Source organism: Notolabrus celidotus, chromosome 13, assembly GCF_009762535.1.
Source record: "Notolabrus celidotus isolate fNotCel1 chromosome 13, fNotCel1.pri, whole genome shotgun sequence".
NCBI lineage: Eukaryota > Metazoa > Chordata > Actinopteri > Labriformes > Labridae > Notolabrus > Notolabrus celidotus.
In genome coordinates, this window is record NC_048284.1 from 6,594,031 (window position 1) to 6,665,775 (window position 71,745).

Below are 71,745 nucleotides of genomic sequence, written 5' to 3' on the forward strand. Positions count from 1 at the left end.
AGCTGTTAAAAGGGGCTCCCTCACACTGCCCAATTTATAACATCACTCATCTAAATCATTAGTGCGTCTGCTCTTCAGGATACACGCTGAGTAAACTGGGCTGGTTCGGGATGACGGGGCCAGAGTGTAAAATGGAAGACGAGGTTTAACTCACAGATGTGAAGCTATGAGCGATGTCCAAGTGTGATAAATGTTTGGTCTGATTCAATCTGTGATTCTGTTAAAGCCAGAAACATATAGAAAGACAACCAATCATATGACGTCTTAACTTAGCAGGAATTAGCCTTATCCCTTACAGTTCAAGGTCTCAATTTAACACAGCTGCGAGGAAACATTGCATCAAACACTCCAGACACCCAAATTAAAACATCACTCAATACACACAGAATCTCTTCTATTTATTTCCACAAAAGAGTATCACACACGGAACAGATAAGGATGTCGTATCTCTCAAATGGAACAACCACATTGCAATTAGGAAGCACAATAGGAACATCCCCCTCCACATTGAGGTGAAGAGTTACACCACCCCTGGGAGAATCTGCTGCGTAAAAAACAAGCCAGATAGCGCTGCAGCATGCACAGACCAGTGAGAGCCGTACTACTGGAAAGTGAGAGAGAGAGAGAGGGACCAATGCAGGCCAGGCGGAAGAAATAGGGCATGCGCTGCAAATTTTGCATCGCTTGCTTTAAAAATATTTTTATATTATATTTTCATTTAGACCTCAAGTTAAACATTTTCAGATACAACCAGGAGGGTTTGAGGAAGTAAGTTGTTAATATTGAATGTGTTGGAGCATGAATGGAGCAAAGAAGGACCCAGAAAGAAAGGCTGTATAGAAAATAATATTTAAAAAGGCTAAATACTGCAAGTAAACATCTATTTACTATAAATAAAAACTACATCTGATCAGGAATTTTGAATATATAAAAATATGGGTGAGTTAAGTGTCTCTATTGTACATGGAGAATATTCACAGGAGTTTTTTAAAGCGTGCAGCAACTCTGACTTTAAAGCTCGCATTAAAATCCGGACTTTCCTGAAATGCACATAGTTTTGGAAGACAGAAATGTGCAAATTTCTCAATCCCTGTTTTGCACATTCTGCAGCAGAGCCTGTGCCTATTTGCTAATCAGGCCGTGCTTATGGGTAAATGGAAATCTAGCCTTCTCCTTCCCTGGGTTGGCAGCCATGTGCTGGCCTCCCTCTGTGCCTGTATCTGCTTAGAACAGGTGCCGGATCCCGTTCGGCTGCAGCATTCACAGCACAGGTACGGGTGGGAGGCCCTTGGCTGCTCGTACAGTCCCCCAAGTTTTCCAGGGGTCCCCATCTGTGTCCCCGCGCATCCTCTGCCACATGGCACCTGTCCCTCGACGAGTCTGGTCCATTCTTCGTCCGGCAGCGTACACGCCTGCCTGCCACCCCACACTCTGCCTGTTGTTGAGCCACAATGAGATGAAGAATAGCTGCACCCATAATCCCTTGCTGTGAGATGTGTGTGTCTGTTTTTTTTTTCTTCCTTCTTTTCCTCCTTTGGCCAGATTTAGGGCCAAGTACAAATTGTAAACAGGTTATTATGCTGCTGTAACACACTCCAATTGGAAATGCACTCCAACAACATTTAGTGTTTTCCGGATGTGAGTGTGTCTTTATCCTTTGCAGAGAGTCGTTCAATTTGGTGTAAAGTTCACTGCATTTACTGTGATGAGGATGTTGTAATGGGTTTGTTGTTCTCTGTTTGCAGGGCTTAACAGGAAAGACTTAATTATTCTAGCAGAATCACTTGGAAAATAACTTTGCCTCATCCAATTACAAAAATTAACTGTACAAAGTGACTGTTTTTCTCTGACAGGATGTTCAGGATGTGAAGCTCAAATGCTAACGAATCATGGAACAGCAGAGAATCTGACTAATCATAATAATTTCACTGCTCCCACATTATTTTGGATAAGAGAAGACAGTGTATTTAAAACCTGAAGGGGCTTCAGGCCATTTTTTAAGATAGAACATACAGTACTTGATAAATTATAAACTAGTGTTAGACAACAGCTTATGTTAGGTCCAAATTCAAGCCTCCTCCTACTTAAATATAAGTGATGATGTATTCATGTTGAAGCAAATTAGAATCCCTACAGAGCGAGCAGGACTCAGACTTAAACAAGGTGTCAGAAAATATACATTTAAAGATGATTTCACTGATTTACAAAGATTTGTGTTGAAAAAATAGTCCGGTGTTGTTCAATGATTTTGTTATTTCAATTTATGTTCAGCTTGAAACACTAGTCTGCTTATTTAATTTATAATTTATGACAAATCACATCAAACTGAGCAGTTCCATTTAACTCATGTTAGACAAGGTGAACAGGACTTCTGCAGGAAAATTAATGTCCACATTTCTGTCCTCATTCAGCTCTCCTTCTCTAAGCGTTGCAGTTTACACACCTTTAAATGAGGCTAACGTCACATAATCTAACATAGTTGCTATCAGATCTGGGGTTTAAAGTGGACGTTAATTTAGAAAATGATTACATTTGGATTTCTTGAACGTTGTTTTGTCGTTACCTGACTTCACTGCAGGAAGGCAGCACTGTGGCAGCAGACATGGGGAGCATCACGGAGGTTGTTTACTTGTGAAAGAAGAAGGATCCAAACTCTGATCTTACATGGTAAAATGGATCACAGACAACTTGAGCAAAGGCACACAGCCTTTGTAGATTGGAAGTAATCCATGGATCTTTATAGATATAATGTGGATTGGATTGTGGGGACTGTTCCCTTTGCGGTGGGGTTGGGGGATGTTGGACTTTCAGGTTTTAACTTAATCTTTAAATGTAACTTCCATTCATTTTAGACAAAATTAACGGATTAACTGTTTCCAAAACTAACTATGTTGTAACAGATTAACAGTTAGCTTTGTTACATTTTTTTATGACTTTGCCCACCTCTGGTTGTTCCGTCCTCTCCTGCTTTTGTTTGAAATTACTTTGAATCAATCAGCAAACTAGAGATGCACTCACCAGTTATGCTGCCATTCCTTGGATTGTAGGTCAAGACCAATTGTAAATGTAATGTATCTTGTTATATATCTTGTTGCCTACAGATTTAGAATGCTAATGGAACTACCGTTTTTGCCACAGTGTCAACAGGCAGAGGTGAAATGTGCTGGACTCCTTTCCATGGGGTTATGATTGGGCTGTCAAGTTTGCTGTTGAGCATTACTCAGCATTGATATGAGGTCCTAACCAATCAAAATCAAGTATTTAATACAGCCAGGTAATAAGTTATGTAATGTAAGTAAAGTAATTTAAGCCTTTTGATACTTCCTCATCGTTATGTTAGCTAGCAAGTTGTTGAAAGCTGAAGTTAGCTTTTGTCTGGCTGCAGCTAATGAAGTCTTAAAATCTGATTTTACTCTCCTTTGTTTTTCCAGTGATCAATCAGGAAAGAGTTATGTGATAATTTTTTAAACTTAAAAACTTTTAAGTTTCCCTCCCTGAGAGTTGCATCAAAGAAAAATGGCCGCAATGATTATGTTGAATTATTTAAATACATGCAACTTTCTTTGTGCTGCACCAATTCAAAGCTAAACTCAGACACATGATCCGCAGTATAGAAAGTTTAAAGGGCTTCTCACTCTCAGGCATACATTCGCTCCAGTCACGTAGTTCAAATCAGCCACTTCCTCTTGACCTACAGTTAATACACTGAGAACGTCACTTAGCACAAACGTGATTGGACGCTCTCTCGCTGGCCACACAATGGATGCTGGACCAACCAGACAGAGAGCCTCCTGCGCTATTTAAAGTGATCACCGCTCACCTCGGCCTCGGCAGATGGATAATACTTTGCACAGCTGTGCAAGCTCCCGCACTACGTCCACACACACCGCCGTTACCTTGACAGTCGCTGTTGAGTTAGACCGCCGAGTTGTTTGTTTGCCCAGGGAAGTGACATGACTGCAGAGGAGGAAATAGGAAACATAACAGACTACCTGACAGACTCATTCCACGGCTTGACCTGAGACTGGAACCGAGCCAGTCAGCAATCAGAGAGAAATAACAGGAGGAGGCTCTTGTTTGTTCAGCCTTCATCCTCATATTCCAAATACTCTGAATATTGTGACCCTGCAGCTGAGTGAAGAATATAATTAGACATATTTAAGCGATTAAGAGGGTACTTTAAAAACAGCTCCTTGGGCCCCTGGTGTAAAGTTGATGCTGTTCACAACAATTTCATGGCCGTGTTTGTTGACGCCTTTTTTTTTCTTTTTCCTTCCTTGTTGATTTATTGCAGCTAACCGAGCAGCGACTGCTGTCTCAGGTAATGAGCAGGAGGCTCTGACTAAAGGTTACGACGACGATGAGTCAGGTCTGAAGGAGGAAAAGACAGAAATGAGTCGAGTGTTTTACCATCACTTCCTTAAATCTTATAAAAAATAGGATCTGTGAGTTGAACTCGCCTTTCTTACTTTTAATTTAGTGAAATATGTTTATAATTTTGTTGTGAACTGATCAGTGTGTCACTGGAGACTACTGTGATCTTCATGGTTCTCTTCACCACCACGGAGGCTACATGAGTCACAGTTCAGCACATTAAAAACAATTATATACAGTTATACATGGTTATAAGGATAATGTTTCTTAAGAGGGTCTCTGTAAATATATAACATGATTTTGAGAGTATTACCTTTCACTTATTTGGATTATTGTGAATTTCGTAGGTAAACTTGAGAGTCAGTGTTCATTTATGATTTGGGAAATGACCCAGATCCAAATTAACCAATGAAAAAAATCTTGCATTGAATGAAACTGTCATTAAAATGGACATTTTGGACTTGTATCGTTTTTTATAAACACTAAAGCAATCTAATAGCATTTTATCGTGCTCGTATTTTGAAATCCTGCCATTTCTCCAATGCAGCAATTTAGATTTTGTAACCTGGGTGTGAAAAATGATCAACCCTAACCCTAAAAATCAAAGCCTATTAGAATAACATGACTTCATTTTTAAAAACCTGCATTATTCTGCTGCTCCTGCTCTCCTCATGAGTGCTAGTTTAAGTGTAATGTGATGATGCGTTCTTGACGTGCAACTCTTTGTCCTTGTGTGTGTCTCTATGTCCTACCCCGCGGTGGAAGTGTGACTGCTGAGACATTCCCGGCGTCTTTACCAAAGGGAGTCTGCAGCAGCACCCTGAGCTGACCCTGATGACTGTGGGACTGATGCTTCATTGAGGACTACTCTCTCACCCAGTGTGCCTCGGGCACCACCCGTCCAAAATATGTTGAACCCTCTGCAGGGTTTTTAACCCTCCTGCGGGGCCAGAGGGTAATGATCTAACCTCAGAGAAATGAGCACAACATCAGCTGGCTGCAAACACTGGTTTTGATGAATGTTGTCATTCTGGCTGATTTAATCACAGTCACAGTAAAGTGTGTCGAAAGTAAAAGCATGCGTGAAGAGAAAGGTTGTTTTATTGCGCAACATGAATATTTGGGGGGGATTTTGTGTAACCTGCTCATTGCTTTATGGATGTTTTTGGTGTTTCAGCCGCTGAGGTACAGCAGGCCAGGTTGATGAAGCCTCTCCTGGAAAAAGTGTGGGTAAGTAAAGACGGGTAAGTAAGATGCTAATCAGCGCGGCAGTGTTTCCTCCCGCTTGCTGAACAGCGGGTTCCCTTCCCTCTCTCTGGCTCTTTAATGCAGGGCCCAGCCAGGCCCAAACATCCTGACGGAGAGAAGCTTTTCCCTTATCAGTCAGGAAACACCGCTCCTCAGCCACATCCTCTTTACAAGAAGCACGACTCAACCGTTCCCAAAAAATGCAGGAAGACCAGCCAGACTCCAGGATTTGTCAAAAGCCCCCTGAATTCCTTTTTATCGAAAAAGAAAAATTCAAGAGAACAGAGAGGGCGAGAGGAGAACAGGAGAGGAGGAGGAGGAGGGAGGAAGAAGGGGGGGGACGGAGAAAAAACGAGGAGGGTGTAAAACAGTCAACGAGGCCCTGGGATTTATTTTTTTATTTATTTTGCACAGATTACGAAAAAGGTCTGCATCAGCAAGATAGAATAGGTGGTGAGGGGGTGGGGGGGGGTGGGGGTGGAAGAGGGGGGTCCAGAGTGCCTAAGAATGGCACCCAGAATAAGACTCCGGGAAAACAAAGGACGGTTGAGATGGAGGCGGGTGGCGACGGCTGTGCCTGTTTTACACTAATCCTCTGAACCGGGATGAAATGAAAGCGAGAGGAGACGTATGGAGAAGGATGATGTGACGGAGGGGTGGAACAAGCGAGCGGGAGAGTGGGTGTCAGAATGGGACACTTACGATACAGAAAACTACGGCGTGCGGCGAAAAAAGAAAGAGTACGTGAGAAAACAGTGAGGGGGAAAGGCGGACAAGCGTAAACACGAAGCGTGAGAAATGTGTCACATGGAATAAAAGCATGTTGTCCGTAGGCGACTTTATTTATACAAAAATGGAACTTTATTTTTAAATTATTGTCTTTCACAAACCTAAATCAGCATACAGTTATAGTTACCATTATTATTTTCATCTCAGAGGTTATGGTTATATATTATTAGGTACTTGAGAGGAAGTATAAACGCCTTTTTTTTCTTCATTATACACCGCTTTAAATTGCATAAGAAATGTCCAACTAAAACCTCATTCAATTACAACTACTGAGGTAAGACTCCCAAACTCGTGAGAGCGAGAACATAGAGTACAAACATTCGAATGGGAAAGCGTGGAGAGTAGCATTAGCACAGTTAGCATATCGGCGAAACATCAGAGAACTTAAATTAGCTTCTAGAGAGCGTCTGTACATGCCGCAGCGGGCAACGGTAACATTTACAAGTGGGCAACAAGTCTTTTTTACGATTGTTTTTCTGGGTTAGAAAACTTCTGACAACTGGAGGCGGCATACTTCTTTAACATTTGTGTCTGCGTCCCTGAGTTGTCCATCTCCCTTTCTTAAAATTCCTCTTTAATGTCTTTGTTCTTCTCGGCTCCGGACAATCATATTGCTCAGTAATCAGTCCAGGGATGAGGTTGCTCATGGGTACTAATTTGAGATAGAAATTACAGATGAGCGCGCTGGAATCTGTCCCTACTTGCACCCAAATTCAGCATCATCCGAAATGTTCTCACCCTGTAGTGTCTCTGATGAGTGTAGGTGCTGGGATTTAGCTTAAAATGCCACAGTCGTTGCAGGAGGAGGGCGTAGAGTCAGCTGTAGATGCTAAACTGATATTTGAAATTACAGATGACAGCACAGAAATGTTCCCTTACTAGCACCCGAATGCAGCATCATCTAAATTTCCTCACCCATGTGAACCCTGTGTTGTCTCTGATGAGTCTAATGGGTGCCGTGACCTAGCTTATGAGATGCCGTAGTTGTTGTAGTAGGCCGCCGTAGCGTCCGCCAGCACTGAAATGAGGCTGGTTTCTGAGGTGCTGCTGCTTGGACAAGCATTAGCAGCAGTGTTAGCGGCAGAAGATACCTGGATGTGTCCCGTGACGGTCATACTGCCGCCCTGATCGGGGTGGAACCCGCTCCCGTTTGAGTTCAGGTACTGGTCAAACTCATTGCGGTCAACCTCCCCGAGGAGCTCGGCCTGGCTCAGCTGGTCTAGAGTCTCCAGGTGACCATGCGTCTCTGGTGGAGGGGAGAGCTGACCCAGGTGGCCCTGGTGCAGCCCGTGGTGGATCTGGTGGAAAGAAGAGGTGGTGTAGTAGGACAGAGGAGGAGGACCGGGGATGAGTCCAGAAGCAGCTTGGGACATGTGGGAGATGTGAGCTATGTGTGAGCCTCCGCAGTGGATTTGGGTCTGGGTGTAGTCAGTGTGGTACGGGGGCGGGCTGCCCATGTGGGTCTGATTCTGGTGGTGCTCATCTGGACAGGAAGCCGAGGAGGAGCAGGAGACAGAGGAGCTACCAGAATAATAGGAGGGGGGGACATGCTCGTGGTCCATGGCGTCCAAAGGAGACATCTCTGGGGGGGTGGGGAGGCCGTAAGGGTACGTGTCGAAGCTGCTGTTGGATCCGGCTGGGTCTCTGAAGCTCCTGACGCTGGGCAGAGCCGGGCTGGGGCTGGAGAACCTGGGGCCGCCCTCGTCTTTGTCTAGAGGGTGGCAGAGGACTCTCTGCTCGGGCAGGGCGTTCTGATCGGGGGCCAGGCCGCTCAGCAGGAAGCCGGGGTCCACGCGCTTGCAGATGCGTTTCAGCTGCTTCTTCCGGCGAGGACGGTACTTATAGTTGGGGTAGTCCTGCATGTGCTGCACCCGGAGACGCTCAGCTTCCTCCACATAGGGCCGCTTCTGAGGGGGGGTCAGGGCCTTCCAGGACTTTCCTGTAAGAGGGGACAGAGGATTTGAGTTTTCACAAAGAAATGCTGAACAAGTTACTAGTTTAAATTACAACATTTACATTTTAGCTCTAAATTCATTGATAATGCAAAATATTACAATTACATTTTCTTTCTCACGCTCTTAATATTTTACAAACGTTTAAAATATCCTGTGTTATTTCATTTTTTAACTTGTTATGCTTATATTTCTTTTTGGGTTGGCACAAATTTAAAGTCATACTACAAATAGTGGAATTACAATGTTTCCAAAAATCAAACATTAAATAAATAGCTGTATAAATAAAGACGTCATTAAAAATCAGAACAAGTACTCCTTAACTTTATAAAGTAAATAATTCACTTTTTCCTGTAACTCGTTTTGCCTCCAGAAGAAGAGGAAAAAAGGAAATCTTAAAAACTTTCACCGTGTCCTCCAAATGTCGCTTCCCCTTTGGGTTTTCAATTATTCCAAGACTATTACTTTTATTTTGTGGAATCCCTTTTTTTAAGGTACACGAGCGCCAGGTTTCACCTTTATTTATGGAAACATATTTAACATGTGAGCTATTCCTCTTCTCCTTGAATTGGCATTAAACGGAACGGCGATGGTGCCAGATTTGGGGTTTAACAATAAACACTAATCCAAAAATCCTAAATCCAACACAAATGCAACATTTCTCCTTTTTTCTGTGTGAATAAACTGAACGAATTTTAGATTTGGACGCGTTAACTTTTAATTCAGGAGATTCTGGCGGCGCGCTTTAACTGTCTGAGAAGTTACCGGATTATTTAATCTGCTCTACTCTTTGGATGAGCTGCGGTTTATAAGTTGTATTGCTGTTCTTACTTTTAATATTTTTAAAATGTTGTTTTAACTTTGTTCGTCATATTTTAATTAACAGGCCTTTTAACAGTAATTCAAAGAAAACTTATAAAGCATCCAAGGCCTGATGGGAATTAAAAGATTGCAGATTTTAAACATAGTTTTAAAAATGTGAGCTAGCAGTAGAATTCAGATACTGATAATATTCAGTAGATAAAAATATAATTTATAACTTTGAAAAACTTTTCCTTCATCTCACCCAACATCTTGCTGAGCTCGGCGTTGTGCAGGTCTGGGTTCTGCACCGCCAGCCGTTTGCGCTCGTCTTTGGCCCACACCATGAACGCGTTCATGGGCCGCCTGATCCTCGGCTCCGGAGCCTTGTCCGCGGGGCTCCTGTGCGGTCCATGACCGTCGGACACATCCCCGTCTCCTGGAGGACACTCGAAGGACTCGGGCCACGACGAGTACGCGCTGATGAGGGCTGCCATGTGCGCGCACGCTCCTCTCCAAACTTCAAGATGCGCTTCTCGCTCTGTCTCTGACAGGTTGTAGGGTCGGATTTAAAAAAGCTGAAAACAGAAGCTATGTTTTTAAGAATAAATCCCGCAGAGTATCACACAGATGTCAGCTCAGGTTGAGGAGGCAGCACAGATGTGTGCACGCAGCGGCTCCTGCCTGTGAGTTATGATTCAGTGTTTCCTGCTGGATGGGGGGAGCGCTTATATTTGAGGAGCAGGTTCCAGGAGAAGCCCCGGAGGACTCTCGGCTCCTCCTTGATTGCAAGTTGAGCCCCGTGAAAAAGAGAGGGAGAGAGAGAGAGAGAGAGAGAGAGCAGCATTTCAACACCACTAACTACTTAAACCGGCCTCACAACAAAACAACACTTTGACATAAAACACTTTCTCTGCAAATAAACCCAAACAGAGAAAATGAGCCTCAGTGCAGCTTGTGGTGGCTTGTGCATGATTTAAAGGCTTTAATTCACATGTCATCAGTGTGGGTCATTCATGTAACACCATGTCTTAACGTTGCTGTGATGACAAAGGATGATTTAGCAACTTCAGTTTTTCCTTGTCAACAAGGAAACCATCACTAGGCAAACTTATCGAACCTGTTCTGCAGTAAACTCAAAGTCATAATAACACAGCTAATGGACAGGTTGTGTGACGTTTTCAGATTTTTGCTGAACTCCTAAACCTGCAGGATCAGGTGTCAAACTCGAACAGATTCTTCATTTCTCATGAACACATACAGGAAACTCAACTACACACATTTTTTTCCTCCAGTTTTTGTAGGAAATCCAAATGCATGAGTTAAAACAACAGGAGGAAAAGCTCTTTACGGTTGTGGATGAATTTCTGGAGCCTCTGAACACATCTGTGGGTGAGAGCAGAGATAAACCAGCGAACATGCATTACAAACAAATCGGTTTCCTTCTGTGGTCAGGAGCGAGTGCATATCAAATCCAGGAGTTCCTGTTGACAGGATACTCTTGGGCTGCAGCCATGAAGTATCTCACACACACTCACACGAAGACACTCTCACACACTCTTACTGCCCACATGCAGCTTCTGATCACAGGTCAGGTTGCATCTTTCTGATATTCTTAACTTTACAAAACAAATCAAACTTTCTTCTCCAAGAATTTGATCCATTTTACAATCAGCGCTCCTGAAATCAAACTGAAGTGTCAGCTTGAGCTTCACGGGTGAATCACTCCCCCCCTCTCTCTCCCCCTTCTCCCCTAACAGGAAGAGGATACAGCACCTGAAGCCACAGATTGTGCACAGAGCAGGCACATCAGTGATATATTGGGCTGCACTCACTCTGCTGTTGTGACAGGGACATGAGCCACGCTGATGTGATGTGAAGTCAGCGAAAGTCACACACATGGGTGGGAGAAGTGGGACTGACTTACCCAGGGTCTTTAGTAGAAAGAGGCCTTGACAGGGTTTGTTTTCAAGGCAGCATTTTAAAACACAATGCTTTCTAATGTGAGGTAATCAACTTTCATTTTAAGTGTGAAAAGAGGGAGTACACTTTTAAATGGAGAGAGATTATTTTACATCTTCAAGGTCAAGACAAGTGTGGCCGAATGTAGTGAAGTTACATTAATTGTGACTGATTCATTCATGCCAGTAGAATATTTGATTGAAGACTCAAACCAATAAAAGAGATTACCTCAGGAACACATACTAATAAAAGTTCACACTTGAGATGATTCTGAAATCTGACGGGGTTAAAATGATCACAAATCATAAGAACTGATTAAAACCTTTAAGATCTTAAAAACATGTAGACACCCTTTAAATGCTTAATGTGTTGTAATGCCTTTCCCATGATCTTTATGGTGTTTTTTTAACTTCTAACTACAGAGGAGAGGATTATATTGACTCACTACCCCTCTTCATATCAAGACTCAAACCCCATCTGTTCCAAGCTGCATTCTCTTTTAAATGCTCCTGTTATGTTCGTTTCTCTGGAACAGCAATAATGTTCCTGGGTCAATTGGACCCGGGGCATATTCAGTAATCCAAAAGTGTCAGAACCCCAAAAAATCCCAATACACATTTTTTAAAATCTAGTTTTTAACTCCATTACTAACCATTTAAATCAAGATTTAGTCCATTGGTGTTCTTTAATTCTCACAGATCATGATTCAATGAAGTTTTGATTGAAATTAATGTAAAACTTTTTAAATGTTCTTTGGATAGCTATAAATATAAATAGTTTTATGACATAGATTTTTGTTTATTTTATTTTACATTTTGAATTTAAATTTTTTTATGAAGTGATTTTGATAAATGAACATGACACCTCTTCTGTCACATGCTGCCCAGATTTATATGCTGCATTTAGCTGGTTTGGAAGGCATATATTGCCTAAAACAGACTTTAAAAAAGGTCCGTTTGACCGGCAACATAACAGGAGGGTTAATTCCACTGCTTAGTGTTACTTTTCTTGTTTTTCTAAATTTATTGTATTGTGTTATTGTATTGTTTGTGTTTTAATCTCTCGATAAAGTCACCTTGAGTGTTGAGAAAGGTGCTTTAAATAAAACGTATTATTGTTATTATCATTCTTATTATTAGGGGCAATGATGAGGAAATAAACATATTAAAAGGAGGAAGATTTCTTCATGAACTTTGAGAAAAAAAGTCAAAATGTTGAGAATAAAGTTAGACATTTTTTTGTGATTATTGATATGTTGAGGAAAATGCCAAATTGAAATTTTTCCAACAGTGTTGAGGTCGTGGGGTTGGGTCAGGCCGTGTAAGTGGGGCCCGATGTGATATCTTCCCAGGGTGTGGAGAATTCCCGGCAACGGCCCTGCTCACACGCAAGGAGGAAAGAGTGCAAGTAGTCAATCTGTGCGAGGCTTAAGTTTCACATTAGGAAATAAAGCTCTGAGTTGGGGGTTTCTGAAATGAGTAATAGCTCTGTGTGTGTTGTAAGGGCTGTGTGGGCGGGCGCAGTATCAGCCTGCTGTTGTTGTGCACCCTTTCAGAGTAAAAGACATGTGGTGGCTGGAGACGTGAAGACGGGGTTTGAATGCTTTGCAGGGAATATTTTACTATGGTTACAACTTCTTGTTATTTTTATCAAGTACATAAAAAATCTGGTAAAAAAAATACATTTTATTGTTATAAGAAAAAAATCCCCTCATTCTTTTCCTGTTTCTCACCATCATGCATTTTTCTTTTTGTAATTTGAATGTTTTTATGAGTTGCATAATTATGTGCAAATGTCAGTAAGTGATTAGAGGATCCACTACACCATGTGTACCTTTACTTAATTCAGGGGACATTTTCCAAACAATCAATTCTCTTTGTCCATCTTGTTTAAATTCATATTTCCACTGAACCTCCAGAATAAAGGTCCGGTTTTAAAGCACTTGTCTTTTTTTACTCGCCCCTATGTGGACTCATAGCTCTGGTACTCAAGCTTAGTGAGTGTTGTATTGACTTAACATTGTGTAAAAAAAAAAGGAGAGAGGAGAAATCACCTGTGCTTTTAGAGATGCCTGTAGTATGTAGCTGGTTTTATAAAAGGGACAATGAATGAGCCAATCCCCTTTGAGTTTTTCAACGTACATCCCCAAAATAGTGACGAGACGGGCAGCAATGTTTTGACGTGAGACTGGACAGCTGTAGTTTCCTTTTTCCTCCTTTGACTCATTCCTCCCGCTGTCATCGCTGAACTAGATCAGCTTGTTAGGAGTTCACCCGTCAGGGCGAAGGAGAGATTCTGTAACCTCTAGAAAAACATTTGGAAGTGGAAAGAGTGACTGTTAATGTCAGCTGTTCGGATCATGTAGGGCGCTCACTGCTCAAAGACAGCTTCTTCTTATTATCACTCATGTTTCTTTAAGCACACTGAAGGAAGGAGACAACGGATGAGAAATGTATGAGTACTCTGATTTATTAAAAACGTGATATAAATGTGATCTGTTTTCTGACTTCTCATGAGTGTATGAGACATTTTTCAATTGACAACAGAGTTTCACTTCACAGGGAAAAATCCATTCACTTAAAAGTTGGTAAAGGTGACAATTATTTGCTCCCAATAAATTAAAAACACCTGCAAAACAAAAATGAATACTGATGCATATAAGAAAAAAAAAAATCTTTGTTTTATAGTATTAGGAATCAGAAATTCATGCAAATTAGCATTTGCAACATGTAGTTGGAGTTTTGAAGCCCCAAAGAGGTGGAGTTAAGGCAAGCATTAACCTCCTTACTAACAGCTACAGTGTGCCCACCTGTCAGTCAAGTTAGCCGTGCCCCTAATTATGCAAAACAATTAAGTTTTATGTCTTCAAAACTAACAAGTTATAAAAAATTCCCCTATGATGAGCATGTTTATTTTTGCTGTGAAGATGGGGCTTTTAGAATGGGTGTGTATGTGGCTTCTGGGACTTTTGGAGCCAGCCTCAAGTGGACATTTGAGGAACTGCAGTTTTTGGCACGTCAACATTGGCTTCAATTCTCAAGACAAGAGGTTGCTACTTGGATAAAAAGATACAAGCACTAATTCATGCAGCTTTAACAGTGATGGGAGAACAAGATCATTTAAAAATGAATGTCAACATACGACGTCTCATATTTAATTTTAGTGGATTCACAGGGAGGACAATAGATTTGTCCTGTTGATTAATTATCAGCAGAATCTCATCCAGAGTTGATTGTGTAAATTGATACCTTTGGCCTGCAAGTGTGGAAGATAGGTAGCTACAAGTAGCAGCTAGTTAGCTTAGCATAAAGCCTGGACATCGGAGAAAAAAAACAGCCAGGTGAGCTTACATTGATTTTCTTTAAGTGTGAAAGCTTAACTGTGTGTCTTCATTGGCTGTATAAAAGCATGGACAGTACAACAGCATCCCTAAAAGTGAAGCCAAAACTTTTTAAAGCTCCCCCTGGTGACTAGCTTTAGTATCCTACCTCCATGTTAACACATGAAACTAGAAAATGAAAACCACGTTGAATAAATTAGTTCTTAACATGCTGACTATGTGCTAATGTATGTGTGCTAGCTTCTTTTGCTATGTGAGCAGATGGAGGCACATCGTCCATGTTAATATACGGTCAATGGTCTTTAAGGATGCAAATTTGTTCTTTTCTTACCTGGACTAAGTCAACTCCTGCTTCTAATTAGTGTGACCCTGAATTGTTTTAACCATGTTTATCCAAATCACAAAGTCAGTCATGAGTTTGTTCTTCTTCTTGATAGGATGAACATTATCACCACAGTAGGGAGAAAATATCTGGCTTCCTGCTCCATTTGAAGTTCTTTTAATATAATCATATGTTTGACATCCCGCCCCTCCTCACTGTAGTAAAATGTTTCATGTCATTTCATAAAGACAACCTTTGATTTGCTATTAAAGGCGTTTAAAGTGTATCCCAGTTATCATGTCTCTGATATTAAGACAGCATGAGAAGTTTGTCTGAGGTCTAAAGGTCTAAAGGTCTGCTGAAACTAGCAACTACACATTTTCACCCTCATCTTAATGTTTCTTTTTCTTCTTCTTATCCTTTTTGGATTTCTTTTCCACTCGCTCCTCCTCCTCCTCTACTTGTACGACATCGTTCACCTCCTCTCTGTGCTTCTTTTTCTTTTTCTGAACAACCTCAGACTCTACAGTTTGATCCTCAGTGGGTTCATGTCCATTCGTTAACTCAGTGTCCTCGTTACATTTTTTATGCTTGTTCTTCTTCTTCTTTTTAGACGGGGGCGGCTCCTCACAGTTCTGCTCCACACCAGAGGGGGAGCTGCAGGACTCGTCTGCAGCTTCTTCTCTCTCCGCCATTTTCCTCTTCTTCTTCTTCTTTTTCTGTGAACGCTCCTGCTCTTGGTCGTCGTCGTCGTCCTCGATGACGATGACGTCTGAGTTTTTCTCTTCCTCCACTTCCTGCTCATCCGCTGACTTTTTGCTCTTCTTCTTCTTCTTCTTTTTCTTTTTAGGCTCCTCTGAGTTGTCGCCACCCAGGACGGGATTTGGTTCCCTGGATGGACTTGAAGCTTCATCAGCCTCTTCCACTACGGAGGGGACGTTATCTTGGGCCTGTCCTCTAGCCCTTTTCAGCTGAGCCATTCTCTGTGCGAAGTACTCCTGGATGTTGAGAGTGCTGGTCACAGTATTGGTGATGGTCTCCGTGTCCAATACAGCAGGAGCAAGAACAGGAGGACGAGGAGGGGGTCTGACTGTCTCTTCTGTCTCAGCCTGAGAGTCGCTGCTGCTGTCCTAAACCAAAGACACAAAAACAAGAAGACAGTTAAAACATGTTTCAGGGAATCCACACAGAAATAGACACAATGGTGGACAAAGCAGCTCAAGTGTTCGTCCATCATCACACAGATTAACCAATCAGATTTCGGTTAGTGAAGAGAGCCCAAAATAGGAGGCTGATGTAACAATAGGTGTTAAAGGATCACCTCAAAATAAACACATTTGATGATAATCATCATTTTCTAACAACAACATGTCGCTCCAGACATCCAGATGTGTGTCCTTGTGCTGTCAGCTCCTTAAGTGGACCGCTTCAACACCTCCCGAAACATTAGCACTCATGCCTGATGAGGGTAAAAAGTGGAAGAATGAACAGAAACAGACTAAATTTGGAATAACCTGATCAATTTTTAAGTCGAATGTGTTGGATTTGCTTGTGTCCAACACATTCAGTCTCAGCAGATGTGTGTCTAACATGAGTCTGGTCCTGCTGGAGGTTTCTGCCTGTTAAAGGAAGTTTGTCCTTTCTGCTGTAACTTGCTAAATGCTGCAAAGTGCTCTGCTCATGGTGGATTAAGATGAGATCAGACTGAGTCCTGTCTGAGATCCTGTCTTCACCCTTTCTTCCCTGTCTGTCTATCTCTAATTTTAGCTCTCCCTGTCCCATTGAAGCCATCACCATAGACCTTTCTGGAGTCCTTGAGCTCCCTTGTCTCGTAGTTTCCTCTAGATCTCATTCAAAGATGGCATGCTGCTGAGGACGTGACAGACTCCAGCTACAACAACTACTGCTATTAATATCACCACTATAGTCTCTCTCACATAATCTCCCTCTATCCCTCTTTCCAACCCCAACTCAGTCTCAGCAGGTGTCTGTCTAGCATGAGTCTGGTCCTGCTTGAGGTTTCTGCCTGTTAAAGGAAGTTTGTCCTTGCCACTGTAACTTGCTAAATGCTGCAAAGTGCTCTGCTCATGGTGGATTAAGATGAGATCAGACTGAGTCCTGTCTGTAATATGGTACTGGATCTAGTCTAGACCTCCTCTGTTTGTAAAAGCATCTTGAGATAACGTTTGTCGTGATTTGAAACAAAATTTCAACTTTGAGATGCATGTGTGAACGCAAAAAGCCAAAATTCTAATTCCCAAATTAGTTCGAAATTTTTGCAGCTAGACCCCTTGTAAGATTTCAGCAAGAGATATGACGAGCTGAGATGGTTAGTGGGTGTGGCTGTTGACGTTTGTATCATGTGACCAGTGAAAACTTGCAAGAGCGACACGCAACAAGAAGAAAATTTCAGAGAGCAAGAAGAAGAATTTTCAAAACAAGAAACCTTTAGTCTGCATTATTAACCAGAACAAACTTTACAACAGAGAATTACAACAGCGTCTACATTCTACCTCTCCAGCATGAACAATTTGTCACCTCACCCCTGCGACCCATTCGTCTTCATTTTCCTAATGGCCTACTCAATGCATAATGATTCGTCCAGAAGAATACGGAGCCTCCTCCTGAGGATCGCACTAAACAATACTGTCGGTCCGCAGATTACCTCAGAGATGGTGAAGTGGACGGCATTTTTCAAAGCCCGCAGATTAGAGATGTGTTAGAGTACGGATGAGGTTGTGTCAGGTGCTCTTATGGTTTGGCCTTTAAGCCTTTAAATTCAGATTACACCACTCTGACCCCGAAACACTGAATGAGACAGACAAGCTCGCTGATGGGCTGAAAAACAATGAGGATGGAGATCCAAACATGTCCAGAGGGAGCTGATGAACTGAAATATGGAGCTACAGACGCACTGAGCATCCACGGAGGCTTTCAACACTCTTTCCATACATTTATCTTTATATAGTAAAAACGTCATCTCTGTTAAACATGCAGCTTCAGTTTAAAGCTGTCAGGTTATTAACCTGCTAAAAAGCTCCTTATAGTCAATATATTCCATATGGAGTCAACCATTGTTTTTGTGGACTAATATATTGATTTGTATTGTTTGAAAGGACCGGTCAGCGGATTTACTAGAACTTCAATATCTGTCTTTCAGGCAATAAATTGCTCAGGTTAAATATTATTTTTACAAGTATCAGAGTCTTAAGTGTAAATTTTTTTCTTTACAAGGAGGAATTTTTAATTTCTATTCTACTTTTTTGATTATCTATACACCATATAAGTATCATTATAGAGAAATGCAAAGAAGCCCTAATGTAAAAAGAGAAAGAAAAAAAAAAGAAAAAACTCATAATGGTGAATATGATTTTATAATAGCGCGGACTTAGCCTAATGGTTAAGTTGCGCGCCCATGAAGTGGTTGGCCCGGGCTTCAATCCAGCCTGCGACCTCCTTCCCCCATGTCATTCCCCCCACTCTCTCCCTGTTTCCTACACTATCCACTGTCCTCTCCTCTATCAATAAAGGTGTTAAAGCCCCCCAAAAATATAACTTAAAAAAAATATATGATTTTATAAGTTGATGAAACTTAAAATGAAAATTTAAAAAACTGATCCTCTTCATTCTCTGTTGTTTTTCATACATATCAATTCTGTTATTTTATGAGTGGTTTTAAAAAAAATGTGTGAAGCATTCAGTCACAATGTTCAGATAAATACTATATAAAATATATATATTATTGATGTTTCAAAGCGACTAATTTCCTAGCCGTTTCAACTGATTCAAACTAACTGACTCGTCCAAAGGTAAGAAAACACTCAAAGAAAAGTCAAATTTGAGCACAATGTTATAAAACAGGATTAAATGCAGGATCACAGTCTGCTGGTAAACAATGTTAAGGGTTTGCTGAGTGTGTCTAAGGTTAGTAGAGCTAGAACCACCAGCATTCAGTCCTCCCTGCAGGGTTAATGTCCACATGCCTGTGCTTGTTACATGTTGTAGGCTGTGTGGAGATAACCAACCACAGCATACATTCAACTTTATCTCAGTTTTCCACATCTAAATAATTTCTTAATTTCTTATTGGTTTAATGTTCCTAATTTATAAATCAGATCAGTGATGGAGAGAAGTTCACTGCTTTGGTCTCTTTGGCTGCAGTCCTCCTGACTTCTCGAGACATAAAGACTTCTACCCTTAAATAACTAAACTTGGTGACTCTTTCATTTAGCTGTTGCTCAAAGTCTCTTTACTGTCTGTGTATTTGCAGCTGCAAATAGTTTCTATCATGTTTTATATCTGTTTTTCTCAAAGACTGTCATGTCAACGCCTTATGTAGCTTTTAGTCATTTTTAATAGTATGGTGCCATTTGTTCTTTTCTTTTCTTTCTTTTCTTTTTTGTTTGTGTTTTGGTTTCTCCTCTCCCTTTTTTATTTTCATAAATAAAAAATATAATCTTGATCTTTTTAGGGAGCCTTTTTAACATCTGGCAAGGGACTACGGATGTAAATGAGCCTTTGGGCTAATTCTGGCATGTTTACAAAAATGTTAATTAATATGCATGGCCCCTTTAAATGAAAAATAAAAAATAATGTATCTGCTCATTATCAAAATGCATCAATCTATAATACTTCCTGCAAAGTGATGCGCACAACGGCACATCAAACTTTTAATCACATGCTCACAGGCCCAGGTTTTCACCACCGAAGTTCCCCACTTATACCATAGAGTGTTAAAGGAATATGAATTTAATCTTATTTTAATGTATTGTACTCGCCCTGCCTTGGGGAGCGAGAGAGAGAGAGAGAGAGAGAGAGAGAGAGAGAGAGAGAGAGAGAGAGAGAGAGCACACTTGATATTTGCAGATCAGACAAGAACCAAAAACTGATCTTGTTCATGACGTCTGGTGTAGCTCTGTCTGTGTTGTCAATGTATGAGGTGTAGTGTGTGTTCACAGTGACACACAGTGACAGCCGTTTCATATGAACGACTTCTCTGCAGGTTTTAGTTCACCTGCATGATATATTTTCATAACAGGACAGATTACTGTGCCTGAAAGCGGTCTGTTTGTCCTCCAGTCCGTCAATGCTTTGCTGCCTCTCCTGCTGATGGGCACCACACGTCCACACCGCTGACATGTTGGTTTGTGTGTGTAGCTGCAGGATTAGTGTTTGTGTTGCAGTGCAAACACATGCCTTGTGTGTAAGTTTGAGATTGGCATATAAATCAGACATATTTGAACGGAGCGGCATGTCACAAATTAAGATCAAACAGGCTGAAGTGTGTGTTCCCCAGCAGGTCAATCATCGCTCCTCTAATTATAATGAGTTCATATTGTTGTTGAAGAATGAATCTTGAAATACCAGTTTCAGGTGCCTGACGCAGTAAAAGAGCACGCGATCAAAGCTAACAGACGAGGCAGAAAGTTTAACGCCACCTCAAACCTCAACTAGAAAGAACCCAAACTTCTAACAAGGGGGTTTGAGGCCCTTCAGGTGAGGTGCCATTAAACAAAACTTTCCAACTTCCCAAAGAAAATCTATACTCCCTGTTACTGCACAATTGCATCCTCTCTGCTTCTTGGGAGAGAGGAGATGGGGCTTAGAGCTGACAGTGCCAAACAACGTGTAACTGGGATTTGGGAAGATGGCTGGGGGCCACTTTAGAGCTGCCTGTGAAATTACTCTCAGGAGAGAGAGAGAGGAGAGGGGAGGGCGAGCGAGGGGGAAAGAGAGAGAGGAGAGTGAATGAGAAACATCTCCTTCATCAGGGGAGAGAGGCTGGAAGTTGGTGTGTGACTCGTCCTCACTGCCTGGGGATCTCCATTAGACCGACAGGAGGGAAAGTGCTGTGCTGAGCATAGACTGGACACACACACACGCAAACACACACACACACACGTGTAAACCTACAGGTCCGGTCAGCATTACTGGCAGCCCTGGAGATTTTTGTTGGCGAGTGTTGAGGGGCAACATGTTACTTAGAAACAACTCAGTGATGTTTGAGATCTTGTTTCCATGTTTTATGGTGTGTGTTATTTTATATGGCTTGTTACCATCGCTCATCATTTCAGCGCGAGTGCCACAGCAGGCAGGGGGGAATGTCTTTATTCTAACGAAACCTTCAGGGTCAAATACTGAGAGCAAGAGTTTTTAATGTCCCCATGGGGTCAATAAAGTTCCTGGATCAGTTACAATACAGGAAGTACAAAAACAGAGTTTACTAATCCATTATCAAAATGTAAAATATACAGAATCAATACTTTATCACATGTAATCTCCTATAATGATCTGTAATCATTATACCAATGTACCGTCTTGATAGGGAAATAAAATGTGTTTGTTTTCCAACTTTAAAAAGTGGGATTGTCCTTTATTTAGAGTTTTATTATGAAATGTAAATATTCAAGTTTTAACCTCGTCAGTTTGCTTGTTGTATCTTTGGAATCGGTCTCAGCAGATGTGTGTCTAACATGAGTCTGGTCCTGCTGGAGGTTTCTGCCTGTTAAAGGAAGTTTGTCCTTGCCACTGTAACTTGCTAAATGCTGCAAAGTGCTCTGCTCATGGTGGATTAAGATGAGATCAGACTGAGTCCTGTCTGTAAGATAGGACTGGATCTTATCCTGTCTTGATGTTGGGTCTTTGTTAATAATAGAACATAGAGTACGGTCTAGACCTGCTCTGTTTGGAAAGAGTCTTGAGATTATGTTTGTTGTGGTTTGGCGCTATACAAATAAAGATTGATTGATTGATCCTCTGTTTCTAACAGCAATCTAACTTCATGCTTTGTGTTTACTGGTATTACCAGAGTGTGATGAAGGCCAGCCTGAAAAGCTTGTCTTAAAATGTGCATTTACAGTAAGTGTGTAATTAAAACAGATCAATGGTACGCTCATTAGCAGACTCTTCATCTATCTGCAGGTTGTTTCAATTATTATTGTCTTTCCAAAAAAGTGATACCGAAGAGCTTCATTTACACGTGATCACTTTTTATTCCATCTTAGTTTGACCGTATAATTCTAAAATACACTCCATGTGCCTTTTTCATGATTATTGACAATTAAATGTGTTTTCTTTATGGAAAGAAAAACAAGATTTGGTCTTTAAAAAGTATTTTTCTGAAAAATAGTGTTCAAAAGACCGAGTCAACTTGTAATCAAAGTTATCCTATATTCAAGCCACTACGGTAATATAACAATACATAAAGCAAAAGTAGAAGTAAGATCTTTAATTTGAAATAGCTTCAATACATATGTCAAAAAATATAAAATAACAGCAGTTCTGATTTACCTTTCTTGAATTAATTTGAAGTGAGAACACCTCCTGCATGTAAAAACGAAAAAAAACCTGCATTTTCTGCAGAAAATTGTTGAAATGTTTAAGGGTTTTTGGCATTCATTTTGCCTCTTTTATTGAAAACGCTTGAAGTTGCACTTCTAAAATGTTCTTTAGTTGTCACTATTTGTTAGTTTAACTTATAAAACTGGCCAGGTGAGGCCCTGAAACCAAAATACCTCCAAACTCAACCCACAGAGAAGTTCAGTTTTGCTTTAGCTCAAGCAAAAAAATATATATATTTCAATGTAAAACCAGATTTTGAAGTTTGAAGTCTACATCAGAAATAAAGCCTTAAACTTGGAGCTTCACACCTTTTGAAATAACAAGGGACATGCATTCAGAATTCATTGAACCAGTTTCCATAATTGCTGGAACAATGTAAACATAAAAAAGGTAATCCCATGCTAAAACACGGTGAGGGTTAAAGAGTGAAGGGTTGGAGAGCACACCTATATCTAGCCTTGTCTACTCCTCCTCCTCCGCCTCCACCTCCTCCTCCTCCCGGACCCAGAACCCCAGGAAAAGGATGCGCTCAGTGCGCTGCGTGCAGTTTTGAGATAAGGCTCCTTCGGCAGAGGAGCGGTCTGGCTGGCTATCGGGCCCTTCCTGCTCCGCTCTCTCCCCTGGCGGGGGCCGGGGCTGGGCAGGGAACACAGGGAGGGCCCGCAGAGGGTCCCAGAGAAAAGGAGAGGGTGGGAAGACATTCAACAGGCCGCCTCCTTCAAGACACTCCAGTTCTATCTGTCCCTGCTAATGTGGCCACTGGAAAGCCAGCAGGGCGACGTGTGCCAAGGTGCCTATATACTGAGGCCAACACATTCAGGAGGAGAGCCGATCGAGCCAGCGGAGGGATGATGGGAAAGGTTCGCCTGAGTGCATGTGAAACTTTTCTCAGCAGAAAAATGCTTTCCACTTTATTACACTTTACTCCAACTTTATGTCCTTTAATTCCAAAACTCAAGAGACGCCCTCCTTAAGAACTTTATGACCCAGACAGTCCAAGTCTGTGCTTGACCAATCATTTAAGTGTTCTACTAAATACAATCGGGTACTAAAGTATGCAATAGTTAAACAGTTCTTAAACAGTTCTTAAACAACACAAGTTTTACTGACAACTGGCTGGGGAACACATTGAGCCATAACCAGAGGAAACTTGCAATGTGGTCCATTCAGCCGTGTTCCCGATCCATTTAAGGCTCAACAGAATCATTGATGCTGCTAACGTGGTTCCACATGCTGCCAAACGTCTGTCAGTCATAACTTTCCAGTAGAAATGGCTCATGCTTTGTTGATAGCAAAAGGGTCTCTTCAAGGCAGAGGTTTCTGTGAAGTGATATGGAATGGCGTTCCCAACCTTGCCCCCTCATACCTGACCGACCTCCTAAAACATCACTCCCCATCTCGCCGCCTCAGATCATCAGATGCCAATCTCCTGCCCCCCTATCACCAAGTCTAAGCACCGTACCTTGGTGGACAGAGTCTTTGCCATCATTGCCCCGACTCTCTGGAACTCTCTCCCTCCACACATCCGCAACTCTGACTCCCTCCAATCATTCAAAAACCACCTCAAGACCTACCTGTTCAAAAAAGCATACTACACATGACCTCTAACCCCGCCCCACCTCTGTCCTCGTTTTGTTTTATTTACCGGTTTTGAGTATTCAGAAAAGCGCTATTTAAATCCTATGAATTATTATTATCATTATTATTAATTACTAACAATAACCTGGTTATATCGGCATGGTTATGGTTATGAAACTACTTTTCTGTCATCATGAGGGAATCATACTACCACAGTTCCAATAGAAGAAGAAGAAGCCATACTTAACTGAATTGGCACCTCTCCAGCTACCAGCCCAATGTCCAAACTTTGGACCATACTAAGACTTCAACTGGTGACCCAACAACTCCCAAGCCCAGTTGCTACAGTCTGAGCTACTGCTGTGACGAATAGTATTGCACTCGACCACTGGTTTACCATTGAGGAGCTCATTACTACAGATATGCATGACGCTGGCCCCTTGGTGACATACCATTAGCCCCGACATATGCTGCTGAGCTCCTGCCACATGCAACTTTTTTCTACAGTTATGTTTTTTGGCATTTTCCACTTTATTGGATAGGAAGGCTGGAGAAAGATAGGAAATAGCAGGAGTAGAGAGATGGGGGAAGACATGCAGCAAATGGTAGAGGCCAGGAGTCAAACCTGCTACCACTGCAACGATAACTATAGCATATGTATATGGGACAAGCTCTTAGACCGCTAGGCCAACGGCAGCCCCGTTGAGAAAAACAGCTGGCCACTGATTGGTCATTCCCAAGACACCCAGCGTATATAACCTGACATCTGTTGCTGAAGTTCAGCGTGTTTATCGCATTATGTAAACTGTGCAAAAGGACGTTTAATCTGAACTGGCCTTTATACCGTTTGGCAGGTTAGCTCAGGACAATCATGATGTGTTTTACCTCCATCCTGAGGGTGAATATGTGGGCTCTTCTGGACTGACATCAAAGAACTGTTGTTTACTGCTTTTAAAAATCTGTGGATATATTTTACGCCATGAGTCACTTCAATCCTATACCTCATTGTTTTGTTGTTTAAAAGGTTAAGAAAAAATTATAATAATCTCAACGCATCCATAAACCCATAAAGCACATTAGTCATGATTCCTGACATTGATGGCTAACAATAGACCAAAGACTGAGTCACTGGAAATAATAGATTAAAAAATAATTCATGCATTAGATATCTGTGACCTTAATTCACATTATTATCAATCAAGCAATTCTCAATCACACATACACACATCCAAGTGTATGAACACAGCTAACATGCATACTGTGCTGAAACTGATAGTCTGGTTCTGGTTTTCATGATGCACTTGTAAAACAATGTGTGTGCAAACTAAAATATCCAAAAAGCAAATAACTGGTCACTATTAAATAAAGAGTGAGGCTTTTAAAGGAGGTTGCTTATTACTGTGTTGACCTGTGTAGAGGATGCTTTTTTTCTTTTCTTGAAATACATCTGAAATAGTAGTTTGGTTATATTTGGGGTCCCAACTTTTGAATACAAGTATTTGCTCACAACAGTGGATGGCACCACTTATCCACAAAGCGAGTGTAACCCTCGTGACTGAGGTCAGCTGTCACTCACAGCTACAAAGCCAGGGGGATGAAAGATGGAGAGATACAGTGATGGTCCAGAACAAGATTGTGGTTTAAAGATAACAGTGGCGATAATAGCGAGGCCAAACAGTTGGACTTGAAAATGTAATTCTTCGGTCTCTGCAGATGTGTGTCAAACATGAGTCTGGTCCTGCTCGAGGTTTCTGCCTGTTAAAGGAAGTTTGTCCTTGCCGCTGTAACTTGCTAAATGCTGCAAAGTGCTCTGCTCATGGTGGATTAAGATGAGATCAGACTGAGTCCTGTCTGTAAGATGGGACTGGATCTTACCCTGTCTTGATGTTGGGTCTTTGTTAATAATATAACAGAGTACGGTCTAGACCTGCTCTGTTTGGAAAGAGTCTTGAGATAACGTTTGTTGGGATTTGGCGCTATATAAATAAAGATTGATGGATTGAAAGAAGATTGAAAAAGAACACGGTAAGAGCCAGCATCCAGCTGCACATGGATGTTTTTTCTTACCATGACAGATAACCCAATAAAACAGTAACTATGTTATTATACTTTTTATTGTTTTATTGGTGAATATCGGTGACACAAGTGCTCCAATTACAAATTTGGTTACACTTTAATTACATTTATATACAATATCATCTAAATAATATTGAAATCATCTGTAGTTAGAAGGCTTTATATAGCATTAATTGTTTTATTTAATGTGCTTCTATTATTGTTCATTTTAAAATGATGTCTGATGAAATTCAGGGGTTGTCTTACATTAGAACCAGGTGGCTTCAGATCAAACACAACTGAGGTAAGCCTTCCAATGCACTCCCCTCCTTTCAAGACCTTCAAAGGATGCATATGAGCTTTCAAAATATTAGAGAACCGTGTGAAGTACTGGTTTTATCAATCATTTAAAATAGCCTTTCTTGTTTTGGGCTTGTTAAAAGTTAACTCTTACATATGAGGAGTTCCGTCTTACACTTCAGCTATCCAAAAGGTACAGAGTGAGTCACCTCCTTTTGGCCCACATGTTAATTAGCATTTGACAAAGCTGCAGTTGCCCATTAATTTTCTTAAAAACTGCCCGTTTGCATTACTTGCTGTTTTTTTTTCTCGATAATTTCCAGCCAATATTGGTTGGGTCTGTAATTGCATGAGTGTGCCCTCATTGTCCTGCCACAATAATAAATTTGGCGATAGTCGAGGTCTATGGATCAGGCCCTGATTAGCCAGCTGTCTCTCCCTGATGAGCACACGAGTCCAGCAGCCCATCCTTCATGAGGCTGATGTGGGCGGACAGAAAAACAGGTGGATACCTTATTCCCTGGTAAATAAGCAAACCTTCGGGTTGACTGTCAATATTTGTAAGTAATGTCACCGCACCTAAAGTGAAATATATATTCGTCTTTGTCCGCTGAAAAATAATAATTACACCGTATCAAAGTTAGGAGGGATAAAATGATGTACCATGAGTGTGTTAAGAGCTACATGTGATCCAAAAGAGAGCAGTAGTTTTACTACAGGCAGACTTTTTGTGTGTAGTTAAGACAAAACAAAAAAAAAAGGCTTTTGAAAAATTACACTTTGTTTCCGATGCAAGAACGTTTATCATAAGTAACAAATGAAGACAACATTATGCATGCAGCGTGACTGCCCTGTGCTTGTTCAACATTGCAAACGCTTGCCGACAATGCCCCCCTTAAGAGCAGAGGGGTCCTCCCACCCAACCCCACAGAGGGGAGATACAGTGATTATTTTCCCCAGCTGTGATTTATTAGATTAAAGAGTCAGTGATTAAACGGGAGGCTGTGGTTGTAAACAGCCGAGAGGGCTGGAAATCTTTGGGCGGTTAGCTTCAGCGGGCGGTAATTATCCCGGCCCCGTGTATTCTACTTAAGGCCGGTAACCAAGAGACAGACGCCCTCTTTTTCTTTTTTGTCCTGCGCTAATCTGTAAGTGTCAGCGGGCTGGCATGGCGGGGAGGGAGCAGTCCACACAACTGCCAGGGAGGTAGGTGGTAGACGTGTGGTGCATGTGTCTCAGCAGGAGGGGGGGGTAAGTTGGCGGGTCTTGATCATTTCAGCGGTAGAAGTAAAAGGGCCTGTCAACAAACATGCTTAACAAAAGGAGAGCTTTTACTTCAGGCAATTAGATGTTATCTGAGAGTGAGTTACGGCTCTTCATGCAGGCCGCCGGGCTTCTTAAGCTTAGCGCACCGGCCCGCTCAGACCACGCTGCAACAACGCACGTTTACACCAGCGTCTCCTTTCAACAGATCAACCCTGTGAGCTGATGGATGTCTGAGCCAAAAAGTCAGTCTCTGGTTCTCCTTGGTGCTGTATTAATCTAATCTAGTTATATTGTTAGTTATACAATGCAATGGGACTCTACAAAGAGCAAAGAGCAATCCTGTTAGTGGTCTGACAGGATTGAAACCTGACGCTGCTCTCACAGGAAACAATTATCTGTCTACCCCCTAATGATTTTCACCCCTGACAGCATTAAATGTAACTCTGACACACATAGAGCAAACATAAACCTTCACGTTTCCATTTTTAAGCTTTCATCACAATCACAATCACTTTTAAAGTCAACACTTCCACACCTCGTGGTTCACAAAGATCAGTATAAACCTGTGAAACCTTTAGTTTCACACTTTCTTTGTAAAACATTTCGCTTCCACGATGTCAGCAAACTTTCACAGCCTGACTCCGCCCATCAGCTCACTGGCGCCTTTGCCGACGCATCTGCAAAACGCTGGAGCTCCCCAACCCGCACTGCCCCCTGTCCCATATTCCTGGAGATGAGGGTATCGTGGGAGCCCCCCGCTGACGTGCGATCCTTCATGTGGACGACGCGTGGGCAGGAAACACTCGCAACAGGTGCCACCCGATGAGGCCCGATACTCGGCTCTTTGTGCCTGAGCAGGAGTGGGAGTGGGAGAGGCCGCAGGGGTCACGCTGACCCGGGGAGAAAGGGTGCGCCATACCAGCCGCCTGACTGGAGGGTTCAGACGTCAAAACAACCCTGGTTTCAAATTATTATCAGCCATTTTTCTTCCCTGATAACTTTAAGGAGTACAGAACTAATGAACAGGCTGACAGTGTATGAGAGATGAAAATTGATGTTTCAAACTGTCAGCCTCCAAACTGAATTTATCTCTAATATTAAAGTTTTCTTCTGAGCTGATTAAAACTGAATCAGTTCACTGAAATAAAATGTAAGAAATGAGTTATTGCCTTTAGCTAAGGTCAAATAAGAAATAAAGATATGCTGGGAGTCTTAACAGAATAAAAATATGAGAGAAAAATGTGAAAATTGACGTCAGAATTAATTTTCACCTTCACTTTGTCTGAGTAATGACTCATAATATCATATCAATTTAAAAAAGGTTTTATCAAAATAGACATTTACAAATTTTAAGGAGGAAAATCAGACAATTCTGTCCCTCTCAAATTGAAAAAAGACCCTGAAAAGGAATGTAGAAGGGAATATCGCTGGAGAAATACTACTGTGGTTGTTTCCACCTTTCACCGGAGCCAGCGGCTTTAAAAAATGACTAACTTTTGTTGATGTATGAATCGGCGGGGAGTCTATTTATCAGCAGGCCCTCTGCGGTCGCCCGCTTGGGTCCCTCAAGTCACAAGCCGCGTCGCTCCCCTTTGACTGATTAATTAGCCAATCAGAGGACATTTTTCACTGGGCGGCAGAATGGTTTATTTCAGCTAATGCCGGGCTTTCGAGCTGGGGCCCGTTGGAGCCTCGTCGGCTCTTTCGGCCTGCCTGAGTGGCCGGGCAGAGGGGCAAGGGAGATAAATCAAGCCGGGCTGGCCCTCCATGTGGCTCCCCTAACTAAACCCCCTGAGGAGGGCACGGTGTCGGAGTGGAAGGGGGAGAAGAGGGGGGGGACGCAGGACGGCCAGGGGCACTGCTCGCCCGCCGATAAGCACGGGGAGCACAGGGCTGCCAAAGTGCCTTCATTTAGAAGTGGCCGGGGCTTTTTGATATCTCGGCAGAGAGGGCCTGTCGTTTGTCATGCTGTGAGTAATTGTGTTGAGGGGCACAGGAGGAGGCAGGAGACGGAGGGGGGCTGAGAGCGTGGGATGGGTGATGGATAACAGAGAGCCGTGTAGATGGACAGGTGCTCCACCACAACCTGATAACCACCTCTGGTCCGGGGTGTAAATAATGGTGTGAAGAATATGTTCAGGTGGAGTGGGGTTGAGGGTGAGGTGGTGGTCATTCCTTCATCTTTTAGATGTTTTACACTTAACTGATAATCCAGGACTTTCAGAAACCCACAATCTAGAGTGTGCATGGATAAATCTTAGGTTCACCTTTAAATCTAGAGCAGCTTAACACAAGCTTAAATCCTTATTTTCCAAGTAATTAAGCGCTCAGTTTCTGTTGATAGTGTATGAAATACAGAAATATTACTGCATGCTTCAGTTAAAGTTAGTTGTGTTGTTGAACTGGACTGCATTATATCAAGAAGTCACTGCTTCCTCCTCCTCCGTCTGCCTTCATCAACTCTAAAACATCCCACTTAGGGAAACTACGTTTAGTCAGGGTGCCTTTTCCTTCAGAACATCACATCAGTGGAATTCAGTTACACAACCAATCAGAGAGTCACCATCCTATTATTCATTTAAATATAATGTTGGGGAATTAGTGTACAGAGAGATCAGCTCTTATTAGATTTGTTCATTAGTGTTTTTATTTTCTGTAGAACATATTTGGTTATTTGTAAGACACCAAACAACATCTTGCAAAGAAACTGCATGCATAATAGCCTTTTGACTGCTAAGTTGCACCTGGTAAGGTTAACATTTGTACGTTCATGTGCAATAATTGTGTCTAAAAGAACTATTACCTTTCTGCAATACAGACAACAAATAAAAGGGATTTAAAAGTCAATCTTTCACCTGTTAGTGGTAGGGATGTTCCCAAAATTTGAGTATCGAGTAAGTTAAAAATGTGGTCTCATATTACATTAAGCTATCAGGGTGGAGTTTTAAGTTTAAAGTATATTTAAATGCAACCCCACTGGATGAAAGTTTTACACCTGGTGAAGACGCTCAGCTGGGGGCAGCAGCCGTGCGCCAGGTCTCCCTGATGGCTCTCCTTTTGAGAAAAAGAAGGAAAAGGGGATCTGCAACATTGTGCGAAAAGCTCCCACGTCGATCTCACAGATCTTCTGCTTGAAGAAGATCTGAACAGAAATTGGGGAAACAGCTTTTGGGAAAAATTTGAAACTGAAAGAGCTGCTGTCATTGAATGTTTTTAAATCAAACATAAAAGACTTTGAAGCAGACTCTTTAGGATGTCTCTGTTAGCTCACCTGCTTATGTAGTTTCTCTTCTATTACAGATTTTAATGCCTGTGAAGTGTACTTTGGTTTCCTGTGCGTCTGTGTCTGTAACATTGTGTTTGTTTGCTGCTGACTGTCGCAAATCAGGTCTCCTTTTTTTTACTCAATATTTTTATTCGTTTTTTATACAGCTTCATACAGTACAGTGGGCTCTTGGAAAGAGCGAAAGAAAAACAGTAACCCCCTCCCTCGTTCTCTCAAATCCCTGTCTACTGACGGATATTCATGTCACTGTGCTTAAGTATCATCTTCTGGAGTAAATGGACAAATAAGAGCTGGAATTCGGGTATCATAACGCCTGAAATAAAGAGAATGACATAAAAAAAACAGAAAATAAAAAAGGATTTAAAATTAAGTAGCCTACTGTGCGTTGGGAAAGATACAGAAGTAGAAGTATGAAAGACAATAGGGATTCAAATTGTATGATTATAATAAATCACAGATGTATATTCAAAAATAAAAAAGACTAGAAGAGGAGAGTGCTAGTTTAAAATGATGGGAGTTTCTGAATGTGGTCCAAGAAAGGTCCCCATATCTTTTTGAATTTGTTGTTACAGTCATCAACCGAGTAGAGAGTCTTCTCAAGATCTAAACAAGACATAAGGTCTTATCAGGTCTCCTTTTAAATGAGATTTTGAATCTGAATGGGACCAGCCTGGTTAAATAAATACTTAAAGAAGTTGTGCATTGATAGATGATGGATGTAACTCAGCTAATGTTAGGCATGCATCTCTTGACTCCCTGACTACTAATGCAGCTTTCCTCAGGTTTCTTTTATTAGCTTCAGTAAAGTTTCTGAGGACTGTTTTTCTAAACTTTTACACGAGGTGAAGCCGAGGTGGGCCCACTTCTGATTGAAATCAGAGAACTTTTACAAATAAACTTGTTTTCTTTCACTATATTTTTACGCCTACTTTGGTGACAGCTTTCTTCTAGTCTTTGTTACACCACTTTCAAAAGCTGGCTTACATTTGAGCGTCAATGTTGGGGGGGCTTTTGTGGAAAATATATGACATAATGTGGGAAACTTTAAGATTAGTGAGTGTGTTTTAAAAAAGGGGATTTAAACAACAAGTCAGGACAAGAAGTGTGCAGGGGTTCAGGTAAAACATAACACTACCTATGTACAATCAATTAATATAAGGGGATTATTAATCTTCATGTATTCATATGTTCTTTACCAAACATCAAGTGTTGTCTTTGATGCATGCCAGACAGCAGAGAGAGAGAGAGAGAGAGAGTGTGTGTGTTTGTGTGTGTTTGTGTGTTTTCTGCCTGTCTGGGTTTCAGGGAGCGTTTTGAGCAGCGATAAGAGGCGAGCAGGAAGCACATCACTGCAAAGGAAGGAAAACCCCAGCAGAGGGGGACCAGTGGAAGGCAGCAGTGGGTGGTGGAAGATTCATGAGCGGGAAGGAGGGCGGTTCTTGAGGAGGCCTTCCAGATTTGGTCAAGTCTCCTGGCCTAACCTTGTCAGGATGCAGATATGTGATAAACGTGGCTCGTATGTGTTGCTGCATTCACTCCTGAGGAGCAGAGCTCTGTGGGGGATTGAGATTATTGCATGTGTGTGTTTTGCATAGTGTGTTTGAGCTGTAACTACTTTAAGCACAGATCAGGGTGCAGCCAGGGTCACTGGTGGTGTCACCCACACACTCACAGGAGATCTCGCACAATACCTAAAGCTTGATTGGTCCATCACCCTCTTTACCTCCTCCCAGCAACCTCAGATGTTGCTAGGCTTCAGCACAAGGCCTCATGGGAAGCCATTGTGATTGTGTTCAGTGTTTTCGATATGGTCAATGGTGTCCCTCCTGGCTGAAAAATAACAGCCCATAACCAAACGATTAGAGAGAAAATGACGGTGTGTGTATTGCTCGCATTTCCAATGTTAATCAGCCAGGGAGCGGCGGCCATTGTGATGCTATGGCTCGGCACCTGCGAGGGGAATACAGGAGGTTTTTCTCACGCAATTTATGGATTTTAAGATGCCAATTCCTTCAAGCAAAACGCTGGAGATAAACAGAGGAAGCCAGAGAGAGGCTTTTTCTGTGTCTCAGAGTCCAAAAGCTACATTCGTCATTGTCCAAGTGGATCTGTGTGGAGTCAGCAAAACTTCAGACTTTAAAAAAACAGAAGCTTCATCTTCAATCTGTTCATTTAGAAAACAAATATCATCCATGTGTCTGATTTTGTCACGTCTGTCTTGATGATCATCCAGGGTGTGATTGGAAAAGGACATGAAAGCAGAAAAATAAAAGGAAGAAAGAAGCACTTATCAAAAATGTATTGTGTTTAATATCACAGTATCTACATCTGAAGCTCCATCTGTTTAATCAGGTTATGAAGAACAGCCAATCAGCACAGGGAGCATGTAGTGAGTAGGGGGTCTTGGGGTCTGAATTCTCTGCACAGATTTCTGTCTCTCCTGCATCATTCTCTGATGTTTATTCCCCCTTTTGTCATCTGTGTCTTTTCTTTTTCATGCAACATCTTTATTTGTGCATCTGGCACCAGCTCACATCAAAGTGAAGTGAATTCATCTTTATTTAATCACAAACACTGGACCTTTTTGAGCACAATTTAGTCACAGTTTGATTTAAACGGCTGATCTTTAGCTTTTAATGATGCAGCTTATCTGCCGATTTATATGAAATAACTCCAATCACAAGCAGGTTTATTGATAAGCTGGTTTTCCACATATTAGGAATCCGTTTTGGCGTTTAGGTGCAAAAACAATTACATAAAAAAAAGCCAGTTTGAGCCTTTACAAGAGCTTTACTTAGTCATTTAAATAATGGTGTAACGGCAGAAAAGTTAAGGTATAAGAAAGTTTCACAGTGACAGACGGAACATCACCTTTGTGAAGTCTGCAAAGAGAGGTTAGAGAGAGCTGCTCTGCTGGATCATTATGTACTGAGATAAATAACAATTAGCTCTTACATACTAAAATTTCAAGGCTGGATATTTACGCCCCTGTTACACCTCGTCTGTAGTTTGTGACTGCAGATGGCGATTTTTAGCATCAGGGTTGAGTTTTGTTAGTGCACGTCTCAGTGTGTGTGTATTTGGTGCTTCCTCTGTGTGTCTACAAGTCGTGCCATAATGTGATGGAAAATCACACACTGGAAAATCAATATGATGCCACTTCAGGGTGCAACGTGTGAGTACAAATGCAAAGTGATGTTAGAGTTGTAATAGGGAAGAAGTTAATATCCTACTTACTGGCTAATAGACGAATATTATGCTGCTTTGGAGAACGTTCACAGCCCAGCATGTGACCAAGAAGATGACGAACAGCTGTTGTTGGAAGCAGCAGGTTAAGATCATCCAGGTGGAAATTTTAAAGTTTCATGGGTCAACTTTTCAGTTCAGAAATTTTAAAAAATGACGGATAAATCCAGAAGAGCTATATTCCTGAATAACTGCTCCATGCTTCATGATAGAAATTTTAAAACAGCCAATTTGTTGCGTTTACAAACATCCCATTTGTAAAATAGCTATTTTAAAATTATTTAAAAATGCAGGACTTCTTTATAATTATAATTTTCAAATTATTATTCATTTATTTAAGTATTTACTTGTTTGTTTTTGTCTTTTTTTATCGTATTGTTATTATTATTATATATTTATTATTGTATTTAATATATTATTATTTATGTGTCCTTACTTGAAGGTTGGTAAAAACTAAATAATTTCAAATCATAAAAAAAGAATAAAATTGCAGACTCCTTCATTGTTATTTTCACCTGAACACAGCAGGGAACAGGTTATTTTATTCAATTAGAGTTCCTTTAAGTTCATAAATAAATTAATCTGACAGTTTCCAAAGTAAACTGCTGTTTCTTAAAATAACAACAAACCAAGCAGAGCTCATTGCTTACTGAAAATGAACCTTTGAGTTTGTTTGTTTTGGAAAAGTAAGCCACAGAAGTGAGTGAACCTGCACAACAGCTTGCACCTGCCTGGGCCTGCGAGCTGCACAAGCATGAGAGGCAGCGAAACGCCAAATGGCAAAGTGACGTTTGAAGTGACCGACCACCGACGCCGTGAGCAAGAGAAGGAGAACTTTTCTGCAAGCGTCATCACTTACGATTTCTGCACAGCTCACCCCAATTTGGATTTGCCTTTAATAATGCCCGCTGGCGTTACAACTACCTGATGTGAGCGCTCCGGGACACAAGCAGAGAAGAGAGGAAGAGAGGAAGAGCAAAGAGAGGAGGAAAGGGTAAGAGTGCAAATCCTTTAACTGGATTTAGGTGCTCTTGCCACCAACAGCGGCCTTTTGGCGTTGTTAAAGCTGCACACTGTGACATGGCTAATCTAAGGCCACGGGCTGTTCAGGACTGCGGCCCTGTAAGAGCAGCAGGGTCACATGATGCTGCAGCCACTGATGGAGGCGTCAGCACCAGTGGTCATCCTTAATTACCAACACAGAAGCGATAAGCTCCAACCACCTGGCCAGAGGAGTGTCGCCTCCTCCCCCCGTGCACACTTGACATTGACTGTGCGAGTTAAGATCACGGGCCTTGATCTCCCTCTTTTGAATCAGTGTTTCACTGCACAGAAAGTTGCTTATACCTTTAGTTACTAACAAACCTGAAAGATTTCTGTAGAGGGAAAAAGTGCAGGAAAAGAGCAACATCGGGCCTCTTCACTTCACGACTGCAGAGCTCTAATATTTTCAGACTCCTCGCCAGTCATAGGCTCTCAGGATCATCCTTTCCTGAACAAGTGCACTTAGTTAAAGACACAGTAACTAGAATAACTTAACCCCTAAAATGAAGTTGTGTGTTTACTTCATGGTCATATATAAAGACACTGGAAGGTTTTGGAGACAGGTGTGTTTGATCACTAAATCTGAATGTGAAAGGAGAGTCAGAGTTTATATCCATGACTCGATCACTCTTTAGAATACTCCAGTGTTGACGTTTTTTTATCCTATTCCTGAACTTTATGCAAAATCTGTCAGTTGCATATCTGATTTATATTCTGTTTCCTTTCCTTGTATGTCCATGTTTAATGTCTTTTTGTTCCCTCTGTTCAGTTTTTGCTGGAATATTTCAGTCTTTTATGTTTGCAATAATTTATAATCAAGGAAAATACATTTTAATTTTAAAACTTCTCAGGCGAAAAAGTGATTTCATATTATTTCTTCTTGCTTTCTTTTGATTTAGAAAAGCATTTTAGCTTTTTTTGGCCCTAATTTTAGTTAAGTTTATTCACACACATCATCACGAATATACATCTATATATATATTCAGTAAACATGTCACAATGGTTGGATGTGTGGAAAGGGGTGACCCCAAAGAAGCTATTTAAAGCTTTTAATAGGGGGCACAATTTCCCACAAATAAAGTGGCAACAGACAAGATACAACAACAACATACTAACAGACATATAACAAACAATCCCAATATTGTGGTTACATACATAAATTAGTGGGTGCATTGATATGATCAGTACATTAATCATACATTTCCAGAAGTTGTAATTTTAGCTTTTTCTTGAAGATGGAGATGAAATGTGACATTCTTAACCCATTGTTGAGCTCATTCAATATCTGTGGCCCTCTGCCCTTCAAGTATCAACAAATATATTTTTTCTCTCATCTTGGATGACGTAAAAAGACAACACGTCTCTTACCTGTTCTTGATCTTTGGACGGTCCTCCTCTCTTTCCGAAGATACAGTTCAGGTCGGTTTCAGTTCGGGAGGACAGATCCTTTCCTAAAAGAGGCATAAAAAACATGCATTTTTTAAAACTTGACAATCACATGTAGCACGGTTGTTTTTGTTTTTATGGTTTTATTATTCTGAGAGAGAGAGAGAAAAAAGGCGGATCGAAACAGGACAAAAGAAAAACAGAAATCTGCCACATAAAAAATCAATACTTTGATGCACTGCTGGGTGTTTGTATTTATAAATGTACTAAAGGTAATCCAAGAGTTATTCCAAGTCTCATTTTCACAGTGCACACCTTCACACCTCCAAGATGAAATAACTACAGTCATATAGGAATCTGCAGGACAAATGTTTTGATGTGATTGCTGCAGTTGAAAACATGACTTTGACCATGTTTGTGTGTGTGTGTGTGTTGGAGGTAAGGGAGGGAGGGGGGGTGCATGGTTTTGCGTTTTGCTCCAGGGATAAAACAGCAAAGACAAATAAACCGATGAAAAGGTCTGCCACGCCACGCCTCCGGATTCCCATTTTCAAGCCGGGCCCTCAAAGACTCCTGAAGCACACAGTCGCCTGTCTCGAGCCCGGGTCCTGTTCGTACAGCTGCATCCTCTTCCTTCAGCGCGGCTCTGATAACATTTGGTTATTTATTGCTTTTAAACCTCTATCTCCCTATCTGCTCCTGGCTTTGAAAGTCGCTGCACCGGCAGGTCTAAGAAATAAACCAAGAAAGTATGTCCAAAACTAAACAAACGTGGAGGAGGGGGAGGAGAGAAGAAGAGTGGGGCCCCGTCTGTGGTGTTTGTCATGAAGTGGACTTTAGGTCAAACTTAAAATTATGTTCAAACTGACCTTTCTGCCGTTCGGAGGAGGAAGTAGCTGTCAAAACTGTCAGGCCTTTAGGTGAAAGTGCAGAAAACAGCGTTCTGATAAAAAGGAGCTCAACACTTCTTTTCCCATAAACGTTTAAAAGGTGTCTGGATTAGGGAAGAACTGGAGAGACTAGTTTCCCAGATGTTTAAAGAGGAGTTTAAATCCCAATCAACAGATTCTTTTATAGGGTAAAAAAAAAAATGAAGCATATCTTGTAGGGGAAAAATGTCAAAGTGGTGAGTGTGGCTACAGTTAGCAGGGCTAGCACAGCAGGTTAACATCCACATGCCTGTGCTGGTTCCTCCTTCCACTGGTTGAGTGGTTATGTATCAGTTTAATCAGACTCTGCCAACACACAACTTTAAATCATATTTCTGAATCAATGACAAACCACGTCATGCTACACTTGCTGCCAATAACAACAAAACTAGAAGAACGCATTAAAAACACGTACCTGTTAAACAGGTGTGGTTCTGTGAGAGTCATACGAGTCAGCCAAAAAGTTCTGAGAGGAACTTCTTGAGAGAGTTAACAAAACGGAGGTCAAAGTCAAAAACTGTTCAGTTAATCGTCACGTAGATCTCAGCGATCATCCACTTATTATTTCAAAATAGGCTGGCTTGCATTTAATCCAATAAGAAAACAGGGCAGATAAGAAATGAAACAAACTTCTCTTACTAATATCAACTCGCCAACCAAAACAAAACAAAGACATCTTGCCTGAAAGCATCCTCAAATCTCAGAAAATCTGTTGCTCCTTGTCCTGTTTGAATGAAAATATTCTAATCAACACAGGAGCTACATGCTAATTTACTCTGATCAGCTGCGCTCTGCAGGACAAATTAGAAGGAGCATAAATATCCTGATCTGCCAATCAAACACAAAAAGGTCAAGGCAGATGGCATGAGTCTGGTCCTGCTGGAGGTTTCTGCCTGTTAAAGGAAGTTTGTCCTTGCCACTGTAACTTGCTAAATGCTGCAAAGTGCTCTGCTCATGGTGGATTAAGATGAGATCAGACTGAGTCCTGTCTGTAAGATGGGACTGGATCTTATCCAGTGTTGATGTTGGGTCTTTGTTAAGAATAGAACACAGAGTACAGTCTAGACCTGCTCCGTTTGGAAAGAGTCTTGAGAAAACGTTTGTTGTGATTTGGCGCTATAGAAATAAAGATTGATTGAAAAAGATATCAATGAGAAAAAGATAAATATCCATTAAGTTCATTCTGCAAATCAACAGAAAAGACTCAGGGCCTGTGTTCACTTGCAGTGGTTTTAGCACTTGCAGCAACCACAATCTCAATTTCAGAGCACTTCTCGTTGGTGCTTAGAGTCACTAGGTTATATAAGATGTCTCTCAGTACTTCTGCTTAGCAGTTAGAGCCTAGAAGTCTGTATTAAAATGCTTTTCATGCTTCATATTTGATTGTATGTAGTGGAATTTTACAAAGAAAGCATAGAAACAATTGATATAAATGGAGATCTGGAAATTGTGCGCTTGGTCTAAGTCACTTGTTACCACAAAAGCTTAAAATAAGGAACAAAAAGAGCTTCATATCTCTAAGGCTCTAACAGCAGGCTCTGCTAACACGTGGAGGAAAGTGTGATTCCATGCTGGTTTCCAGGACATCTTTAAAAAGGCAACCGTCGATACAGATAACAACCAGAAGAACCAGAACAACAGATATCTGAGACTCTCCAGAGAAATCACTAACAAAACAGAACCAGCATGTTAATCCTTCATCCCTTTCAGCTTGATAACAGAATATATGATCACTATTTTTATTTAATGTGTGTTTATTAAATGCAGAGATTCATTTTGTCAAAAGCTCAAACACTGCAACAAAGCCAACCGTGCAGAGCAGCGGACGGAGCTGGAGTTAAATTCTGCATCAGCCACCCTTGCTGCTGTGACAGGTGATAGATGGAGGCAGCAATTAAAACTGGGTTACTGGTTTATGCTGTGGGCCCTGGACCTGAGTAGCGGAGATTTTGGTGCCTTTCCCCACAAACAAAGGCCATCAATCCTCCAGGCTGGCAGTGAGGGAGCCGGCATGAGCAGGATATCGATAATAAAGAAGAGGAGGCGAGTAGGGAGGAGGAGCTGAGGAATGATTGGAAGGTTCTTTAAATGCCGCTCTGGCTGCGTCATTTCATGTTTCAACGTTTCAATGAGAATAAACCAATTAATGCATAAGGAGGAAAATAATGACTAAACTTGAAAAATAAAGAGCTTTAAAGTGTCTTGCAACAGTTTAGGGCTGACCTTTGCCTGCACTCGGCACATCCAGAGTTACGAGAGTAGGACCTGACTTGTGCAACCTCTCCTTTAACGAGCTTAGCAACACTAAATCTATTACCAAGCCTTAACTTGGCAGCAGCTTCACAAGGAGGGTAGTCGGCTCCTGAGCAGCCAGCAGCAGCCTGCAAACAGGCGTGGCCGGTAACTTGTTTCCAGGTAACTCCTCTGTGGCTCGTGTCAATCCGGACCACAAGCTTGACTCGGAGGAGCAATGTCAACAGAAGGAGAAAATGAGAAATAATGTAGGAATGTGCTTTCTGTAGCTGCTGCCAATCATTACAAGAGAAGTGTAAACAATTGTTGACTTTCAGTATTGAGAAACTGACAGAAAAGGAGGGCGCTTGATCTCTTGAAGTTCAGGGACAAACAGGAGGAGCCGGCGTTGCTTCTGTTGCACGACAATGGCCTCTTTGAAGAGGAAGAGGTGTCATGTTGCTAATAACAGATAAATCAACACATCAACTGCCTCCTAAAACACTGCCCTAAGATCAAATTCCCCTTAATGCATCTCCAACCTGCATACCTCCAAACCGCTCCTCTATCGTCTTTATCTCATACTGAGACACACAAAGACACTCAGGGAAAGAAAGTGTGCCAGTGCAGCAAGAAGCACGATCATCAGGTGCTGCCGGCCTGACCTTTAGACAGCTGGTGTTGATAATGGGAGAGATCTCTTCAAATGGATTAGAACTTAAAGTCCGGCCGGATCAGACCTTATTAGTCAGCGACACAAGACGTACAAGAGGTCCATATGTAAAGAGGGCGGGAGGCAGTCAAGTTCACCGACGACATGCCGTGGACGTCCGAAAAAAAACATGGTTTTCTGAATGACTGAGGAGGGTTTTATATGCAGCACTTTTCATCAGGTCAATGAGGTCACTTTTAAAGGTGAGATCCAAGCAGAGAAAGTTTTTAGATCATCACAGTTTGATGAGACTTTATGCCACATTGAGGTCTCACATTTTAATCATGACTACATGAAATGACCTGAGCTGTCAGCATTAAAGATACGAGGTCCATTTGGTAGAAATGGAAATATAATAATCATTAGTATGTTTAAATTGTTGTATAATCATCTGGATATAAAAACGAATGAGCCTTTTATTTCTCCTTAAGGAGTAGCTCCCTTCCAAAGAGGATGCCATCTTGCACCGCCGTGTTTCTACGGTATCCCAGAAAGGACAAACTAGTAACATATGAGTTATAGTATGTAATGAGTGGCTCTCCAAAGTGCATTGGCAAACTTGACAAATGCCGGATCACTCATATCTCACAGCTGCTTCTTGTCCTTGAAGGCTTGTGTCGCTGTTGAGCTTCACCAATGAGAGGGGTGAGCAAGGGAGCTTTTCAATCTACAATGTAACTGTTAGATATCAATTAATATTCACATTTCTACACACTGTACCTTTTTTTGCAATCAAATTTGTATTGTTTTCAATGAGATAAGCAGCACAACGAAACATCAGCTGTATGAGATAGGACAAGGCATATCATAGAGCAAAACAAAGGAAAAATAAATCTACACACTGTTGCTGTAGCGCTTTGGTCTATATGTGATTGAGGTTTTCTTTTACTTGCTTGCTATTTTAACCCTTTAATTGCACCTAAGTAAAGCCGAATCAAACAAGTTAACTACGTCTTTCGCTAAATGTGTGATAACTGACTGCAGGACAGTCAACATTTAGGAAGACTCAGGTCTAAGACACGTCCTCAGGTTAGTTGCAAAGCATTAGCTCCTAAAGGCTGATTTATACTTCTGCGTCGAATCGACGGCGTAACCTACGCCGTAGGTCCGCGTAGCTCCCGTACCTACGCAGAGGCCTACGCACGTAGCTGACGTGCACCTCCTCCAAAATGTAACTACGCGTAGAGCCGACGCGGACCGCAAGCTCTGTGATTGGTCCGCTCGACGGCTTTGTCTTTCCCGCATTCACAGCACTTCCGGGGTCCCGGACATCGGCCACACATCGGCCGTGTATTTCATCTCCTCCTCTCTATTCTTCATGTAATCATGTCTGTATGATAAACAGCAACATGTATCAGCTGTAGATTAACATAACACGCTCTGAATCGATGTGGAAAAGTAAACAGAGATCGTAGCGGGACCGGAAGCAGGCGACCGGCTATCAGAGAGACCGCACTGCCCTCAGGCGTTTCGGCGGAGAATTGCTGCGCGACACAGACACACCGACGCAGAAGTATGAGGGGCTCATGTCTGCGTCAGCCCCTGCTGCGTAGGGCGACGCAGAAGTATAAATCAGCCTTAAGAAAGCATAAAGGTGAATCCATGCCTCCCTAGAACAGTTTCATCAAAAAAAGAAACACAAGAAATAGTTTTTGCAGAGCTGTATTAGATTTATTTAGGTGTTCCTAATAAAACTTAATCTGAGAAGAGACTTTGTAAGAATTAAGAACTATCATTTGAAAAAGTTTGTGGTTGGCATTTTGAGTAAAAGTGAGCTGGCCCTTTAAAAATGATTAACAATGAGTTTGGACTTGTCTTGTTCATTTCAAGTGCCAATGAAAAAAGTTAAATAGATGTACTAATATTCAACCTATGAACAGTATGTGAAGGATTTAATTTAACTTTATTGTTAATATAGACTTAAAATGTATTCAAATGCAAAATAATGAAGTTTTAAACATGGGATTAAAAATGGGATTGATAGAGATTACTGTCTGAAATTCAGTGATTAGTTTATAATTTAATGAATACACTTTTGACAGGCCTAATTGGACCCCATTCAGTGAAATGCAATGAAATATTTTAGTTTGGATACATTTTCCAAACGCCCTACGTTCGTAAAATGCATAAAAAATTCCCAAACAAGTTTTAAAAATTAAGCAATTACTTATCTTTTGTTATGAACTCTGTTTTGACCTGCCGGGACTACAGATGAAAATTTGCCTTATGGCTTACTCTGGCATATTAACATTGATGCCATGCTGAAATGTTCATAAATATGCACGGTCCCTTTAAATCAATCAATCAATAAATAAAAAAAACATAAATATATCAATGAAATACAATTTGATTGAATTAGATTAAATAAGATTAAATAAATAAATAAAATAAAATAATATTAAAACAATAAAATAAATAATGTGTGATTTAAAAAGAGCATGGATCAATGATTAAAGCCGCAAAATTATGCAACAGAGACGCAACTGTGCCAAAAAAAGTTCCACCTTGAACAAGAATGTGTTGTTACAACAAATATGTTCTGGTTCCAGAGAATATAAATGCACATAAAGGGAAAGAAGGGGAGCCGCCGTCATCGTCACACCTCTAATGTTCATACTTTCTGTGTCGTGTTCATTTCAGGGTGCATCTCATCCATCAGCGCTTCAGTCTTTTTCTGGCTCCTGCCAATTTAAGATCACGAAAACAGGCAGAGAGGAGCTGAGGGAGAGTCCGAGGCCACGTTTTATCAGGCAGGGTCATCTAATGGGTCGCACAGCCCCTGGGAGGTGTTGTTTTTGAGGAGGGGGGGGGTTGTAAATGGACATGCCAGATGCCCCAAACAGGAAAGAGGAAGTTGCTATTGAATGACGTAAAATGTAGAAGGCTCTTCCAGGTGAGGTAAAAGTTGAGATATTTTGTTTTCTCCATGTTTGCTGACTTGATGAGGCACATTTGAACCCAGAAAGAAAAACAGTTAAGAGTTTGATGACTCGAACACATGTTCAGAACTCAGCTGCTTGAATACTTTCATCCAAAAATCACAAACTACATCATAGAACCTCAAGTCCAACACAAACCTAATTACTCAGGAGTGCCCTGACCAGCTTATTGAGAATGAGAGCCTTTAATCACTCAACTATGCTCCTTCTAAACTAAAGCAACTCAGCATTAAACTGTGGGCTAGTTGATTATTAATTTCAGTCTTCAGTGGACCCAAGCACTACATTCCTCCTCTTGTGTATCAGCGCTCTGGCCTTGACCAGCAGATCTCCACTTCCTGACGTGTAAAGGAGTAATGAAAGTAGAAGGAGAAGTTATTAATAACCCTCCCGAGCACTGACCGGGCCGACTGACCCGGCCATGTGACCCAGCACAGGGCCGACAGACGGACAGACAGACAGCCCTCTGATCAGCATCTGTCCGCAGGAGGCTCAAAGGAGGCCGTTAGTCAGACTGTTTGGAAATTATGAAGGGTTGAAAAACTTCAAAGACGGAGGCGCCGCACTTGAGCTGTTCCTGGATAAAGGTGCTCAGCTAAATAAACACAGAGCTACCCTGTAAGAGTTTGTTTAAAGACGGACGCATGTACAAAAAGGAATGTTTTCTACTTTGCCATGAACACACGAGGCGGGAGGTTTTTGCTGCAGGATGCAGGAAGAGTTTCAGAAGTACATGAAGCAGCATTGATCAGAGGATGTGTCGGATCAGAGCTGCATGAATGTGATCATGAAATGTCAGCTGCTCATATGGATGTGTGAAGTTGTATTTTGGCACATCACATACATATGGCTTTAGTTGTTACACCCTTCTGCTTGCCCCAACCATTCTGCAACTTCAAGTCTCATAAACCCTCCCAAACTTATTTTGGTGTTTTTTCTTGGTTGAAAGTTTAAAAGAAAAGGAGAAAATCCTGATCTTTCTGATCCCACTTTGATGGTCTGATCCGCCTGCTGCAGAGAACTGAACCCACCTTTAGTGAACTTCATGTAGTGGACCCTCTTCCTGGATGTCTTGGACTTTGCTTCCAGGCTGAATCCTTTCTGCTCCTCTGATGGAGGTTCTGTGAATCATAAAAGAAAACATCATGTTATGGTTTTGAAATTACCACTAGTAACGTCCCCAACACGATACCTTTTTGGTACAGAACTGGACACTGTGCTGGATCCAGTAACGACGAAGAGGATCGTCATAATATCTCATACAGCAAAGAAATACATCCTGCTTAACTGGAATCAGCAAAGACCTGATATATTTCATTTCTTTACACAAATCTTGAATGTTACTTGAAGAGTGGCGCAGGGCACTGAGTTCTTAAAGAATAAAGGGGAAGCTGTATTCAGACCTCTGACCGATCACTCAGCAAGGCCCGGTGTACTCTGGCCTTATGAACTGTGACAAAAGGGAGATCTCTTTTATCTACTTATTTTGTTATTTATTCTTTCATTTAAGTTGTAATTTTCTTTAACTTATTTTGACTGTCAGGATTATTACTATTTTTTTTTATTTTACAATATTTTATTTTTATAACACATACAGTTGTGCTCATAAGTTTACATACCCTGGCAGAATTTATGATTTCTTGTGTAGTTTCTGTTGTCATTATATGTCACAGTTGTTTGACAATAAATGGCTTCACCCAACCACTAACCATGCGTGAAAGAAAAAAAAAAATCTCTTAACATTCCTATTCTCTGAAAAATGGCTAAATAAATCACAAACTCTGTCAGGGTATGTAAACGTATGAGCACAACTGTATATATAAACCCATCCTTTTGTTTCCTCTTAGTCTGATTTTTATTTATGATTTGACTTTTTCTTTTAGGGGGACTGTGTCAGTAAAATGTTATATGTTCAAAAACTAATGAAAAACATCATAATCTCAAAAAAGATGGTGACAAAGTTGCATTCACACCACATTACAGTCTCTGCACCTCTTTGCTGACTTTGATGAAACAGTGATGTTGAACATGTTCAGCGCATATCAGCGACTATCTAAATGTTGCAGTGCAGCGCCCTCTACTGACCAATGGATGCAACTACTCAGAGGAGGCTGAACTTCAGTCTGATTCAGAGCCAGAGTGTTGCATTAACATTTTAGGACCTTGTCTGTTTTATTTCAAACTGATAAAAGACATTAAGAAATTGACGTAATCCCATCAAAGATAGTGGACTCTGTAATAACAGATTTTATGATTTGGGCAAAAAACGCCAACAAAGATTAACTTCTGTGTTCTTTCAAACTCTGAGGAAGAATCTGAGGTAACGTGTTGGTTGTGTTCCTAGCATCTGTCCAATATTTTCCATTACACTGCAATGCATGATGGTACATATTGCCATGGTTGTGAATGTCGGTTGTGCATGCATTTTAGGATGCAAAACAACAACATTGAGCTGTAGCTGTCTGTACGTACCTGGCTTGTTGTTGTTGTTTTGACCATGGCAGTTGTTCAGCTGAGCGAGGAGCTCGTTGAAATCATCTTGGTGGGCGATCCAGTTATCCTGTCAACACAGCAGATCTCAGCACAACAGAGCCAGAACAACTTCTGTCTGACAAAAAATCTCCTCCAGTGTTGAGCAAAGGTATTTTATATATAGAAGTGAAGGACTGCCAAACAAGTTAACCAAAGGAAAACAGATGCAGAGGCACTCCTGCACAATTTCTAATCAATACACTTTATCTGCCATCGGTAAAACAAAATATTGATACAAATCATTGGTTAAATGCTGAATATCAGTTCCTGATAATCTGCCAGGCCAATGATCAGTCGACCCATAATTATGAGTACTGAAATAACTATGATGATCCTTTTCTTTTTGCTTCCTCTGAAAAACATCAGTGGAAAAATAACTAAAGAGCTTCTATAGTTTGTTAAAAGTTTCTCCTGTGCTCACCTCTTGGCTGGCCGAGGTTCCAAGACCGTAGTTGTTGTTTTTAACTTTCACTTTCACATGTTCGGTGGAGCCCTGCTCAGTCCTGCCGAGGCCCTTAATGTGAAAAGAGAAATAAAAAGATGATCATCGACTCACTCAATCAGGGACAGCATTTAGAAAAAGGGCCACTGACAGCGGGGATGGCAGAGAGTCATCACAACACCAACCTTTCCCTTGGACCAGCCCATCCGCTCCAGCATCTTCTGGCCAAACTTGGACTCATCTTTGCTCCAGGCGCTGTTCCTGGGGTCAACAGACCACTTCTGTTTCCTCCGGGCTGCAGAGAGAAAAAGAGCAGTCATTAAATTACAGCCAACACGTTTATATGATCTGGGGCAGTTCAGTCTTAAGAACCAGATTAAAAACAGCAATGTCTTAGATTGTGCCTGCAGGGTGACTGATCATTTCACACACATGTTTAAAAAGCCTTTCACTAAACTGGTTTAGGTGATCTATCAAGCAGATTTCTGCAGGACTGTGTGAAAGGGTTTTGTGATGTCTACCAGATTAACACATAACAGCACCTAAAGTGGAACCTAGTGCAGGATTAAGACATTGTTTTTAATCATATAATGCAAACAGCTGTTTCATTAGATCACAGTCTGTTCCCTGTGTTTTGCTCTGCTGATACATGTGGACACCCATCCAGTGAAGCAGAGAAGCAGACCACACTGATCAAGCACAAGGATCTTTTTTGGGTTTGTTGAGAAGTCATTATGATAATGTTATTAACATAATCAGACAAGGATCATTAGCTTTGATTATGGTGTACAAATAAGCACACCAATGTCATTATTGTTACTATTATTAGAATAGTGCTCATATAAGAAAGGCTTGGGGTGCCAATCTTGCTCAGTGGTTAAATCGTGCATCCCACATTTTGACCCTTGGAGGGGAAGGTAATTCTCCACTGTCTCTCTGCAGTATTATTTTTTTAATTAACCAGGCAGACCCATTGAGATTAAAATCTCCTTTTCAAGAGAGACCTGGCCGAGCTAGCAGCCTCAGAGCATTACAAACATACAAAGAATTACAAAACACCACAACACGGACACATCACAACAGTCAATATTTCTAAACGTGACTAATTTTACTTCTTTTTGAAGATTATTCCAAGATTGTATGTCCAAGGTGCATTATAGAAAAAGCAGTTTTTCCTAGATCCGTCAAAACTCAGGGTACAGTGAAGAGTAACAAATTAGAGGATTGTAACTGGTATCCAGTAGAGCTGGTGTAGAGAAGGGTACAGAGGGGAGATGGCAGTTTCCCCAGTATCAGTTTATAAATAAGAATATACCTACTCTATCCACTGTCCTATCATCACAATAAAAGCATGTATATGCCCAAATTGGCATCTTATAAAAGAAAACCCAACCCAGGACTCTCACATTATAAAGCAAAAGTATTGCTATAAGGACTTAGAGAAGACTCATTTTATTACCTGTCTTTCTTAATTGCCTTTTTTTTTTTTAATGAAGTGATGGTTAAAGAAAGATGATGTTCTGATCCCATTCCAAGTATGCATCAATGACAACAGGTGAGCTGTTTTACCCGAAATAATAGGTCTGAATCATCAGCTTTCCTTTCAAACAGCTGATACAACACCACTGTGTGTGTCACCTATGTACCAATAAGCTATAGCAGTAAAAATAAGGAGGGGATCAGTGTTGATAGTGTAGTCTGTTCCTCTTATTTATCATCTGTGTGATTAGTGTACAGATATATTGACAGAAAGTCATGTTTTTAACATTGAGCATGTCACAGAGCTGTCAACATCAGGGCAAAGTTCACACCACAGATGTGCCCCATGCATTCAGGAAACTATGCGTCTGATCTAGCAACAACTTCATATAACACAGACAGCAAACAAATAGAAATATCTAGGTATACAGTGACCTTTAAGTGAGCTGCTGTTACTGATGATATAAAGTAACAGGGCACAGCACGTGTTTACAGACAGCCGAGGCTAACGACAAAGCTATCACTAGCTACTCGAAAACTTCACGAACTAAGAATAAATGAGCGATTTTTTTAAGAAAGTGTCCTCTCAGTAAGTGTCCACGTTTCCTTTCGATCATAAAATGTTAAAAACACACTCAAACACTGATTTAAGAGGTGAAATAACTCGAAAATGTCAAAAATAAATGTTCTTACGTTCTGCCAGCATGGACATCCTGGGGTCCTTGTGAAGCGTCACGAAAGCCGAATGAGGCGTCCAAAATAATGCCTGATGGAAAATATTTCCACTTCCGCTTAATTTTCGTCTTTATTAAAATGTATTAGTTTCGTATTTTGTATTATTTTTGTATTACGTATTAATTTGTGTATTATATCTCCTAATAGCATAACAGTTCATTCGTTTAACAGCTGCAAGTGATAAAATTAGCCAAGAGAGGGCGCTCTAGCCGCATAGACAAAGCTGAAAACAGGGGGCGAGAGCCGGGTCACAGGGGTTCAATGAACTCAAAACTACAGGAATAGTAAACATGCATAGTACATAAATATTAGTAATGCATTATTTTGTTCATACGTGAGTGCTTTGGTGGGTGATTAGAGAAGTGATAAGATGTGATCATTCACAGTTAAAGAATCATACATCAATCAATCTATCAATCTTTATTTATATAACACCAAATCACAACAAATGGTATCTAAAGATGCTTTAGAAACAGAGCAGGTCTAGACCATACTCTATGTTAAATTATAACAAAGACCCAACATCAAGACAGGATAAGATCCAGTCCCATTTTACAGACAGGACTCAGTCTGATCTCATCTTATCCACCATGAGCAGAGCACTCTGCAGCATTTAGCAAGTTACAGCTGCAAGGACAAACTTCCTTTAACAGGCAGTCACCTCGAGCAGGACCAGACTCATGATAGACAGACATTTGGTTAGTAACTTTCAATTGGACAGGGAGAGTTAAAGTATGTGAGGGGCAGCCAAAGTTGGGACTGACCACCCAGGGCCCCAAAGGAGGAAGCAGGCTGGATCTGGGTTTAAACCCAAGTGGCAGCCTCCCTGTGTAGAACAAGATTGCTCTGTCACCAAACGTTGGAGCATGGACAGCACTGAACATTTTTGGAAACCAAATGAACTGCATGGAAACATGTTGCAGTGGTTAGCAGCACTGTGACCTAAAAGAAGGACAGATCTGAGTTTGAAGTCAGGATGTTCCAGTTTCCTACCACTGGAGGATGGGCCATGCTTTAGTTTAGAGTTACCAAAATGTAGTTGTTACTTCATAAATGCCAACAAGTGGTCAAAGGAGGGTGCTTGTTGTTCATGTGATGGTTCCTCTGGGATACTGGGTCAGAGAGAGAGGAGTGAGAGAGAAAGAAAGTACAGGAAGATAAACCTCTCTGTCCCTAAGAGATAGAGAGGTACATTCAGGCTAAATACTTATATGCGCTGGCCAGGATTTGGACTTAGATTCCAAGGCAGCAGTGCTATCCTCTACACCAATGTGCTGGCTCAATGTGCTCACTTTTTCAGGTTTAGTGCATCATGGTAGTTCAAAAGCATGGCCCAGACTTCAACAAAATTATATTTGGAATAAAAGTGTTTTTTATTATTATTATTATTATTGGGTTTTTTAAAAATTGTTATTGCTTTTTCATCATTTGCACTTACTGATTTTTTAAAAATATTAACCTATTTATTTTATTGTATTTTCACTATCATCTTTTTTCTTATTTATTTATTCATTTATATCTTATTTTTATGATTTATTATTATTGTTTTTTTTTCATTCATTCACTTATTTTTTTTCTTATACAAAAACATCACTTGCTTTAATGTTTACATTGATCTTCTGTACATAATGTGTAAAAATTCAAATAAACAGCTCATTAAAAATATATTTATATATTTGCATTAATAAATAACTTAAAATAAATATATTCAGATTCCGCCACACTTGTCTTGATCTTTAAACTGGATACTTCCCCTCAGTCTTAGTTTACTTTGAAACCTCACCTTACATTATCAAGGTATACTTCCTCATGTACAAATACTCACAATACATAAAGCTCTGTTTCATTGTCTTACACAAAGACAAACAAAAAAACAAACTCTAAACTTAAGCCTACAAAGCATCACATGAAAGCAGCAACTTAAGCTGCCAAAAGTAAACAGATGAAGCTGAAATGTGGACCAATTGGATCCGAATGAAAGTTGGAGATCAGTTATGTAAGGTGTAGTCACCAAAATAAGAAACAAAAACAAAAAACGCCCATCAACCAAACATTAGCAGAGAGGTGACTTTCCCTTCAGTTGGTTATATATTATCTTTTTATCCTGACCTCTTATTATTTGTGACTGTTTTGTAATTGCAAAACTTGGCGTCCTTGAGTTGCGTATGAGTAACAAAAGCTTTCCGGGAACATTAGTCAGCACTATCGAAAGGATAAAAACTAGACTTGATATGAGACTGTGATGATTGAGCCGAGTCCAAGGCCAGGAAATGGAGATAAAAAAAAATAACACTTAATAGTCCAAAGATGTGTTTGGAGTTTAATGATGAAGCTTTCAGATCAAGCCAGGGATTTAAAGGAGGCTGACACTTTTATTTTCTAGGTATAAATCAAGAGAAATGATGTCAAGAGCAGTAATCAAAGAGTGATTTATTGGATTTCAGAGAAGGGGAATATAGCACTTCCACTCAATGTATTGTGTCTACTTTGACTTTCATTATATCATCTTGGTCTTTGTTTGATCCCCAAATTTAGTAACAACTAAACAACCTTTTATTTGTTCATTTTAATCAACATTTAAGTTCAGATTTAAACCTAATGACTTATTTTTAAAGGTTTTCCAGGTTGACCTTAAATATCTTGCATCATTCTTGTGTTTAGCTCTATAAAGCTGCAAAAACTGGCTCACACTTTATCCTCACTTGACAAGTCCAATATATATAACTCACTTCCAGTTTAACTCTTTGAATGCACATTGTTAGCATGTGCCGTGCATGAGCTATAGGACCCTGAATCTCTTTTACTGTACACCCCTGTCCTCACTGCACATCTTAGCAGCAGGATAAAAGTGAACTGCTGCTCCACAGTCAGATAGCTGTTGGTTTCTATTACAGTCAAAGCCGAGTTGTGCAAAGCCCTAATCTGACCCCCAATCTGTGGTTTAAATTACCACCTCAAGCATAGGATTAAAGCGCCGTTGTGTAACAGCGTCAGGAGCCTGAGAGGGATCAGTGACAGAGGATACTGTCAGACACAACGTCCCAGAGAAGGCGCTGACAAAAGAGGTCATGATATTCTCTGGTGTCAGTTTGCCTTTGGTGTTTTTTTCATCAAGGATGTTTTATGTTAAAGCCACTACAGCATGATTTAAACCACTTCAGCATGATTTAAACCACTTCAGCATGCACAGGTCAGAGGTTCAAACTCAGAATATAAAGGTCAAATGTCACGTGAAATCAATAGTTTAAGGGTGATTGAATCCCACAGCGACCATGATTGATTTTCTAGTTTCTGGACGGAGAGAAGATAAAACTCTCTCTACGAGGATATATCTTCTGATTATAGCAGAATCTTAATATTCCTGATTAATCATGTATGAAAACCTTTTATTAGTCATTTGATCGAGCAGCTGCGGCCTATGGGACTGTAATATTTGATTTGATTTGATTTATTACATATGTCAAGTAACACATGCCAATCCAACAAATCATGTGCAGAAAAATGAAGACACATGAAAAGGACACCACAGATAAACTTCCAAACACTTTACAACACAATAGTCCCTAAACACTACATTAGTCCAACATTAATTCAATGGCATGGCACCATAAGGCACCTCCAGATCCAACAAGACAGTGTGGTCAATTGGTTTTAACTGTGCCATGACAATGTCCTACTATCAATCATACATACAATGTTTTTGCTTCTTTAACTACTTGCTTTTTGCTAACTATACTTCAGAGTTTCTTTTTTTGTCCACACATATATTTATTCATTCAAGTCTAACTGTCTATTTTGTCAGTATGAAGCTACTTGATACTTTTTTAGCTTTGTATATGTACTTTTTTTTTAGGGTTGTCAGCATTAGCACATAAATTAGGATAAGATAAAGGTCAGAAATGTCTGCATTCATTCCTCTAAGGATGCCCACATGCCACCCCGGTCATATGCCAGACTGTTATGTGGAACAATAGTTTTACACAAACAGGACCTGTATGAAACAAAGAAATCAAGTGAACTGGAACTCCAGAAGAGTGTGAATGCTGTTGCATTAACCAGGGATCCCTGGACGTCAGTGAGTAATCAGCATTATCTCAGAAAAACTGCACGCCATACTGACACTGATTGGACATTTAAGACATGCACTCCTGCATCTTTTTAATGTGTAACAGTGTTGTCCTATACAAATGATAAACAATAGACACTGTATTTCACAGAATAAGCTCTGTGGACCGGTCTTCTATACCATGAATAATACATCTAATAGTCAAGCACATTTCATTGCACTCATTTTATTCCCAATTCAAGACACTGGTAAGGATTGTTAGATATTCTTCATATAGACTTAAAATCTGTTTTGAAATGCAAAATAGGGGAATTTAAACATTGGATTTACAAATGAATGGAATACCTGACAACTCAGGTATTTTTATTTGTTTATGTCATTCTGCAGGTAATGGAGGAGGTTGGTTAAAGAGTGTTAAACCTGTGCTTTTGTGTACAAAATGCTGCTGTTTCACAAAGTAAAAACCTGTTCAAGACTACTTAAGCAAAGAGAAAGTCATTAAATGGTCTAAAAACTCATTTAAAATGTAAGGCAGCTTTATTTGTATTGCGCATTTCATACACAAGGGCAACTCAGTGTGCTTTACATTAAAAGATTAAAAGCATTGGAGACATTCAGACAAGCATAAAATAACACAATTAAAATGACGAATATAATAAAACAGAAAAGAAAAGGATAATTAGAACATATTAAAAATTACATTCAAATTTGCATTTAACGTGAGTTAAAATAAGCTAAGATTAGAAGGCAGTGGCAAATAAAAAAATGTCTTAATCTTTGATTTAAAAGAGGTGAGAGTTGGAGCAGACCTACAGTGTTCCAGATATGTGGTGCATAACTGAACGCTGCTTCACCATGTTTCCTTCTGACTCTAGGGACTGAAAGCAGACCAGTACCTGACGATCTCAGAGGTCGAGGTGGTTCATAAAGTAGTAGCAGATCAGCAATGTATTTTGGGCCTAAACCATTCAGTGCTTTATAAACCATTAGCAGGATTTTAAAGTCTATTCTCTAACAGACAGGAAGCCAGTGTAGAGATCTAAGAACTGGAGTGATGTGATCTACTGTTTTGGTCCTTGTTAGGACTCGAGCAGCAGCATTCTGTATGAGCTGCGATCGTCTGATGGACTTTTTAGGGAGTCCTGTAAAGACCCCGTTACAGTAGTCTAGTCTGCTAAAGATAAATGCATGGACGAGTTTTTCTGCACCCTGCTGAGACATAAGTCCTTTAACCCTTGATATATTCTTAAGGTGATAGTAGGCTGACTTTGTAATTGTCTTAATGTGGCTTAATGTAAAAAACAGTAGAAGACAAAATGTATTAATTGTTATCTAGCAAAAGGAAAGTCTTCTGTAGCCTGAAATATAAACCTTAAAACAATAATAACCTGAATGTTAAAATCTTGGAACCTCTCAGAAAGGTGTGTTGCTTCTCTCTGCGATTATATAACAGCAATGAACTCTGTGTGTACTGTAAGGAATGATATACAGTAGACCTTCACATTTCTCTTGAGGCTACAAGGTGGGAAGAAGGGGGGTGGTAGTGCTGGGGTCAGAGGCCTCTTCACCATAGCAACAGGTCTCCATGTGGAATAACAGCTGCAGGACAGAGTGTTATGGCGTTTTTGGCGTACTGCCAAAACCCCAAACCCTGTGCCGCACACTCCCCCCCCCCATCCCTCTTTATGTCTCACTTTTTGTCCCGCTCGAACGTCAGCTGCCCGCTGCACACCGTGTGAATCTGATTGCACGATGACGAACAAAACATTGAGGCCTAGGACGCCGAGGGAGCGACCTGATTGGCCAGTGCAAGGCGGGACTGCCGGGGTGGGAACACACCCAGGGAGACTTGTTACATAAGAGGCAAGGTCTCCTTTACCAGAGAGGGAGAGAAAGAATGGGGGGGGTAATGGGCTGTATTTCACAGGCCTCTTTGTTTCCATTCCAGTTCTTGGAAATCTTCGTTTGTAGGGAACATCCATGCACAGAAAATGCAAAACAAAAAATGGGAATATTTTGGCCTTGAAACTCATCCGCTTTGATGTTTTGCATTTGCATGCACACATGTTGAAAATCCAGATACATGCATGTTGATATTACTCCACAGAAAGGTGCTCTCAGTTCTGTAGGATCGTCTGAAACCTGCAGCTTCATATCAGTAGAAAGACTCTCTGTTCTAACCGGGGGAGGAACTGAATTAGCGCTTTGTTTGAAAATCAAATGCAAATATTGATTTTCATAAGTAATTCTATGGCGCCAACAGAGAAGCAAGAACCTGCACGCTTACTCAACGCTACAAAGAGTCTGACAATCACACAGTTTCAAACTAATGGTCTTTATCAGTAGATTAAACCAAGCAAAACATACAGCTTAAGAGAACAAGCACAGCTGAAAGGCTTAAAAAAATATTCCCACACAATGCTCATCCATTGTGTGACACAAATCATGTCTTAAAACAACAACAACCTCAAAGACGAGGCTCAATCATACAATGTGACTTCAGCTGTATTCACAGATACAAACACACACACACACACTAAAGTCCTGAACATTCAAAAGGTTGAACCGCATGTGTGAATACCAAAGGTTGAATTTTCAGCCAGTTCAAAATTTCTGCAAGAAGTTGAGGGATGGATGAGTCGCTGCTGGGGACGTGCCAGACTCCAGCTGCTACAACTACTACTTTCCGTCTCACCACTATCATCATCCTCTATCCCTCTCTCCAATCTCAACACAATCTCAGCAGATGTGTGTCTAACATGAGTCTGGTCCTGCTCGAGGTTTCTGCCTGTTAAAGGAAGTTTGTCCTTGCCACTGTAACTTGCTAAATGCTGCAAAGTGCTCTGCTCATGGTGGATTAAGATGAGATCAGACTGAGTCCTGTCTGTAAGATGGGACTGGATCTTATTCTGTCTGGATGTTTGGTCTTTGAACATAGACTACGGTCTAAACCTGCTCTGTTTGTAAGGAGTCTTCAGATACCATTTGTTGGGATTATAAATAAAGATTGATTGATAAAATGTATATCATGCAACTGGTGTGAGATCTGAACAGTGTTCCTCCATGGAGAGCAGATGCTTCACACTCTTGTCCAAACACATGTAGCATTGATATAAAGGCAAAAAAAAAAATGGCCGTCCCAGTGTCAGACTTTGCTTTTCCCTCCATATCTTGTAAACATTTTTCAGTGATGACAGCACTTTCAGCCCATTGACTGAACACAGAATGGACACTATGTCCTAATTTCCACCCATTCTGGGCTTTGAAGCCAAAACATTATCTCCACAAGGTATATCGCAGTGGTGGAGCCAAGGCATCAGCACAATCGACCTGGCTGGTAGAACTGCTGGACATCCTTTTTCAGTCCCTAGAGTCGGAATGAAACATGGTGAAGCAGCGTTTAGTCATTATGCACCACATATCTGGAACACACTCCCTGAAAGCTGCAGGTCTGCTCCAACTCTCACCTCTTTTAAATCAAAGATTAAGACTCTTTTATTTGCCACTGCCTTCCTATCTTAGCTCATTTTAACCCACTGTAAATTACAATTTTAATGTAATTTTTAATATATTTCTAATTTTCCTTTTCTTTTCTGTTTTATCATATTTGTCATTTTAATTGTGCTCTTTTATGCTTGTCTGAATGTCTTCAATGCTTTTAATGTTTTAATGTAAAGCACATTGAGTTGCCCTCGTGTATGAAATGCACTATACAAATAAAGCTGCCTTGCCTTGCCTTGCCTTTCCAAAACATAACCTACCAATGAAATGTCAAAGATCCCTCAGGTGAGGACAGTCAGCATCAAAACAGATTCTTGTGTTGATTTGAGGAAGACACTTGATGCTTTGGAAAGTTCAAAGACTCTTGTGTTAGTGTTTGTTAAGTTTTCTCTCTCTGTTCCTTCTACTCTGCATCCATGACAGGATGCTTCTCATTGGTTAACAGAGCTGTCAATCATTCTGTCATATCCACTCTTTTTTAAAACTAATGAACTACTTAAAACTAAATGTATAAAGAAAATAAGCATAAATCAGCATGATAAGATCTAACTATGAAGACAATGGCAACATATGTTCGTGGCTGGTTCCACTTCCTGTCACAACCATATGTTGCATGCCTTCCCCCCCAAATCCCATTTCTTTTCAGCTGTCCTTTCTTCAAAAAGGCAAAAATGTCCCAAATTATGATAACTAGTAAAATATTTAAAACTCCAAAATCTGCTTTCACTCCTCACTTAAAGCTCCAGTGAGGAACTTTCAGTTTGTGTCAGTTTTGGCGCCCCCTGAAGACAAAGCTGTTCATCTTGTTGTTTCATTGATTTTGTCCTTTACAAGTCAGTAATGTCTAATCCTGCTTACTTTGAGTAAATCACTCATCTACTAAATAGAAATATTCATCCTTGTCGTTGATGGTCTTGTTTGCTTTTGTCGGTCATAAAGAGGCATCAGTATTAACTGAAGTCTGTTAGAGGCGTGTTGATTTTAGAATTGATTTTAAGATTATTTTATTAACTTTTAAAGCACAACATGGACCTTACCCTCCCTATATTTCTGAGCTTTTATCCCTGTATGAGCCAATCGCAGTCTGAGATCCTCTGGCAGTGATCTGCTTGCTGCTCCAAGGGCCCGACTGAAAACTAAAGGGGATAGGGCTTCTTCAGATAGAGGACCTACTCTTTGGAACAGCCTGCCAGAGGGGATCAGACCTGCAGAGTCAGTCCTTTGTTTTGTTTCTTTATTCAAGACAGGAACGCTTATATTGTGTGACTTTATTTACTTTTAACATTTATTTTAAGGGTCTGTTTTATAAGTTTGTATGCTTTTAAGTTTTTTTCATTGCTTATTGTGAAGCACTTTGTTAGCTGTATTGAGACGTGCTATATAAATAAAGTATTATTATTAGACTAAAAACTCCCTGCAGGAGCTTAAAAGGAGCAGGACACTGTTTTCTATTCTTGGTAGTAATCATGAAAAAGTAAACACGGTCTATTTCCATGAGGCTTTAGCGTTGTTTTGTCTTCCTCTGTTATACAAGCAGCTAGGTATGAAAACAAAGATAACTTTAATTCTCAGAACTCGTGTTCAGTGTGAGAACAGGGTCACATTCAGTTTCTGGAGGTTTGTTTGGATTTGGTTTTAAAGACTAAATGATGATTTTTCCTTCCAGCTGGAGGGAACACCTGCAGTTTCCCTGACACACATTCACAGATGATAATTAGAGATAAAAGCCTGCGTGCTCTTCAGTCTGTGCAGCTTGCGCTTGGGACCAAACTGAACAAGCACCTCACGTTACATAAGACAGAGCCCAGCTGAATGAAGTGAGTCTGTGGGTGCACTCGGGCAGTGTGTCTGCCTTCTGAGCTCCTCTCCTCTCTGCCGTGCAGCGACTGCAAAACAAAACCAAACAAGGTCACCCGTAACAGCTGCTATTACTGACACAGAGAAATTGAAGATAGGCCATCAGGTGTGCGGTGAAGGACACTGCTGTCGTCAGGGTTACACTTTATGACCCCATTAGCTCCGGTTTGGTGCATTTATCGATGTGCTGAGGACAATTATTTTTTTTACACAGCAGCTCAAATATTTTCATCAGTCTTTGCTTGTCATCAACATCAATCCTGCTGCACTGCTCTCAGCCCTCTTAGGGAAACATATGACTTTATTTGACCCATACGGTAGGAAAACGGGCCCAAAAGAAGGCAGATCAGTAAGGGCCTGTGTCCACTAACGCCATTAGGGCCTATTTCTATACAAAACCAATGCAGTTCAGTGTACTCAGTGCAGGAGGGCCCTAATTTTCAGCTCTCTGCACTCTCAGAAGAAAATAGTTTAACTCTTGGAACACAGCCACGCTCGTCAATGTCACTATTCACTGTCAAATAAATTCCAAGAAGAGGCGGGGCTTCTGATATGAACTTTATTGGCATTAATGTAGTGAGGTCATCTGGAAGAGAAACTCACAGCGCCTGTCTTTGAAGGTACATTTTCCAGGTCTAAAGCTGTTGCTAATGCTGCTGTGATTGAGGTCTGAAATTTAGGTCTTTCTGAAGTTTAAGCCAAGATTTGAGTCTGTCTGATGGCACTCGTGTGGCACAATTTGCATTCATTTTGAAATATGAATGCAGTATGGGTCAGATTGAAATAACTTGTTTACATACATCTACCCTACTTGAGTGGGAGCAAACTTAAAGATATCAGGCAGATTTTAAGGCCTGAATCCCCCATCTGACATAAATCAGCAAAACCATTATTTTTGATGGTCCCAAAGAATTTTACTCCTGAGGAGAAGATTGTGGCCACCCCCACCATTGCAAATATTAAACATGTTCAAGATTGATGATCAAATATCCTGTTGTGTTGGTGAACACAGAGGACAGCCTCGCATGCACTCTGTGGCATGTCACGCGGAACAAAACGCAAGCTGACAGGAGAATGTTTTTCATGTTACATCAAATGAGCAAGTTACATAACATGAAGGCCATTCAAAAATAAATAGAGGATGTTAATGATAGTAATGGTAATCATAGTATGTAAAGAGGAAAGCACATTTAAAATTAATCTACAACAATAATAAATATCTTAAGTGAAGTGAAGAAGGAGGCAAAACAAAAGCAGCCATGGTGACAGTAGTAACTATGAAGCATGAAGCTGGATGTCAGAAATGTAGGACTAACTTGTTGATTTGTGACAATGGAACAAGTGTTAATAGTGTTCTTTAATATCATAATAACTAACATCAGTAATGTGTAGCCTGACAACCAACCAGTCGTCCACTAAGTTAGGCTGTTTTTGAAATCGCCTACTATACTAGCAGTATGTACTGATTTGGGCAAAATTCAGTATGTAGTAAGTGAACAAGAGCAAAATCTGCAGTATGCCAAAACTACTCGGATGTCGACTGATTCGGCGAATTTTCTCAGTATGCATCGGACCGGTCTCCCTCGTGTACTGTTTCCCACAATGCACAGCGCTAATGTTCAGCTTCCTCTTTTTTGATGAGGGGCACTCAGTGTTTAAGGTGCTTTAAAAATTATAAAATTCCATATAAACCACTTCTTAACTTTTTAAATCATTAGGGCGACAGGGCTTACTCCATTGCTGCCCCCGCCCTCTGGAACTCCCTCCCCAAACAGATACACAACTCCACTGACTTACATTCAAATCCCAGCTCAAAACTCTCCTCTTCAGAACTGCTTTTAACTGTTAGTGTTTTTATAGTCAGTGTTTCTATTTTGTTTTTTTATTCTGTGTGTTATTAATGTGTGTTATCTGTGAGGTGTCTTTGAGTTTTTTGAAAAGTGCTATATAAATACAATTTATCATTATTATTATTAGTGATGCAACAGATGCAGTTTCACTCTCAGCTTGGCCGTTGTTTACTGCAGAACAGATCCAACAGAACAGACATACTACCTTCAAACACAGTATGCAGTATGCAGTATGAAATATGCAGTATGCAGTATGCAGTATGCAGTACGTACTACATACTACATTTGTAGGTAGTACAGGGAGGACCGTTTGTTTATACCGTCTATGGAGAGGACCTGAGGATTTGGTCATTGCTCTATGAAATCTGCTGGTAACTTGTGTGATGTGTTGGTCGTATTGTTGCATACCACACACTATAAGAACAAAGCTGTTAAATCTGTCATTATTCATCATAAGGTGTACGTTTTTTCACTTTTTTAGCTTCTATAATGATTTTTAAAATCTCTTAGTTTGTGCAAGGCTTTATTTTTTCATTCACATCTCATCTGCATAAAAAATGCAGATTTTTTTTAACTACTTTTTCCATCCTTTAGCCTTTCAGCGGGCTGTGTTGTACACAAGAAAACATTTTGTCAGAGCTAAAAGGGGAGGAACACAATCTGCTGAGATGCAGTCATTTAATGACGACTTAGCTTTAACTTCTCTCTAAAACACATGCCCCTATGCATGTGCAGCTAAAAATCCTCTCTTGGATGTCATATCTAAACTCCAATGAAATTCTTGCTCCTCAGATTACTCGTCAGCCGGTATCCAATGAAAACAGAGTACAGAAAGGTAAGTCCACAAGTGCTCTATCACAAACCACGGGCCGCCCCAGGGCCTCTGAGAAGTTGGCTGTCATCCCCAGAGGCATACATGGTCATCTGACCGTTATGTTATGTAAAGGAATCTATACACAACAACAACACAGGGATCTCAGCATGTGGAGGAAATTCAGCTTTAGGAAACTTACATTTGACCAACTCTTATAAGACCCACAAAAGAAAGAGCTCAGATTTAACTTTACATCGAAGGAAGGGTAAAATAAAGTTGTTAATATATGAATAAAAACAAGTTATGGTAGTTAATGAGTTTGACAGATGGTACCTTTATCTAACATACACATCCCCACTCTTGGTTACAGTTTCATGATGCTACGTATCACCTTTCAATTTGACATCAGCCAAACTTATTAATAGATTATATTACAGGTGTCACCTGCCAACAGGATGAGCTCAAGTCTTCACATGTTGGGCTGAAACAAACTTTTCTCCTCAGACCTGCTCTGTATTTTTTTAACTGCATCTGATAAGACAGGATTCAACTTGTTCTGAAATGTGGGAAATGTAATGCAAATTTTTTTTTCCCTTTCTTTTGCTGATCATAAAACACTCCTCAAATATGTGTATGTGAAGGCTGCATGTGCAGAGATGTGTTTTTACTACACATCAGTCTTTACAGAAGAGCCTGCGACATGCTGACTCATCATATTTGCAGAATGTTCATGTTGTAACTGATATGTATCTGCGAGGATTGCATAACTCAAAACTTGTTTGGAGTCCTGCCTTCAGTTACCCTGTTAATTCACTGAAAGTCTGATACCGTTTTAGTTCAAACACTGATCCACGTTGTGAGGGGCGAGCGCTCACAGCTGGAGTGTGAGGACATTTTGTACTCAAATGTTTGCCGTGGCATTTCTCCACCACCCTGAGCGCGGGAACAGAGGCAACACTGTATGAAGTCTGCTTGTGTAAGACAGTTTTAAGAGATCAGAGCGTCTCTTGGTGGAGTCAAAGTGTCAAATGAGAACAGATGAGAGGTATTTGGAAAAAAGGCTTTTATTGTCAAAGCTCGTTGTGTGATCGAAAGAACAGACAGGTCCTGCCAAAACTTTCACATAGAAACCACTTCCAGCATTTCTTTTACAAAATGATGAAATTACAGAAAAAACCACCACGTGTGGCTGAATGAACGCGTTTCACATTTTTCCCCTTTTGTGTCGAAAGAAATCCCCCAGAACGGATGAAAAAATAAAATAACATAAAGTGGACAGGAACATTTAGAAAACAGAGAGTGTTAAGAAACGCTTTCACTTGTTGCAGCTCCCACATGTTTAACACCGACAGACAGAATAAATAACGAAACGTGGAATAACAGAAGAAATTCTCATGAATTATCGCTCCGCGCTGCTCGAACATACAGATGCACTGTATCAGAAGTCGCCCCTGCAGGTGATCAAGGCTCATTTACTTTCTTTTTAGGATTTAATGTGTCTAAAGTGCATCATATGACACATCTTGTGTATTTGTACATTCCTCTACTGAATAAACTGGATTTTTTGCCCCGGGCGTTTTAAACACCCTTAATACCTGAATTCAGAAAATCCTTGAAAATTTTCAGATTGCAAAATTCTGACAGATCTCCTAAGAAAAAGTGGTAGATACACTCACAGTTACACAATGCAACATTCGTAGTTTGTTATATTGATTTTTGCCAAGAAAACATTGCAAAATTTTATGCAGTTCATCAACATGCAAGCCATCTCCTTTTCCATTCGACAGGTTTTCACAGGCCGCGTTGGTATCCCTGATTCTGCTGACAACCTTTTATTTGACTCTTACCATAAAAAAGAGGAAAGCAGGGGTGGATAAGACGGGAGCGGGGAGGATTGTCTAGCCCGCACCAACCTTTTTTTACACTCTGTAGACAGGGAAGCCTCAAGCCAGGCAAGCAGAGCCCTTCTGATTTAACAGAGAAGTGAGAGAACGACTATGTACAGGCCAGGTTTCTCTATTCTCTTTGGTCAGTCTTTACATTATGTACAAAGAATACTCAGCAAACAACGCTCTGAGCGCTGCGCAGCCTCAGTGAGCACGAGCCATGAGTCGCTCCGCGCCGAAGAAGTTGAGCATTGTCTGGACGAGCTCTGGCAGGTCGTAGTCGTGTTTCCAGCCCCAGTCGTTCCGTGCGTTGGAGTCGTCGAAGTTCATGGGCCAACTGTCAGCTGGAGGGAAACACAGGAGAGGGACCAAGTTTAGTTTTTAAAACAGGAACGCACTCGTTTAGATTTACGGATATTGCACTAGCTGAGTTAGCTAACTAACTCTTTACTTTAAAGCCACAATATGCAACTTTTGCAAAAAAAGAAAAAAATTGGGCTTGCAAACAAAAGCAGCATCTGTAAAAAAAAATGCCACACTTGCTAAATTTAACACGCTCTGGGGTCGTGTGCAGCCTCACTTGGAGCTTAATGTGGCTAATGTTAGCCGACTTAAACTAAACACTGTTAGCTTTATTGTCTATGTGTAATCATGTTAAAATATAGTTCCATAGATGACAAATAAACAAACTGGATTTGTATTTGTCCTGTGCTAAATAAATATGGTTGCAACTTCATTTAAAGCTCCTATAAGGATTTTTAAGGGTGTTGATTTGGCGCCCCCTTTGGTCAAAATGGATATTTTCAGATTTTGCCCTGCACATGCAGATAAAATCTCATCTTTACAACTCACAACAAATCTGTTGCATGGAAAATGTAAACAACAACTTGGGAGAGGGTGCTATACATCTCATCTGACACCTACCCTGCAGCAAATAAATTATCTCTCTTGATGCTAAAGGTCTGCTTTGTTTTTGAAGTACATAAAATATGCATCTGTATTGATTTCAGCTTGTTTCATTGGCTAAAAACTCCTAACAGGAGATATGAAGTTTGACGTACCGATAGCCTGTCGTACGTGGTCCACATCGTACGTGACCTCCAGCTCAGGCATCTGTTTCTGCAGCTCCAGGGCCAGCTCCTCGGGGGTGAAGCTCATGGCGTTGATGTTGTAGGTCCTCATGCTCAGCGTGTCAGCGGGCGCCTCCATCACCTCCAGGGTGGCGCGCAGACAGTCGTCGATGTACATCATGGGCAGCCGTGTGTTGTGTTGCAAGTTGCATTCGAACTTTCCGGATTTGATCGCATCGTGGAAAATCTGTACAGCGTAGTCTGGGTGGAGAGAAAAAAACATACTGATGAATTGATTCATAGCTTTTGCAGTTTGGTCAACTTTTAAATTGCTGTACTTCTGCACTGTTGCTCTTTACAGACTAAAATAGTTACACCACTAACAGCTTCAAGGCATTGGAGCTGTTCAGACATGTGAAAATATTAAGAGGGTTATTAGTTAATCTAAAAATAAAACAAGTCATAACAGCTCTGTTGGATAAGTCACTTACATAAGAAGTTGTGACATGACAGCAGCAGCAGAGCAGGAATAGACTTCAATCAAAACTGAGACCGTGTACACAGTTTGAATTTCATCTCTCACCTGTCGTGCCGCCTCCGGGCATGGAGTCCGCGGAGATGATTCCTGGGTAGCGGAGACAGCGGAAGTCCAGGCCGTAGCGGTGGTGGTAGTACTGTCGAAGAACAAAAGAGGAGGTTTAACTTTCAACTCAAGTTTAGAAGAAGAAAACGAATACCAGAGTGCAAAACATCCAGAGGTGTTTGGTTCATGAGGAATCTGTAATCTCACCTCTCCCATGAGCTCAGCGTGGACTTTGGAGACGCCATAGATAGTGCGAGGTCTCTGCACACACAGATCTGGTGTTGGGTTGCGGGGGGAAGTTGGCCCAAAGGCGCCAATGGTGCTCGGGACAAACAGACGCAGGCCGTGCTCAGCTGCGATGTCCAAGATGTTATGGAGGCCTAAAAAAAAAAAAAAATAAGAGAAGAAAACCACACCGTTAGGACACGACATTAAAGTTATCGTCATGACTCCAAGAACTAAAATACACTGAGGAGCGAGGAAGGAGCTGCTTTGCTTACCGGTGATGTTCACAGAACGAGCCAGGGCGACGTTGGCCTCTCCGACAGCACTGAGGAGGGCGCTGTAGTGAACCAGCCAGGTGATGCGGTTGTTCACCACGATTTCCCGAAGGTTCTTGTAGTCCAGGATGTCTGAGTAGATGAAGGGGCCTGAAGGAGAGATTAAACACAGGGTTAGAGATTCTGTGTAACACCAAGTTCTTGCCTGTCCTACTCTCTCTTTGAGGAAACAAACAGATAAGCAGCTCTCTTTTTTTCCCTCTTGTTTCATGTTATTTTGTCCTTAATAAGTCCTTTAAATTAGAACACCAGTCTGACGTTGTTTACAAGTCAAAGACGTCAAGAGCTGCTTTCGTCACAACTCATCTCTTGACTCAAGCAGAACAAAGTCCCCATGTGTCAAATATTGATTCTTTGTCATTTACAAACATCCTATTCACATAAAAATGTGACTTACTATTGATCATGGAAAAAAATAAATCAATGTAAACCACACAGGCTGTTATTTGGCAATAAAGTTATGGTACATTTGTAACAAATTAACAACCTGTGATGCAAAAAGGGTGCAGTTATTAGTCATTGCTCTTTGGGGGAAATCAACGTTTTTGTGATGAAACTCAGTCTAGACACAGACTACAACCATTATATCTTAAATCCTTCTTGTTCAACTTGTTTGGACCACATTTACCAAATTAATGTTTCATAATGAAACACATCTGCAATGTCCATGAAGCATATATTACTCTCTTGATAAGCTTTGTGTTAGTCAGACTCTAAAGTGTGTAAAATGTGGATATAGTCTCAGTGTGTCAGTTTCTGAGAAGAGGCCCAATAAAGCCAAAATGATGGCGGCCCTCACACTGGAAATGCTGACTCCAGCTAACCTTGAAACCAGCCGAGCCACAGGCAAAACGGTGGAGCAAAGGCAGCTTTATGCCTCCAGGCAAACAGCGATGCCAACATGTCACTCAGCTCACCACACCCCCAGTTTTACAAATTGTATAAGCATCTCTTAGGCCTTGATGAATCAAAGTGGATGGTTGCAAAAAAAAAAAGTATGCAGTAGGAGTTTAGAAAGAGCAGCTTTTAGAACCAGGCTGTAAACGCGCCTGTTTTAACATGGGGCTTAATGTGGTTCTCTTGGCCTCCCAAAGTTGGACACTCTAGGAACAGCTGTTGAAAAACCACACTTTGCCACATGGTCTAAAACGGTAGAGCATACGTGTCACACGACTCACCGCTGTGGAAAACGTTGCTTGGTGGTTTTCTGATGTCAGACAGGATGACGTTGTTCTTTCCAAACCTCTTTCTGTAAAGCAGGAAGTCAGTGTTATACAACAGGAGATTGTATCAGACACTCTGCAGAGGATGAGTAACAGAAAGGAGAGAGAAGGAAAGTTACAAATCTTACCTCAACAGTTTGGCAAGTCCAACTCCGAGCTGACCCAGACCTCCTGCATCACAGAATAACAGAATAAGATGTCAGAGGATACTGCACACATTAAATCAACAGGGATACTAATCATCAGTGCTGGTTTCCATGGAGACTGAAGTCACTAAGGAGGAGAGTGGGCCATAAGAAAAAAGGTCAGAGCATTGCCCGCCTACGCTCTGTTGTTAGCCGTCATCCTGCTCTGCTTTCTTTTCTAAACTTGTTGCAAATGCTTTAACTCGGCTCGTCTCCCTGCACACTGGAGACAGATACAGCTGTCTTTAAAGAACCACTGCTTACCTGTGATGAGCACCTTGGGGTGGTCTGTTTCAGAGAAGGACACAGAGTGGAAGCTGGCATCAGACGTCACCTGGCGAGGGGAGAAGCTGATGTTGCGCACAGCCACTGTGAGGGGCTGGCAGCCGCACCCCGGGGTGCTGAGCAGGGCCTTCTGGGCCACCTTGCTGAGGCTTCTGATGACAGGCATGCTGGTACCTGTGAAGAAGAAATATGTTCTCATGATTTGGGGGGAAAATTGAATATGCAGCAGCAACATTCTGCTCCAGGGAGTTTTTTTTTTTTCCCTCCCCCCCTATAGGAACATGTGCCTCATCTTTGGAGCATGAAAAGTGTAATTAAGTTCGGGAGCTGATAATGAGCTGAAGGAATTTGGGTGTCTCTCACTGCCATCATCTGGCAGCCTCTTTCAGGGTTCAATTTGTGGCCAAAGCATGAAGTTCTGTGTCAAGGGGTTTGGGCACCTCTCCAGACTGCAGGCGCCCAGGGACAGACAGAGAGCAGGACAGAGAGGTCTAGACAAAACTCGCTCTGAGGGAGGGGGATTTCATTCACAGTTCATTCATGTATCTGCAAGAAACACGGTGAAAACTCGCTGCAGTGTCACGTCCACAAACAAAGAAACCCGTCTGAGATGGGGGAGAAATGTCGGCCACACTCAAATGCAAATGTTGGCTATTGTTTCCAAAGAGGCGCAACGGAGAAGCCGCGCGCATAGCAACGCAAACAGTCCAACGAGTTCACACCAAGAGTTTGGAGACTTTTATCAAACTAAAACGAGACATCACTGAAAGTTTATCCTCTAGTTTGAACATGCATGTCTCAAACGAGCAGAGCACTCATGTCAAAGGAGGTCCGCGCAGTGAAAGCAGCGCGCGCACGTGTACAATCGTTTAAAGACATTATCAGCTCAGCGAGTTTAATCTGATGAAAGAGGCCTTCGTCGGTTCATGTCTACACTTTATTGCACAAGGCATCACTTTTAGAAGTAGGTGTACTTACCGAGAGAGCAGCGAGTTCCCAAAAAAAGGAAGGAGGAGAGTAACTTGAAAGTATTTATACTGCCCTGCCTTCACCGAGAGCCAATCAGGGAGAGAGGGCGTACAGTACGAGAGGAAAACAGTGCCAAAAACCCAGGGCGACAATCACCCTGATCGGATTTAGAATTATTTTTGGACCCCTGTAGTAAAGACTCCTGAGATAATTTTCTAGAACAAATTTAAATTGAGCATCAGCAAAGACATCCAATTTAACACACACACACAAAAACTGTTAAAGTATTTAAAAGGCTGGATTATCAATCAATAGCTGATGTCTTGCAAAAATTTTGCGCGTAAAGGTCAGTGCGCTCCTGCCCCCTCTTCCCCCTCCCCTTCCAACATGTGCCGCCGTCTACTGCTGTTGTTGTGCCAACACGGTTTCATGTGCATATAGTGTAAGCAAGTTGTGTAACAGGGGGACTGCCCCCCTTCCCTTCCCTTCCAACCCCATCCTTTTTGGACCTATAGTGGAACTTGAAAGACCTGTCATTAGTGTAAGTCTTTTTAGTTGCTGCTCTCCATTTAGCGTGGCATCGTTTCCACGCAGAACAGGCAGCCAATGAGAAGCCATAAAGAGTTGACACATTTTCAGAATGACTCAGTTTAACTAGCAGATTAATGTGGTTTCCATTAAAGGGTTTTTTTGGGGGAAACAAGTCAGCCAACCAGACAAATGAAACCAGGCCAGTGCGCTGGAGTGAAGCAGACTTGGCAAGGAGCCCGAGAGCAATACGTAACAGGCGCACTGGCAGATTGATTTCATTAATAAAATGGGGTCTGTGCGCTGAGAGAGGAAGAAAGAAAGGAAGGAAGGGTATCAGCATGAAAGACCGGATACATGCGGCTTCACTGAAACGCCGGTAAATCTATGAAGGGCGCATGGTGATCCAAAATCAGGAGCGCGTTTTTGAAAGAAGCTGCACACTCATTAAATATTTTACATTTTGATTTATCAAACTATAAATGAGTACAAACACAATTTATCTTCTAAATCTGAATCACTTGAACAAGGAAATCAAACGGAAGCAGTTTACTCACCGGTGTATCGACGAGGATAAAACGCAGGAGAAACTCCTGTAAGACTCTCTCTGTGGAAATAAGATGTGGCTTCCTCTTTTCTGAGCTGATCCTCTAGTCTTCAGCTTTGACTTGATGCTTGTGTTATCTCAGTCCAGTGTTGCATCAGCTGCCTCCTCAAAATATATACCCGCGGCCATCTGGTTTCAGAGGAGGAAGCGGCTCGCGTTCGGATTGGAGGAGCCTCGGAGGTGCGGTCCTCCTTCGCAAAACCACGCCCATTCAGAGAGTCATCCTCAGCCAACAGTGAGACGCGGTGTCCTTTTACATCCACTAATAAAAATCTCCTTTCAACGTGTCATCTCCAAAAACACTGACCCCAGACATGAACCTCCTGAGCGCCATGTGAGCGCAGAGCTTCAGACAGGGTGCAGCCGGATCACTGATGCAGTTTTATGTGAATGTGGAATCAAGAAACAAGCTGATCTTACAGAAAATAATACCATATGGCACAATAAACATAACTTTCTTTGACAGTTTTCCTTTATTAAAAGCTTCTATTTTTTAAAAATATATTCATTTTACTTCCATTAATGATCAAATTATTGAAGTGTTGCTTAAAGCTCCTGTAGGGAGTTTTTAATTAGACTTAAAATGGACTTAAAATTAGACCTTTATTGTTTTTATCAGCTACAAAATGAAATGAAACTATAATCAACAAGTTTTACTATTTATATTTTGTTGTTTTGATGACTGAATCTGCTGCCACAGGGTAGGTGACAGATAAAGTGATTAATTATGCGCTGCTAAAACACACTTTGTTTACATTGTCCACACTAAAAGATCTCAGTGAGTGTATATTTGTTAAAAGACAGCAGGATGAAACCTTGGAAAAAACTACAGAAGTACAGGACATTATTGTAGATGGGAGGTACCAGTTTGTCCACAGGGGGCGCCAAAATCGACACAAACCAAAAGCTCTTCACAGGAGCTTTAAGAAACCCTTCAGAAGATATTTAAAACACTGAACCAAGAAGTTTCGGTTTCATATTTTAGATGTTTTAAAGTAACTTAAATCTAACTGTTATATTGAATGTGCATCAATAGTCATGCCAAAAAAGTTCAAAATGTGAGTAAAACTGTGTTACATTTACATTTTTACGAGGTTGTGTTTCCAAAAAAATAAATCACATTATGATCAACATTTTTGTTCAGAGTAAAATCAACAATAACATCTTTCTGTTGGCACTTTGACCTGATGCACAAAATGACAAGCCATTATGGGGATCCATTATTTGGTTCCTAAGATTTCCCCCTTCCAACAAAAGTTAGCTAATGCATGAGCTTTTAATGGTTCTTAAGATGCCGATTGATGCTGTCTCCGTCTGAAATCATAAATCCCGTTTTATTCCCTCAAAAGTCTCGTTGGACCATGAGAGATTTTGTGAGATTTCCAGTTTTGAGAGTTTGGACTCTGGTTGTCTGTGAATGAAAGCTGTTCACACACTTTAAAAACAGAACAGTTGAATCTGTCATTATTTTTCATCACATGTGGAGTCTCAAATTTTCAAAATGGGCCAAGATTTTAGAAGTCTTTAGGTTCATGCAAGGCTCAACTCTACGATCTAACCAATATCTCACATAGTAGTGTTGAAGTTAAGCCAGTTAACCTGAAGTCCTCTATGTTTAAGTTCAAGACAAAGAAGAAGCTGAGTCGAGTCCAAATCAAGTCCCCATGACCAAGTCCAAGTCTGAGTTGAGTCCTCATTGTAAATATGGGGAGGCACACTCATCTGTTCTAATGCAGTGAGATCATACAGGTGTCTAATATACCCCAAATACCTACAACCCAAACAAACGAATTTTAACAATCAAACATCTAGGACCAAGTAATGTAGTCACTTTGGCTTACTAACAGTGTATCAACAGTACATGTAGGCTAACGTTAGAATCTCACATACTTTTCTGGGTGACTCCTGGACAGATGTCTGCTTAAGTCTGGGGTGGTCCCCATATTCTCCCTGACGGTTCTATCACATATTACACATGTTGAACTGATCTTGCCTGAATTTTCTGTAAATGTCTAGAAGCAAAGATTCAAGATACGTTGCACTTTCTGAAGAAGACGGCACAGGAACATGTGTGACATGTGACTGAACGGAATAAATTAGAGGGGCCAAAAAAAGAAGGAAAGGTAAATAAATCTGAGTCCTCCTCTCCACGTTTTGAGTCGTAACGCAGTCTGTGATCAAGTCTGAGTCATTAGAGCTCAAGTACAAGTTGCGTCACAAGTCCTGAAAACCCGGGCTTGGGTTGGACACGGGTTTGAGTCCTGGATATAAACTAGATGACTTATTGATTCATCAACGTATATTTGCTTTCCTACAAGTCTGACGTTTGATTTTCACTGGAATCTTCGTTCATTTGAATGAAATGTAAACTTTAATGGCTTCGATTATCTGGCTTCAGCTTGAAGTGACTGATGCACTGAGGGCCAAATACGCTCATGTGTCTATGGTATTGTTATACAAGGTCTAAACAAACACTGACACAAGTCAATGAGTGATGTTAAAACAAACTTTTCACAATGTTGTAATCAAACACTTTGAATGTTCCGATCCTTCTTTTGTTTGAGAAGGCTGCTTTCATATTCGAGTGTCCTGCCAGTAAGAGGGAGTGTTGAAACTCTTCCACCTGTAACAAGTTCAGCAAAGGCCAGGTATGATGCGAGTATGTAAGCAGCCTCTGTTTGACTTTGAGGTTTGTTTGTAGTAGATAGAGGAGCGCCAAAGAGATTGGAAATGTCTGAGCGTAGGGTGTGTAAAAGATCCGTGCTGAAATGTGAGTGGTGGACCCGAGCACACCCCCACCTCTGTCAACACTGGTGAGGAAATGACTTGGTCAAAAACAAGTTAATGTGTAAACTGACACAGTTCTGCCAAAAACAAAACCGGGATACCTTCGAGGAAACCCACATTGTGCACATTCACAAATATCCCAGACTGAATAAAACAGGGATTATGATAAACACATATTAAAAGATGATGTCCACTAAACACCTGACTGAAGACACATACAGTCCAACATTGTTCCAGGAGGTGTGTGTTTTCGGAAAGGCTCTCAGGCACGTTATTCATAAGGTGCCAAATCCAAGGCTACATTAATACAAAGTCAAGACTGACGGCTGTATGGCCACACGGGCTGCCATCACATGCCTCCATGAAACAGATGACCCCTGGCTATTTATGCCGCGGTCACCTCGTCAGATGATCCCTGCGTCACAGACACAGCAGCGTGTTTTGGGAGGCTGCTGTTTACCGAGCAGTAGAGAAGCCATACGAGGGCAGCGTATGGGAGAACTGAATTCAAAGTCACCTGTCAGTGTTATGGGAACATTGACCTGTGTCAAAGGTAGTGATTGATCTCAATGCAGCTCAGACATTCATACAGTATGTCCAATATGGTTTTATTATCTTAGATTAAAATGTACCCTGACATTTTGAAGAAACAGTAATCACTTCTTGGTCATATGAGGGACATTA

General features: G+C 41.0%; 3 protein-coding genes across 5 annotated transcripts; all 3 read right to left on the reverse strand.

The window, feature by feature from the left end:
- Window positions 1–6,460: 6,460 nt before the first annotated feature.
- On the reverse strand, window positions 6,461–13,225 carry sox7 (SRY-box transcription factor 7). 2 transcript variants are annotated; one of them, XM_034698980.1, is made up of 3 exons: window positions 13,180–13,225; window positions 9,430–9,711; window positions 7,380–8,350 (listed from the first exon to the last, which is right to left on the reverse strand). In XM_034698980.1, exons 2-3 carry the CDS (start codon window positions 9,659–9,661, stop codon window positions 7,380–7,382), a joined length of 1,203 nt encoding a protein of 400 aa, XP_034554871.1. In that variant the 5' UTR covers window positions 9,662–9,711; window positions 13,180–13,225. The 2 variants fall into 2 exon arrangements, with proteins under 2 accessions (XP_034554870.1, XP_034554871.1); XM_034698979.1 differs by lacking the exon at window positions 13,180–13,225 and having other exon boundaries at window positions 6,461–8,350; window positions 9,430–9,894.
- A 345-nt stretch (window positions 13,226–13,570) lies between these two features.
- pinx1 (PIN2 (TERF1) interacting telomerase inhibitor 1) lies at window positions 13,571–48,318 on the reverse strand. Its single transcript, XM_034698978.1, has 7 exons — window positions 48,249–48,318; window positions 46,262–46,371; window positions 46,056–46,148; window positions 45,575–45,662; window positions 44,134–44,223; window positions 36,273–36,355; window positions 13,571–15,918 (listed from the first exon to the last, which is right to left on the reverse strand). The coding sequence occupies exons 1-7, from the start codon at window positions 48,265–48,267 to the stop codon at window positions 15,181–15,183; spliced, it is 1,221 nt and encodes a 406-aa protein (XP_034554869.1). The 5' UTR covers window positions 48,268–48,318; the 3' UTR covers window positions 13,571–15,180.
- A 13,106-nt stretch (window positions 48,319–61,424) lies between these two features.
- tdh (L-threonine dehydrogenase) lies at window positions 61,425–68,390 on the reverse strand. Of its 2 annotated transcripts, none has more exons than XM_034698981.1 (9): window positions 68,225–68,390; window positions 66,150–66,344; window positions 65,829–65,871; window positions 65,656–65,726; window positions 64,418–64,567; window positions 64,125–64,297; window positions 63,918–64,008; window positions 63,326–63,595; window positions 61,425–62,608 (listed from the first exon to the last, which is right to left on the reverse strand). In XM_034698981.1, the coding sequence occupies exons 2-9, from the start codon at window positions 66,334–66,336 to the stop codon at window positions 62,469–62,471; spliced, it is 1,125 nt and encodes a 374-aa protein (XP_034554872.1). In that variant the 5' UTR covers window positions 66,337–66,344; window positions 68,225–68,390; the 3' UTR covers window positions 61,425–62,468. The 2 variants fall into 2 exon arrangements, with proteins under 2 accessions (XP_034554872.1, XP_034554873.1); XM_034698982.1 differs by lacking the exon at window positions 68,225–68,390 and adding an exon at window positions 67,149–67,255.
- Window positions 68,391–71,745: the final 3,355 nt, after the last annotated feature.

Excerpts from the sequence above, each read along its gene's own strand:
- sox7 (XM_034698979.1), bottom strand. The coding sequence starts at position 9,661 with ATGGCAGCCCTCATCAGCGCGTACTCGTCGTGGCCCGAGTCCTTCGAG. Across the intron at positions 8,351-9,429 it reads CGAGCTCAGCAAGATGTTGG|GAAAGTCCTGGAAGGCCCTG; the intron begins GTGAGATGAAGG and ends CCCCTCTTACAG.
- tdh (XM_034698981.1), bottom strand. The coding sequence starts at position 66,336 with ATGCCTGTCATCAGAAGCCTCAGCAAGGTGGCCCAGAAGGCCCTGCTC. Across the intron at positions 64,009-64,124 it reads ACGCTGAGCTCATGGGAGAG|TACTACCACCACCGCTACGG; the intron begins GTGAGATTACAG and ends GTTCTTCGACAG. Across the intron at positions 63,596-63,917 it reads GCCCGGAGGCGGCACGACAG|ACTACGCTGTACAGATTTTC; the intron begins GTGAGAGATGAA and ends CTCTCCACCCAG.
- pinx1 (XM_034698978.1), bottom strand. Across the intron at positions 46,149-46,261 it reads TGGGCTGGTCCAAGGGAAAG|GGCCTCGGCAGGACTGAGCA; the intron begins GTTGGTGTTGTG and ends TTTCACATTAAG. Across the intron at positions 36,356-44,133 it reads CTACATGAAGTTCACTAAAG|GAAAGGATCTGTCCTCCCGA; the intron begins GTGGGTTCAGTT and ends TGCCTCTTTTAG.